Source organism: Stenella coeruleoalba, assembly GCF_951394435.1.
Source record: "Stenella coeruleoalba genome assembly, contig: scaffold_444, whole genome shotgun sequence".
NCBI classification, from domain to species: domain Eukaryota; kingdom Metazoa; phylum Chordata; class Mammalia; order Artiodactyla; family Delphinidae; genus Stenella; species Stenella coeruleoalba.
In genome coordinates this window covers 75060-138000 of record NW_027646044.1, presented here as the reverse complement: position 1 = coordinate 138000, position 62941 = coordinate 75060, and the positions used below count along the sequence as shown (strand labels likewise).

The window sequence follows — 62941 nt, the reverse complement described above, 5'->3', positions numbered from 1 at the left end:
CGGGCGGCCCCCGGGTCCGCGGCCACGTCTGCTTCCCGTCAGGCCGCCCCCGGAGCGTCTGGTGTGCCTCTGCCTTCCAGGGACGCCTTCTGGCCGCCTGGCCGCTCAGGCAGGCGGGGAGCGCCCCATCAGACGCTGGCTGTGGTGGGAGGGGCCTGAGGAGGTGGGGCTTGCAGCTGTGCCGGGCGGGGGAGGAGATAACCGCGAGCGACAAAAGGAGAAGGCGGAGCGGGAGGCAAAAAACCTAGAGCACCCCGTCTTCCCTAGAGGTCTCCCATCCAAGTTCTAACCAGGCCCGACCCTGCTTAGCTTCCGCGATCGCGGCGAGATCGGGCCCTTGTAGGCTGCTTCGGCAGTAGATGCCGGAGGGGTTGCGGGCTGCCTCTTGAGGCGCAGCTTAGCAGGCGCTTGGGCCTTACCGTCAGCCAGTGGCCCTCCCGTCCCGGCAGGGTCCCGCCGCCCGCCTAGGCAGGGGCACGGAGGTCTCGGGCACCTGGGGGTGGCGGAGGTGCTGGCGACCACCCAGCCCAGGGCGGGCAGGAGCCAGCAAACTTTCCGGCGCTTGGCGCCCCGCCCCAGATCCTGCAGGCCGCTCACGGGGAAGTGGCCCGGGAGGCTTCCGGGCCCGGGGACCGCGGGCCCTTGGGCATCCCACCTGCCCGCCCACGCTGCGTCAGGCGCAGCTCAGACAGAGACCGGACCGGCCCTCCTGCCCGACAGAAGCTGGCCCGAAGCCACTGGGAGCCACCATTGAGTTGGCACGGCCCCTAAGACCCAGCAACGCCACCCTCGCCCCCACGCCACCGTCCGAGCTCAGGACCCCGCCCCAGGTGGCCGGCAGGCCCGGGGAAGCGGCCTGGGCCCTCGATCCCGCTCCCGCCCCCGGCCATGGCGAAACGGCGGAGGGCGGCTTTTTCCGTATGGAGCTGTGGAGAGCCAGCCCGGCAGACAGGTGGCAGCGCCGGGGCTGGGCTGCAGTGGGGGCGGCCATGTGCAGGTCGAGGGGCTCGTGGGCCGCACGGGCGGCCCCCGGGTCCGCGGCCACGTCTGGTTCCTGTCAGGCCGCCCCCCGAGCGTCTGGTGTGCTTCTGACTTCCAGGGACGCCTACTGGCCGCCTGGCCGCTCAGGCAGGCGGGGAGCGCCCCATCAGACGCTGGCTGTGGTGGGAGGGGCCTGAGGAGGTGGGGCTTGCAGCTGTGCCGGGCGGGGGCGGAGATAGCCGCGCACGCCGCGAGCCACAAAAGGAGAAGGCGGAGCGGGGGGCAAAAAGCCTAGAGCACCCGGTCTTCCCTAAGAGGTCTCCCATCCAAGTTCTAACCAGGCCCGACCCTGCTTAGCTTCCGCGATCGCGGCGAGATCGGGCCCTTCTAGGCTGCTTCGGCAGTGGATGCCAGCGGGGTGGCGGGCTGCCTCTTGAGGCGCAGCTCAGCAGGCGCTTGGGCCTTACCGTCAGCCCAGCGGCCCGCCCGTCCCGGCAGGGCCCCGCCGCCCGCCTAGGCAGGGGAACGGAGGTCTCGGGCACCTGGGGGTGGCGGAGGTGCTGGCGACCACCCCGCCCAGGGCGGGCGGGAGCCAGCAAACTTTTGGGAGCTAGGCGCCACGCCCCAGATCCCGCAGGCCGCTCACGGGGATGTGGCCCAGGAGGCTTCCGGGCCCGGAGACCGCGGGCCCTTGGGCATCCCACCTGCCCGCCCACGCTGCGCTAGGCGCAGCTCAGACGTAGACCGGACCGGCCCTCCTGCCCGACAGAAGCTGGCCCGAAGCCACTGGGAGCCACCATGGAGTTGGCACGGCCCCTAAGACCCAGCAACGCCACCCTCGCCCCCAGGCCACCGTCCGAGCTCAGGACCCCGCCCCAGGTGGCCGGCAGGCCCGGGGAAGCGGCCTGGGCCCTCGATCCCGCTCCCGCCCCCGGCCATGGCGAAACGGCGGAGGGGCGGCTTTTTCCGTATGGAGCTGTGGAGAGCCACCCCGGCAGACAGGTGGCGGCGCCGGGGCTGGGCTGCAGTGGGGGCGGCCAGGTGCAGGTCGAGGGGCTCGCGGGCCGCGCGGACGGCCCCCGGGTCCGCGGCCACGTCTGGTTCCCTTCAGGCCACCCCCGGAGCGTCTGGTGTGCCTCTGCCTTCCAGGGACGCCTTCTGGCCGCCTGGCCGCTCAGGCAGGCGGGGAGCGCCCCATCAGACGCTGGCTGTGGTGGGAGGGGCCTGAGGAGGTGGGGCTTGCAGCTGTGCCGGGCGGGGGTGGAGATAGCCTCGAACGCCGCGAGCGACAAAAGGAGAAGGCGGAGTGGGGGGCAAAAAGCCTAGAGCACCCGGTCTTCCCTAAGAGGTCTCCCATCCAAGTTCTAACCAGGCCCGACCCTGCTTAGCTTCCGCGATCGCGGCGAGATCGGGCCCTTCTAGGCTGCTTCGGCAGTGGATGCCGGCGGGGTGGCGGGCTGCCTCTTGAGGCGCAGCTCAGCAGGCGCTTGGGCCTTACCGTCAGCCCAGTGGCCCGCCCGTCCCGGCAGGGCCCCGCCGCCCGCCTAGGCAGGGGAACGGAGGTCTCGGGCACCTGGGGGTGGCGGAGGTGCTGGCGACCACCCCGCCCAGGGCGGGCGGGAGCCAGCAAACTTTTGGGAGCTAGGCGCCACGCCCCAGATCCCGCAGGCCGCTCACGGGGATGTGGCCCAGGAGGCTTCCGGGCCCGGATACCGCGGGCCCTTGGGCATCCCACCTGCCCGCCCACGCTGCGCTAGGCGCAGCTCAGACATAGACCGGACCGGCCCTCCTGCCCGACAGAAGCTGGCCCGAAGCCACTGGGAGCCACCATGGAGTTGGCACGGCCCCTAAGACCCAGCAACGCCACCCTCGCCCCCACGCCACCGTCCGAACTCAGGACCCCGCCCCAGGTGGCCGGCAGGCCCGGGGAAGCGGCCTGGGCCCTCGATCCCGCTCCCGCCCCCGGCCATGGCGAAACGGCGGAGGGGCGGCTTTTTCCGTATGGAGCTGTGGAGAGCCACCCCGGCAGACAGGTGGCGGCGCCGGGGCTGAGCTGCAGTGGGGGCGGCCAGGTGCAGGTCGAGGGGCTCGCGGGCCGCACGGACGGCCCCCGGGTCCGCGGCCACGTCTGGTTCCCTTCAGGCCACCCCCGGAGCGTCTGGTGTGCCTCTGCCTTCCAGGGACGCCTTCTGGCCGCCTGGCCGCTCAGGCAGGCGGGGAGCGCCCCATCAGACGCTGGCTGTGGTGGGAGGGGCCTGAGGAGGTGGGGCTTGCAGCTGTGCCGGGCGGGGGTGGAGATAGCCGCGAACGCCGCGAGCGACAAAAGGAGAAGGCGGAGCGGGGGGCAAAAAGCCTAGAGCACCCGGTCTTCCCTAAGAGGTCTCCCATCCAAGTTCTAACCAGGCCCGACCCTGCTTAGCTTCCGCGATCGCGGCGAGATCGGGCCCTTCTAGGCTGCTTCGGCAGTGGATGCCGGCGGGGTGGCGGGCTGCCTCTTGAGGCGCAGCTCAGCAGGCGCTTGGGCCTTACCGTCAGCCCAGTGGCCCGCCCGTCCCGGCAGGGCCCCGCCGCCCGCCTAGGCAGGGGAACGGAGGTCTCGGGCACCTGGGGGTGGCGGAGGTGCTGGCGACCACCCCGCCCAGGGCGGGCGGGAGCCAGCAAACTTTTGGGAGCTAGGCGCCACGCCCCAGATCCCGCAGGCCGCTCACGGGGATGTGGCCCAGGAGGCTTCCGGGCCCTGATACCGCGGGCCCTTGGGCATCCCACCTGCCCGCCCACGCTGCGCTAGGCGCAGCTCAGACGCAGACCGGACCGGCCCTCCTGCCCGACAGAAGCTGGCCCGAAGCCACTGGGAGCCACCATTGAGTTGGCACGGCCCCTAAGACCCAGCAACGCCACCCTCGCCCCGAGGCCACCGTGCGAGCTCAGGACCCCGCCCCAGGTGGCCGGCAGGCCCGGGGAAGCGGCCTGGGCCCTCGATTCCGCTCCCGCCCCCGGCCATGGCGAAACGGCAGAGGGGCGGCTTTTTCCGTATGGAGCTGTGGAGAGCCAGCCCGGCAGACAGGTGGCGGCGCCGGGGCTGGGCTGCAGTGGGGGCGGCCAGGTGCAGGTCGAGGGGCTCGTGGGCCGCACGGGCGGCCCCCGGGTCCGCGGCCACGTCTGCTTCCCGTCAGGCCGCCCCCCGAGCCTCTGGTGTGCCTCTGACTTCCAGGGACGCCTACTGGCCGCCTGGCCGCTCAGGCAGGCCGGGAGCGTCCCATCAGACGCCGGCTGTGGTGGGAGGGGCCTGAGGAGGTGGGGCTTGCAGCTGTGCCGGGCGGGGGCGGAGATAGCCGCGCACGCCGCGAGCGACAAAAGGAGAAGGCGGAGCGGGGGGCAAAAAACCTAGAGCACCCCGTCTTCCCTAGAGGTCTCCCATCCAAGTTCTAACCAGGCCCGACCCTGCTTAGCTTCCGCGATCGCGGCGAGATCGGGCCCTTCTAGGCTGCTTCGGCAGTAGATGCGGGCGGGGTCGCGGGCTGCCTCTTGAGGCGCAGCTTAGCAGGCGCTTGGGCCTTACCGTCAGCCCAGCGGCCCGGCCGTCCCGGCAGGGCCCCGCCGCCCGCCTAGGCAGCGGAACGGAGGTCTCGGGCACCTGGGGGTGGCGGAGGTGCTGGCGACCACCCAGCCCAGGGCGGGCGGGAGCCAGCAAACTTTCCGGCGCTTGGCGCCCCGCCCCAGATCCCGCAGGCCGCTCACGGGGAAGTGGCCCGGGAGGCTTCCGGGCCCGGGGACCGCGGGCCCTTGGGCATCCCACCTGCCCGCCCACGCTGCGCCAGTCGCAGCTCAGATGCAGACCGGACCGGCCCTCCTGCCCGACAGAAGCTGGCCCGAAGCCACTGGGAGCCACCATTGAGTTGGCACGGCCCCTAAGACCCAGCAACGCCACCCTCGCCCCCAGGCCACCGTCCGAGCTCAGGACCCCGCCCCAGGTGGCCGACAGTCCCGGGGAAGTGGCCTGGGCCCTCGATCCCGCTCCCGCTCCCGGCCATGGCGAAACGGCGGAGGGGCGGCTTTTTCCGTATGGAGCTGTGGAGAGCCAGCCCGGCAGACAGGTGGCGGCGCCGGGGCTGGGCTGCAGTGGGGGCGGCCATGTGCAGGTCGAGGGGCTCGCGGGCCGCACGGGCGGCCCCCGGGTCCGCGGCCACGTCTGCTTCCCGTCAGGCCGCCCCCGGAGCGTCTGGTGTGCCTCTGCCTTCCAGGGACGCCTTCTGGCCGCCTGGCCGCTCAGGCAGGCGGGGAGCGCCCCATCAGATGCTGGCTGTGGTGGGAGGGGCCTGAGGAGGTGGGGCTTGCAGCTGTGCCGGGCGGGGGCGGAGATAGCCGCGAACGCCGCGAGCGACAAAAGGAAAAGGCGGAGCGGGAGGCAAAAAGCCTAGAGCACCCCGTCTTCCCTAGAGGTCTCCCATCCAAGTTCTAACCAGGCCCGACCCTGCTTAGCTTCCGCGATCGCGGCGAGATCGGGCCCTTCTAGGCTGCTTCGGCAGTAGATGCGGGCGGGGTCGCGGGCTGCCTCTTGAGGCGCAGCTTAGCAGGCGCTTGGGCCTTACCGTCAGCCCAGCGGCCCGGCCGTCCCGGCAGGGCCCCGCCGCCCGCCTAGGCAGCGGAACGGAGGTCTCGGGCACCTGGGGGTGGCGGAGGTGCTGGCGACCACCCAGCCCAGGGCGGGCGGGAGCCAGCAAACTTTCCGGCGCTTGGCGCCCCGCCCCAGATCCCGCAGGCCGCTCACGGGGAAGTGGCCCGGGAGGCTTCCGGGCCCGGGGACCGCGGGCCCTTGGGCATCCCACCTGCCCGCCCACGCTGCGCCAGGCGCAGCTCAGACGCAGACCGGACCGGCCCTCCTGCCCGACAGAAGCTGGCCCGAAGCCACTGGGAGCCACCATTGAGTTGGCATGGCCCCTAAGACCCAGCAACGCCACCCTCGCCCCCAGGCCACCGTCCGAGCTCAGGACCCCGCCCCAAGTGGCCGGCAGGCCCGGGGAAGCGGCCTGGGCCCTCGATCCCGCTCCCGCCCCCGGCCATGGCGAAACGGCAGAGGGGCGGCTTTTTCCGTATGGAGCTGTGGAGAGCCAGCCCGGCAGACAGGTGACGGCGCCGGGGCGGGGCTGCAGTGGGGGCGGCCAGGTGCAGGTCGAGGTGCTCGCGGGCCGCACGGGCGGCCCCCGGGTCCGCGGCCACGTCTGCTTCACGTCAGGCCGCCCCCGGAGCGTCTGGTGTGCCTCTGCCTTCCAGGGACGCCTTCTGGCCGCCTGGCCGCTCAGGCAGGCGGGGAGCGCCCCATCAGACGCTGGCTGTGGTGGGAGGGGCCTGAGGAGGTGGGGCTTGCAGCTGTGCCGGGCGGGGGCGGAGATAGCCGTGAGCGACAAAAGGAGAAGGCGGAGCGGGAGGCAAAAAGCCTAGAGCACCCCGTCTTCCCTAGAGGTCTCCCATCCAAGTTCTAACCAGGCCCGACCTTGCTTAGCTTCCGCGATCGCGGCGAGATCGGGCCCTTCTAGGCTGCTTAAGCAGTAGATGCGGGCGGGGTCGCGGGCTGCCTCTTGAGGCGCAGCTTAGCAGGCGCTTGGGCCTTACGGTCAGCCCAGCGGCCCGCCCGTCCCGGCAGGGCCCCGCCGCCCGCCTAGGCAGCGGAACGGAGGTCTCGGGCACCTGGGGGTGGCGGAGGTGCTGGCGACCACCCAGCCCAGGGCGGGCGGGAGCAAGCAAACTTTCCGGCGCTTGGCGCCCCGCCCCAGATCCCGCAGGCCGCTCACGGGGAAGTGGCCCGGGAGGCTTCCGGGCCCGGGGACCGCGGGCCCTTGGGCATCCCACCTGCCCGCCCACGCTGCGCCAGGCGCAGCTCAGACGCAGACCGGACCGGCCCTCCTGCCCGACAGAAGCTGGCCCGAAGCCACTGGGAGCCACCATTGAGTTGGCACGGCCCCTAAGACCCAGCAACGCCACCCTCGCCCCCAGGCCACCGCCCGAGCTCAGGACCCCGCCCCAGGTGGCCGGCAGGCCCGGGGAAGCGGCCTGGGCCCTCGATCCCGCTCCCGCCCCCGGCCATGGCGAAACGGCAGGGGGGCAGCTTTTTCCGTATGGAGCTGTGGAGAGCCAGCCCGGCAGACAGGTGGCGGCGCCGGGGCTGGGCTGCAGTGGGGGCGGCCAGGTGCAGGTCGAGGGGCTCGCGGGCCGCACGGACGGCCCCCGGGTCCGCGGCCACGTCTGGTTCCCTTCAGGCCACCCCCGGAGCGTCTGGTGTGCCTCTGCCTTCCAGGGACGCCTTCTGGCCGCCTGGCCGCTCAGGCAGGCGGGGAGCGCCCCATCAGATGCTGGCTGTGGTGGGAGGGGCCTGAGGAGGTGGGGCTTGCAGCTGTGCCGGGCGGGGGCGGAGATAGCCGCGAACGCCGCGAGCGACAAAAGGAGAAGGCGGAGCGGGGGGCAAAAAGCCTAGAGCACCCGGTCTTCCCTAAGAGGTCTCCCATCCAAGTTCTAACCAGGCCCGACCCTGCTTAGCTTCCGCGATCGCGGCGAGATCGGGTCCTTCTAGGCTGCTTCGGCAGTGGATGCCGGTGGGGTGGCGGGCTGCCTCTTGAGGCGCAGCTCAGCAGGCGCTTGGGCCTTACCGTCAGCCCAGCGGCCCGCCCGTCCCGGCAGGGCCCCGCCGCCCGCCTGGGCAGGGGAACGGAGGTCTCGGGCACCTGGGGGTGGCGGAGGTGCTGGCGACCACCCCGCCCAGGGCGGGCGGGAGCCAGCAAACTTTGGGGAGCTAGGCGCCACGCCCCAGATCCCGCAGGCCGCTCACGGGGAAGTGGCCCGGGAGGCTTCCGGGCCCGGGGACCGCGGGCCATTGGGCATCCCACCTGCCCGCCCACGCTGCGCCAGGCGCAGCTCAGACGCAGACCGGACCGGCCCTCCTGCCCGACAGAAGCTGGCCCGAAGCCACTGGGAGCCACCATTGAGTTGGCACGGCCCCTAAGACCCAGCAACGCCACCCTCGCCCCCAGGCCACCGTCCGAGCTCAGGACCCCGCCCCAGGTGGCCGACAGTCCCGGGGAAGTGGCCTGGGCCCTCGATCCCGCTCCCGCTCCCGGCCATGGCGAAACGGCGGAGGGGCGGCTTTTTCCGTATGGAGCTGTGGAGAGCCAGCCCGGCAGACAGGTGGCGGCGCCGGGGCTGGGCTGCAGTGGGGGCGGCCAGGTGCAGGTCGAGGGGCTCGCGGGCCGCACGGACGGCCCCCGGGTCCGCGGCCACGTCTGGTTCCCTTCAGGCCGCCCCCGGAGCGTCTGGTGTGCCTCTGCCTTCCAGGGACGCCTTCTGGCCGCCTGGCCGCTCAGGCAGGCGGGGAGCGCCCCATCAGATGCTGGCTGTGGTGGGAGGGGCCTGAGGAGGTGGGGCTTGCAGCTGTGCCGGGCGGGGGCGGAGATAGCCGTGAGCGACAAAAGGAGAAGGCGGAGCGGGAGGCAAAAAGCCTAGAGCACCCCGTCTTCCCTAGAGGTCTCCCATCCAAGTTCTAACCAGGCCCGACCTTGCTTAGCTTCCGCGATCGCGGCGAGATCGGGCCCTTCTAGGCTGCTTTGGCAGTAGATGCGGGCGGGGTCGCGGGCTGCCTCTTGAGGCGCAGCTTAGCAGGCGCTTGGGCCTTACCGTCAGCCCAGCGGCCCGCCCGTCCCGGCAGGGCCCCGCCGCCCGCCTAGGCAGCGGAACGGAGGTCTCGGGCACCTGGGGGTGGCGGAGGTGCTGGCGACCACCCAGCCCAGGGCGGGGGGATCAAGCAAACTTTCCGGCGCTTGGCGCCCCGCCCCAGATCCCGCAGGCCGCTCACGGGGAAGTGGCCCGGGAGGCTTCCGGGCCTGGGGACCGCGGGCCCTTGGGCATCCCACCTGCCCGCCCACGCTGCGCCAGGCGCAGCTCAGACGCAGACCGGACCGGCCCTCCTGCCCGACAGAAGCTGGCCCGAAGCCACTGGGAGCCACCATTGAGTTGGCACGGCCCCTAAGACCCAGCAACGCCACCCTCGCCCCCAGGCCACCGTCCGAGCTCAGGACCCCGCCCCAGGTGGCCGACAGTCCCGGGGAAGTGGCCTGGGCCCTCGATCCCGCTCCCGCTCCCGGCCATGGCGAAACGGCGGAGGGGCGGCTTTTTCCGTATGGAGCTGTGGAGAGCCAGCCCGGCAGACAGGTGGCGGCGCCGGGGCTGGGCTGCAGTGGGGGCGGCCAGGTGCAGGTCGAGGGGCTCGCGGGCCGCACGGACGGCCCCCGGGTCCGCGGCCACGTCTGGTTCCCTTCAGGCCGCCCCCGGAGCGTCTGGTGTGCCTCTGCCTTCCAGGGACGCCTTCTGGCCGCCTGGCCGCTCAGGCAGGCGGGGAGCGCCCCATCAGATGCTGGCTGTGGTGGGAGGGGCCTGAGGAGGTGGGGCTTGCACCTGTGCCGGGCGGGGGCGGAGATAGCCGCGAACGCCGCGAGCGACAAAAGGAGAAGGCGGAGCGGGAGGCAAAAAGCCTAGAGCACCCCGTCTTCCCTAGAGGTCTCCCATCCAAGTTCTAACCAGGCCCGACCCTGCTTAGCTTCCGCGATCGCGGCGAGATCGGGCCCTACTAGGCTGCTTCGGCAGTAGATGCGGGCGGGGTCGCGGGCTGCCTCTTGAGGCGCAGCTTAGCAGGCGCTTGGGCCTTACCGTCAGCCCAGCGGCCCGCCCGTCCCGGCAGGGCCCCGCCGCCCGCCTAGGCAGCGGAACGGAGGTCTCGGGCACCTGGGGGTGGCTGAGGTGCTGGTGACCACCCAGCCCAGGGCGGGCGGGAGCCAGCAAACTTTCCGGCGCTTGGCGCCCCGCCCCAGATCCCGCAGGCCGCTCACGGGGAAGTGGCCCGGGAGGCTTCCGGGCCCGGGGACCGCGGGCCCTTGGGCATCCCACCTGCCCGCCCACGCTGCGCCAGGCGCAGCTCAGACGCAGACCGGACCGGCCCTCCTGCCCGACAGAAGCTGGCCCGAAGCCACTGGGAGCCACCATTGAGTTGGCATGGCCCCTAAGACCCAGCAACGCCACCCTCGCCCCCAGGCCACCGTCCGAGATCAGGACCCCGCCCCAGGTGGCCGGCAGGCCCGGGGAAGCGGCCTGGGCCCTCGATCCCGCTCCCGCCCCCGGCCATGGCGAAAGGTAGGAGGGGCGGCTTTTTCCGTATGGAGCTGTGGAGAGCCAGCCCGGCAGACAGGTGGCGGCGCTGGGGCTGGGCTGCGGTGGGGGCGGCCAGGTGCAGGTCGAGGACCTCGCGGGCCGCACGGGCGGCCCCCGGGTCCGCGGCCACGTCTGCTTCCCGTCAGGCCGCCCCCGGAGCGTCTGGTGTGCCTCTGCCTTCCAGGGACGCCTTCTGGCCGCCTGGCCGCTCAGGCAGGCGGGGAGCGCCCCATCAGACGCTGGCTGTGGTGGGAGGGGCCTGAGGAGGTGGGGCTTGCAGCTGTGCCGGGCGGGGGAGGAGATAACCGCGAGCGACAAAAGGAGAAGGCGGAGCGGGAGGCAAAAAACCTAGAGCACCCCGTCTTCCCTAGAGGTCTCCCATCCAAGTTCTAACCAGGCCCGACCCTGCTTAGCTTCCGCGATCGCGGCGAGATCGGGCCCTTGTAGGCTGCTTCGGCAGTAGATGCCGGAGGGGTTGCGGGCTGCCTCTTGAGGCGCAGCTTAGCAGGCGCTTGGGCCTTACCGTCAGCCCAGTGGCCCTCCCGTCCCGGCAGGGTCCCGCCGCCCGCCTAGGCAGGGGCACGGAGGTCTCGGGCACCTGGGGGTGGCGGAGGTGCTGGCGACCACCCAGCCCAGGGCGGGCAGGAGCCAGCAAACTTTCCGGCGCTTGGCGCCCCGCCCCAGATCCTGCAGGCCGCTCACGGGGAAGTGGCCCGGGAGGCTTCCGGGCCCGGGGACCGCGGGCCCTTGGGCATCCCACCTGCCCGCCCACGCTGCGTCAGGCGCAGCTCAGACAGAGACCGGACCGGCCCTCCTGCCCGACAGAAGCTGGCCCGAAGCCACTGGGAGCCACCATTGAGTTGGCACGGCCCCTAAGACCCAGCAACGCCACCCTCGCCCCCACGCCACCGTCCGAGCTCAGGACCCCGCCCCAGGTGGCCGGCAGGCCCGGGGAAGCGGCCTGGGCCCTCGATCCCGCTCCCGCCCCCGGCCATGGCGAAACGGCGGAGGGGCGGCTTTTTCCGTATGGAGCTGTGGAGAGCCAGCCCGGCAGACAGGTGGCAGCGCCGGGGCTGGGCTGCAGTGGGGGCGGCCATGTGCAGGTCGAGGGGCTCGTGGGCCGCACGGGCGGCCCCCGGGTCCGCGGCCACGTCTGGTTCCTGTCAGGCCGCCCCCCGAGCGTCTGGTGTGCTTCTGACTTCCAGGGACGCCTACTGGCCGCCTGGCCGCTCAGGCAGGCGGGGAGCGCCCCATCAGACGCTGGCTGTGGTGGGAGGGGCCTGAGGAGGTGGGGCTTGCAGCTGTGCCGGGCGGGGGCGGAGATAGCCGCGCACGCCGCGAGCCACAAAAGGAGAAGGCGGAGCGGGGGGCAAAAAGCCTAGAGCACCCGGTCTTCCCTAAGAGGTCTCCCATCCAAGTTCTAACCAGGCCCGACCCTGCTTAGCTTCCGCGATCGCGGCGAGATCGGGCCCTTCTAGGCTGCTTCGGCAGTGGATGCCAGCGGGGTGGCGGGCTGCCTCTTGAGGCGCAGCTCAGCAGGCGCTTGGGCCTTACCGTCAGCCCAGCGGCCCGCCCGTCCCGGCAGGGCCCCGCCGCCCGCCTAGGCAGGGGAACGGAGGTCTCGGGCACCTGGGGGTGGCGGAGGTGCTGGCGACCACCCCGCCCAGGGCGGGCGGGAGCCAGCAAACTTTTGGGAGCTAGGCGCCACGCCCCAGATCCCGCAGGCCGCTCACGGGGATGTGGCCCAGGAGGCTTCCGGGCCCGGAGACCGCGGGCCCTTGGGCATCCCACCTGCCCGCCCACGCTGCGCTAGGCGCAGCTCAGACGTAGACCGGACCGGCCCTCCTGCCCGACAGAAGCTGGCCCGAAGCCACTGGGAGCCACCATGGAGTTGGCACGGCCCCTAAGACCCAGCAACGCCACCCTCGCCCCCAGGCCACCGTCCGAGCTCAGGACCCCGCCCCAGGTGGCCGGCAGGCCCGGGGAAGCGGCCTGGGCCCTCGATCCCGCTCCCGCCCCCGGCCATGGCGAAACGGCGGAGGGGCGGCTTTTTCCGTATGGAGCTGTGGAGAGCCACCCCGGCAGACAGGTGGCGGCGCCGGGGCTGGGCTGCAGTGGGGGCGGCCAGGTGCAGGTCGAGGGGCTCGCGGGCCGCGCAGACGGCCCCCGGGTCCGCGGCCACGTCTGGTTCCCTTCAGGCCACCCCCGGAGCGTCTGGTGTGCCTCTGCCTTCCAGGGACGCCTTCTGGCCGCCTGGCCGCTCAGGCAGGCGGGGAGCGCCCCATCAGACGCTGGCTGTGGTGGGAGGGGCCTGAGGAGGTGGGGCTTGCAGCTGTGCCGGGCGGGGGTGGAGATAGCCTCGAACGCCGCGAGCGACAAAAGGAGAAGGCGGAGCGGGGGGCAAAAAGCCAGAGCACCCGGTCTTCCCTAAGAGGTCTCCCATCCAAGTTCTAACCAGGCCCGACCCTGCTTAGCTTCCGCGATCGCGGCGAGATCGGGCCCTTCTAGGCTGCTTCGGCAGTGGATGCCAGCGGGGTGGCGGGCTGCCTCTTGAGGCGCAGCTCAGCAGGCGCTTGGGCCTTACCGTCAGCCCAGTGGCCCGCCCGTCCCGGCAGGGCCCCGCCGCCCGCCTAGGCAGGGGAACGGAGGTCTCGGGCACCTGGGGGTGGCGGAGGTGCTGGCGACCACCCCGCCCAGGGCGGGCGGGAGCCAGCAAACTTTTGGGAGCTAGGCGCCACGCCCCAGATCCCGCAGGCCGCTCACGGGGATGTGGCCCAGGAGGCTTCCGGGCCCGGATACCGCGGGCCCTTGGGCATCCCACCTGCCCGCCCACGCTGCGCTAGGCGCAGCTCAGACATAGACCGGACCGGCCCTCCTGCCCGACAGAAGCTGGCCCGAAGCCACTGGGAGCCACCATGGAGTTGGCACGGCCCCTAAGACCCAGCAACGCCACCCCTCGCCCCCACGCCACCGTCCGAACTCAGGACCCCGCCCCAGGTGGCCGGCAGGCCCGGGGAAGCGGCCTGGGCCCTCGATCCCGCTCCCGCCCCCGGCCATGGCGAAACGGCGGAGGGGCGGCTTTTTCCGTATGGAGCTGTGGAGAGCCACCCCGGCAGACAGGTGGCGGCGCCGGGGCTGAGCTGCAGTGGGGGCGGCCAGGTGCAGGTCGAGGGGCTCGCGGGCCGCACGGACGGCCCCCGGGTCCGCGGCCACGTCTGGTTCCCTTCAGGCCACCCCCGGAGCGTCTGGTGTGCCTCTGCCTTCCAGGGACGCCTTCTGGCCGCCTGGCCGCTCAGGCAGGCGGGGAGCGCCCCATCAGACGCTGGCTGTGGTGGGAGGGGCCTGAGGAGGTGGGGCTTGCAGCTGTGCCGGGCGGGGGTGGAGATAGCCGCGAACGCCGCGAGCGACAAAAGGAGAAGGCGGAGCGGGGGGCAAAAAGCCTAGAGCACCCGGTCTTCCCTAAGAGGTCTCCCATCCAAGTTCTAACCAGGCCCGACCCTGCTTAGCTTCCGCGATCGCGGCGAGATCGGGCCCTTCTAGGCTGCTTCGGCAGTGGATGCCGGCGGGGTGGCGGGCTGCCTCTTGAGGCGCAGCTCAGCAGGCGCTTGGGCCTTACCGTCAGCCCAGTGGCCCGCCCGTCCCGGCAGGGCCCCGCCGCCCGCCTAGGCAGGGGAACGGAGGTCTCGGGCACCTGGGGGTGGCGGAGGTGCTGGCGACCACCCCGCCCAGGGCGGGCGGGAGCCAGCAAACTTTTGGGAGCTAGGCGCCACGCCCCAGATCCCGCAGGCCGCTCACGGGGATGTGGCCCAGGAGGCTTCCGGGCCCTGATACCGCGGGCCCTTGGGCATCCCACCTGCCCGCCCACGCTGCGCTAGGCGCAGCTCAGACGCAGACCGGACCGGCCCTCCTGCCCGACAGAAGCTGGCCCGAAGCCACTGGGAGCCACCATTGAGTTGGCACGGCCCCTAAGACCCAGCAACGCCACCCTCGCCCCGAGGCCACCGTGCGAGCTCAGGACCCCGCCCCAGGTGGCCGGCAGGCCCGGGGAAGCGGCCTGGGCCCTCGATTCCGCTCCCGCCCCCGGCCATGGCGAAACGGCAGAGGGGCGGCTTTTTCCGTATGGAGCTGTGGAGAGCCAGCCCGGCAGACAGGTGGCGGCGCCGGGGCTGGGCTGCAGTGGGGGCGGCCAGGTGCAGGTCGAGGGGCTCGTGGGCCGCACGGGCGGCCCCCGGGTCCGCGGCCACGTCTGCTTCCCGTCAGGCCGCCCCCCGAGCCTCTGGTGTGCCTCTGACTTCCAGGGACGCCTACTGGCCGCCTGGCCGCTCAGGCAGGCCGGGAGCGTCCCATCAGACGCCGGCTGTGGTGGGAGGGGCCTGAGGAGGTGGGGCTTGCAGCTGTGCCGGGCGGGGGCGGAGATAGCCGCGCACGCCGCGAGCGACAAAAGGAGAAGGCGGAGCGGGAGGCAAAAAACCTAGAGCACCCCGTCTTCCCTAGAGGTCTCCCATCCAAGTTCTAACCAGGCCCGACCCTGCTTAGCTTCCGCGATCGCGGCGAGATCGGGCCCTTCTAGGCTGCTTCGGCAGTAGATGCGGGCGGGGTCGCGGGCTGCCTCTTGAGGCGCAGCTTAGCAGGCGCTTGGGCCTTACCGTCAGCCCAGCGGCCCGGCCGTCCCGGCAGGGCCCCGCCGCCCGCCTAGGCAGCGGAACGGAGGTCTCGGGCACCTGGGGGTGGCGGAGGTGCTGGCGACCACCCAGCCCAGGGCGGGCGGGAGCCAGCAAACTTTCCGGCGCTTGGCGCCCCGCCCCAGATCCCGCAGGCCGCTCACGGGGAAGTGGCCCGGGAGGCTTCCGGGCCCGGGGACCGCGGGCCCTTGGGCATCCCACCTGCCCGCCCACGCTGCGCCAGTCGCAGCTCAGATGCAGACCGGACCGGCCCTCCTGCCCGACAGAAGCTGGCCCGAAGCCACTGGGAGCCACCATTGAGTTGGCACGGCCCCTAAGACCCAGCAACGCCACCCTCGCCCCCAGGCCACCGTCCGAGCTCAGGACCCCGCCCCAGGTGGCCGACAGTCCCGGGGAAGTGGCCTGGGCCCTCGATCCCGCTCCCGCTCCCGGCCATGGCGAAACGGCGGAGGGGCGGCTTTTTCCGTATGGAGCTGTGGAGAGCCAGCCCGGCAGACAGGTGGCGGCGCCGGGGCTGGGCTGCAGTGGGGGCGGCCAGGTGCAGGTCGAGGGGCTCGCGGGCCGCACGGGCGGCCCCCGGGTCCGCGGCCACGTCTGCTTCCCGTCAGGCCGCCCCCGGAGCGTCTGGTGTGCCTCTGCCTTCCAGGGACGCCTTCTGGCCGCCTGGCCGCTCAGGCAGGCGGGGAGCGCCCCATCAGATGCTGGCTGTGGTGGGAGGGGCCTGAGGAGGTGGGGCTTGCAGCTGTGCCGGGCGGGGGCGGAGATAGCCGCGAACGCCGCGAGCGACAAAAGGAAAAGGCGGAGCGGGAGGCAAAAAGCCTAGAGCACCCCGTCTTCCCTAGAGGTCTCCCATCCAAGTTCTAACCAGGCCCGACCCTGCTTAGCTTCCGCGATCGCGGCGAGATCGGGCCCTTCTAGGCTGCTTCGGCAGTAGATGCGGGCGGGGTCGCGGGCTGCCTCTTGAGGCGCAGCTTAGCAGGCGCTTGGGCCTTACCGTCAGCCCAGCGGCCCGGCCGTCCCGGCAGGGCCCCGCCGCCCGCCTAGGCAGCGGAACGGAGGTCTCGGGCACCTGGGGGTGGCGGAGGTGCTGGCGACCACCCAGCCCAGGGCGGGCGGGAGCCAGCAAACTTTCCGGCGCTTGGCGCCCCGCCCCAGATCCCGCAGGCCGCTCACGGGGAAGTGGCCCGGGAGGCTTCCGGGCCCGGGGACCGCGGGCCCTTGGGCATCCCACCTGCCCGCCCACGCTGCGCCAGGCGCAGCTCAGACGCACACCGGACCGGCCCTCCTGCCCGACAGAAGCTGGCCCGAAGCCACTGGGAGCCACCATTGAGTTGGCATGGCCCCTAAGACCCAGCAACGCCACCCTCGCCCCCAGGCCACCGTCCGAGCTCAGGACCCCGCCCCAAGTGGCCGGCAGGCCCGGGGAAGCGGCCTGGGCCCTCGATCCCGCTCCCGCCCCCGGCCATGGCGAAACGGCAGAGGGGCGGCTTTTTCCGTATGGAGCTGTGGAGAGCCAGCCCGGCAGACAGGTGACGGCGCCGGGGCGGGGCTGCAGTGGGGGCGGCCAGGTGCAGGTCGAGGTGCTCGCGGGCCGCACGGGCGGCCCCCGGGTCCGCGGCCACGTCTGCTTCACGTCAGGCCGCCCCCGGAGCGTCTGGTGTGCCTCTGCCTTCCAGGGACGCCTTCTGGCCGCCTGGCCGCTCAGGCAGGCGGGGAGCGCCCCATCAGACGCTGGCTGTGGTGGGAGGGGCCTGAGGAGGTGGGGCTTGCAGCTGTGCCGGGCGGGGGCGGAGATAGCCGTGAGCGACAAAAGGAGAAGGCGGAGCGGGAGGCAAAAAGCCTAGAGCACCCCGTCTTCCCTAGAGGTCTCCCATCCAAGTTCTAACCAGGCCCGACCCTGCTTAGCTTCCGCGATCGCGGCGAGATCGGGCCCTACTAGGCTGCTTCGGCAGTAGATGCGGGCGGGGTCGCGGGCTGCCTCTTGAGGCGCAGCTTAGCAGGCGCTTGGGCCTTACCGTCAGCCCAGCGGCCCGCCCGTCCCGGCAGGGCCCCGCCGCCCGCCTAGGCAGCGGAACGGAGGTCTCGGGCACCTGGGGGTGGCTGAGGTGCTGGTGACCACCCAGCCCAGGGCGGGCGGGAGCCAGCAAACTTTCCGGCGCTTGGCGCCCCGCCCCAGATCCCGCAGGCCGCTCACGGGGAAGTGGCCCGGGAGGCTTCCGGGCCCGGGGACCGCGGGCCCTTGGGCATCCCACCTGCCCGCCCACGCTGCGCCAGGCGCAGCTCAGACGCAGACCGGACCGGCCCTCCTGCCCGACAGAAGCTGGCCCGAAGCCACTGGGAGCCACCATTGAGTTGGCATGGCCCCTAAGACCCAGCAACGCCACCCTCGCCCCCAGGCCACCGTCCGAGATCAGGACCCCGCCCCAGGTGGCCGGCAGGCCCGGGGAAGCGGCCTGGGCCCTCGATCCCGCTCCCGCCCCCGGCCATGGCGAAAGGTAGGAGGGGCGGCTTTTTCCGTATGGAGCTGTGGAGAGCCAGCCCGGCAGACAGGTGGCGGCGCTGGGGCTGGGCTGCGGTGGGGGCGGCCAGGTGCAGGTCGAGGACCTCGCGGGCCGCACGGGCGGCCCCCGGGTCCGCGGCCACGTCTGCTTCCCGTCAGGCCGCCCCCGGAGCGTCTGGTGTGCCTCTGCCTTCCAGGGACGCCTTCTGGCCGCCTGGCCGCTCAGGCAGGCGGGGAGCGCCCCATCAGACGCTGGCTGTGGTGGGAGGGGCCTGAGGAGGTGGGGCTTGCAGCTGTGCCGGGCGGGGGAGGAGATAACCGCGAGCGACAAAAGGAGAAGGCGGAGCGGGAGGCAAAAAACCTAGAGCACCCCGTCTTCCCTAGAGGTCTCCCATCCAAGTTCTAACCAGGCCCGACCCTGCTTAGCTTCCGCGATCGCGGCGAGATCGGGCCCTTGTAGGCTGCTTCGGCAGTAGATGCCGGAGGGGTTGCGGGCTGCCTCTTGAGGCGCAGCTTAGCAGGCGCTTGGGCCTTACCGTCAGCCCAGTGGCCCTCCCGTCCCGGCAGGGTCCCGCCGCCCGCCTAGGCAGGGGCACGGAGGTCTCGGGCACCTGGGGGTGGCGGAGGTGCTGGCGACCACCCAGCCCAGGGCGGGCAGGAGCCAGCAAACTTTCCGGCGCTTGGCGCCCCGCCCCAGATCCTGCAGGCCGCTCACGGGGAAGTGGCCCGGGAGGCTTCCGGGCCCGGGGACCGCGGGCCCTTGGGCATCCCACCTGCCCGCCCACGCTGCGTCAGGCGCAGCTCAGACAGAGACCGGACCGGCCCTCCTGCCCGACAGAAGCTGGCCCGAAGCCACTGGGAGCCACCATTGAGTTGGCACGGCCCCTAAGACCCAGCAACGCCACCCTCGCCCCCACGCCACCGTCCGAGCTCAGGACCCCGCCCCAGGTGGCCGGCAGGCCCGGGGAAGCGGCCTGGGCCCTCGATCCCGCTCCCGCCCCCGGCCATGGCGAAACGGCGGAGGGGCGGCTTTTTCCGTATGGAGCTGTGGAGAGCCAGCCCGGCAGACAGGTGGCAGCGCCGGGGCTGGGCTGCAGTGGGGGCGGCCATGTGCAGGTCGAGGGGCTCGTGGGCCGCACGGGCGGCCCCCGGGTCCGCGGCCACGTCTGGTTCCTGTCAGGCCGCCCCCCGAGCGTCTGGTGTGCTTCTGACTTCCAGGGACGCCTACTGGCCGCCTGGCCGCTCAGGCAGGCGGGGAGCGCCCCATCAGACGCTGGCTGTGGTGGGAGGGGCCTGAGGAGGTGGGGCTTGCAGCTGTGCCGGGCGGGGGCGGAGATAGCCGCGCACGCCGCGAGCCACAAAAGGAGAAGGCGGAGCGGGGGGCAAAAAGCCTAGAGCACCCGGTCTTCCCTAAGAGGTCTCCCATCCAAGTTCTAACCAGGCCCGACCCTGCTTAGCTTCCGCGATCGCGGCGAGATCGGGCCCTTCTAGGCTGCTTCGGCAGTGGATGCCAGCGGGGTGGCGGGCTGCCTCTTGAGGCGCAGCTCAGCAGGCGCTTGGGCCTTACCGTCAGCCCAGCGGCCCGCCCGTCCCGGCAGGGCCCCGCCGCCCGCCTAGGCAGGGGAACGGAGGTCTCGGGCACCTGGGGGTGGCGGAGGTGCTGGCGACCACCCCGCCCAGGGCGGGCGGGAGCCAGCAAACTTTTGGGAGCTAGGCGCCACGCCCCAGATCCCGCAGGCCGCTCACGGGGATGTGGCCCAGGAGGCTTCCGGGCCCGGAGACCGCGGGCCCTTGGGCATCCCACCTGCCCGCCCACGCTGCGCTAGGCGCAGCTCAGACGTAGACCGGACCGGCCCTCCTGCCCGACAGAAGCTGGCCCGAAGCCACTGGGAGCCACCATGGAGTTGGCACGGCCCCTAAGACCCAGCAACGCCACCCTCGCCCCCAGGCCACCGTCCGAGCTCAGGACCCCGCCCCAGGTGGCCGGCAGGCCCGGGGAAGCGGCCTGGGCCCTCGATCCCGCTCCCGCCCCCGGCCATGGCGAAACGGCGGAGGGGCGGCTTTTTCCGTATGGAGCTGTGGAGAGCCACCCCGGCAGACAGGTGGCGGCGCCGGGGCTGGGCTGCAGTGGGGGCGGCCAGGTGCAGGTCGAGGGGCTCGCGGGCCGCGCGGACGGCCCCCGGGTCCGCGGCCACGTCTGGTTCCCTTCAGGCCACCCCCGGAGCGTCTGGTGTGCCTCTGCCTTCCAGGGACGCCTTCTGGCCGCCTGGCCGCTCAGGCAGGCGGGGAGCGCCCCATCAGACGCTGGCTGTGGTGGGAGGGGCCTGAGGAGGTGGGGCTTGCAGCTGTGCCGGGCGGGGGTGGAGATAGCCTCGAACGCCGCGAGCGACAAAAGGAGAAGGCGGAGCGGGGGGCAAAAAGCCTAGAGCACCCGGTCTTCCCTAAGAGGTCTCCCATCCAAGTTCTAACCAGGCCCGACCCTGCTTAGCTTCCGCGATCGCGGCGAGATCGGGCCCTTCTAGGCTGCTTCGGCAGTGGATGCCGGCGGGGTGGCGGGCTGCCTCTTGAGGCGCAGCTCAGCAGGCGCTTGGGCCTTACCGTCAGCCCAGCGGCCCGCCCGTCCCGGCAGGGCCCCGCCGCCCGCCTGGGCAGTGGAACGGAGGTCTCGGGCACCTGGGGGTGGCGGAGGTGCTGGCGACCACCCAGCCCAGGGCGGGCGGGAGCCAGCAAACTTTCCGGCGCTTGGCGCCCCGCCCCAGATCCCGCAGGCCGCTCACGGGGAAGTGGCCCGGGAGGCTTCCGGGCCCGGGGACCGCGGGCCCTTGGGCATCCCACCTGCCCGCCCACGCTGCGCCAGGCGCAGCTCAGACGCAGACCGGACCGGCCCTCCTGCCCGACAGAAGCTGGCCCGAAGCCACTGGGAGCCACCATTGAGTTGGCACGGCCCCTAAGACCCAGCAACGCCACCCTCGCCCCCAGGCCACCGTCCGAGCTCAGGACTCCGCCCCAGGTGGCCGGCAGGCCCGGGGAAGCGGCCTGGGCCCTCGATCCCGCTCCCGCCCCCGGCCATGGCGAAAGGGAGGAGGGGCGGCTTTTTCCGTATGGAGCTGTGGAGAGCCAGCCCGGCAGACAGGTGGCGGCGCCGGGGCTGGGCTGCAGTGGGGGCGGCCAGGTGCAGGTCGAGGTGCTCGCGGGCCGCACGGGCGGCCCCCGGGTCCGCGGCCACGTCTGCTTCACGTCAGGCCGCCCCCGGAGCGTCTGGTGTGCCTCTGCCTTCCAGGGACGCCTTCTGGCCGCCTGGCCGCTCAGGCAGGCGGGGAGCGACCCATCAGACGCTGGCTGTGGTGCGAGGGGCCTGAGGAGGTGGGGCTTGCAGCTGTGCCGGGCGGGGGCGGAGTTAGCCGCGAACGCCGCGAGTGACAAAAGGAGAAGGCGGAGCGGGAGGCAAAAAGCCTAGAGCACCCCGTCTTCCCTAGAGGTCTCCCATCCAAGTTCTAACCAGGCCCGACCCTGCTTAGCTTCCGCGATCGCGGCGAGATCGGGCCCTTCTAGGCTGCTTCGGCAGTAGATGCGGGCGGGGTCGCGGGCTGCCTCTTGAGGCGCAGCTTAGCAGGCGCTTGGGCCTTACCGTCAGCCCAGCGGCCCGGCCGTCCCGGCAGGGCCCCGCCGCCCGCCTAGGCAGCGGAACGGAGGTCTCGGGCACCTGGGGGTGGCGGAGGTGCTGGCGACCACCCAGCCCAGGGCGGGCGGGAGCCAGCAAACTTTCCGGCGCTTGGCGCCCCGCCCCAGATCCCGCAGGCCGCTCACGGGGAAGTGGCCCGGGAGGCTTCCGGGCCCGGGGACCGCGGGCCCTTGGGCATCCCACCTGCCCGCCCACGCTGCGCCAGGCGCAGCTCAGACGCAGACCGGACCGGCCCTCCTGCCCGACAGAAGCTGGCCCGAAGCCACTGGGAGCCACCATTGAGTTGGCATGGCCCCTAAGACCCAGCACCGCCACCCTCGCCCCCAGGCCACCGTCCGAGCTCAGGACCCCGCCCCAAGTGGCCGGCAGGCCCGGGGAAGCGGCCTGGGCCCTCGATCCCGCTCCCGCCCCCGGCCATGGCGAAACGGCAGAGGGTCGGCTTTTTCCGTATGGAGCTGTGGAGAGCCAGCCCGGCAGACAGGTGGCGGCGCCGGGGCGGGGCTGCAGTGGGGGCGGCCAGGTGCAGGTCGAGGTGCTCGCGGGCCGCACGGGCGGCCCCCGGGTCCGCGGCCACGTCTGCTTCACGTCAGGCCGCCCCCGGAGCGTCTGGTGTGCCTCTGCCTTCCAGGGACGCCTTCTGGCCGCCTGGCCGCTCAGGCAGGCGGGGAGCGCCCCATCAGATGCTGGCTGTGGTGGGAGGGGCCTGAGGAGGTGGGGCTTGCAGCTGTGCCGGGCGGGGGCGGAGTTAGCCGCGAACGCCGCGAGTGACAAAAGGAGAAGGCGGAGCGAGTGACAAAAGGAGAAGGCGGAGCGGGAGGCAAAAAGCCTAGAGCACCCCGTCTTCCCTAGAGGTCTCCCATCCAAGTTCTAACCAGGCCCGACCCTGCTTAGCTTCCGCGATCGCGGCGAGATAGGGCCCTTCTAGGCTGCTTCGGGAGTAGATGCGGGCGGGGTCGCGGGCTGCCTCTTGAGGCGCAGCTTAGCAGGCGCTTGGGCCTTACCGTCACCCCAGCGGCCCAGCCGTCCCGGCAGGGCCCCGCCGCCCGCCTAGGCAGCGGAACGGAGGTCTCGGGCACCTGGGGGTGGCGGAGGTGCTGGCGACCACCCAGCCCAGGGCGGGCGGGAGCCAGCAAACTTTCCGGCGCTTGGCGCCCCGCCCCAGATCCCGCAGGCCGCTCACGGGGAAGTGGCCCGGGAGGCTTCCGGGCCCGGGGACCGCGGGCCCTTGGGCATCCCACCTGCCCACCCACGCTGCGCCAGGCGCAGCTCAGATGCAGACCGGACCGGCCCTCCTGCCCGACAGAAGCTGGCCCGAAGCCACTGGGAGCCACCATTGAGTTGGCACGGCCCCTAAGACCCAGCAACGCCACCCTCGCCCCCAGGCCACCGTCCGAGCTCAGGACCCCGCCCCAGGTGGCCGACAGTCCCGGGGAAGTGGCCTGGGCCCTCGATCCCGCTCCCGCTCCCGGCCATGGCGAAACGGCGGAGGGGCGGCTTTTTCCGTATGGAGCTGTGGAGAGTCAGCCCGGCAGACAGGTGGCGGCGCCGGGGCTGGGCTGCAGTGGGGGCGGCCATGTGCAGGTCGAGGGGCTCGCGGGCCGCACGGGCGGCCCCCGGGTCCGCGGCCACGTCTGCTTCCCGTCAGGCCGCCCCCGGAGCGTCTGGTGTGCCTCTGCCTTCCAGGGACGCCTTCTGGCCGCCTGGCCGCTCAGGCAGGCGGGGAGCGCCCCATCAGATGCTGGCTGTGGTGGGAGGGGCCTGAGGAGGTGGGGCTTGCAGCTGTGCCGGGCGGGGGCGGAGATAGCCGCGAACGCCGCGAGCGACAAAAGGAGAAGGCGGAGCGGGAGGCAAAAAGCCTAGAGCACCCCGTCTTCCCTAGAGGTCTCCCATCCAAGTTCTAACCAGGCCCGACCCTGCTTAGCTTCCGCGATCGCGGCGAGATCGGGCCCTTCTAGGCTGCTTCAGCAGTAGATGCCAGCAGGGTCGCGGGCTGCCTCTTGAGGCGCAGCTTAGCAGGCGCTTGGGCCTTACCGTCAGCCCAGCGGCACGCCCGTCCCGGCAGGGCCCCGCCGCCCGCCTAGGCAGCGGAACGGAGGTCTCGGGCACCTGGGGGTGGCGGAGGTGCTGGCGACCACCCAGCCCAGGGCGGGCGGGAGCCAGCAAACTTTCCGGCGCTTGGCGCCCCACCCCAGATCCCGCTGGCCGCTCACGGGGAAGTGGCCCGGGAGGCTTCCGGTCCCGGGGACCGCGGGCCCTTGGGCATCCCACCTGCCCGCCCACGCTGCGCCAGGCGCAGCTCAGACGCAGACCGGACCGGCCCTCCTGCCCGACAGAAGCTGGCCCGAAGCCACTGGGAGCCACCATGGAGTTGGCACGGCCCCTAAGACCCAGCAACGCCACCCTCGCCCCCAGGCCACCGCCCGAGCTCAGGACCCCGCCCCAGTTGGCCGGCAGGCCCGGGGAAGCTGCCTGGGCCCTCGATCCCGCTCCCGCCCCCGGCCATGGCGAAACGGCAGAGGGGCGGCTTTTTCCGTATGGAGCTGTGGAGAGCCAGCCCGGCAGACAGGTGGCGGCGCCGGGGCTGGGCTGCAGTGGGGGCGGCCAGGTGCAGGTCGAGGGGCTCGCGGGCCGCACGGACGGCCCCCGGGTCCGTGGCCACGTCTGGTTCCCTTCAGGCCGCCCCCGGAGCGTCTGGTGTGCCTCTGCCTTCCAGGGACGCCTTCTGGCCGCCTGGCCGCTCAGGCAGGCGGGGAGCGCCCCATCAGATGCTGGCTGTGGTGGGAGGGGCCTGAGGAGGTGGGGCTTGCAGCTGTGCCGGGCGGGGGCGGAGATAGCCGTGAGCGACAAAAGGAGAAGGCGGAGCGGGAGGCAAAAAGCCTAGAGCACCCCGTCTTCCCTAGAGGTCTCCCATCCAAGTTCTAACCAGGCCCGACCTTGCTTAGCTTCCGCGATCGCGGCGAGATCGGGCCCTTCTAGGCTGCTTAAGCAGTAGATGCGGGCGGGGTCGCGGGCTGCCTCTTGAGGCGCAGCTTAGCAGGCGCTTGGGCCTTACCGTCAGCCCAGCGGCCCGCCCGTCCCGGCAGGGCCCCGCCGCCCGCCTAGGCAGCGGAACGGAGGTCTCGGGCACCTGGGGGTGGCGGAGGTGCTGGCGACCACCCAGCCCAGGGCGGGCGGGAGCAAGCAAACTTTCCGGCGCTTGGCGCCCCGCCCCAGATCCCGCAGGCCGCTCACGGGGAAGTGGCCCGGGAGGCTTCCGGGCCCGGGGACCGCGGGCCATTGGGCATCCCACCTGCCCGCCCACGCTGCGCCAGGCGCAGCTCAGACGCAGACCGGACCGGCCCTCCTGCCCGACAGAAGCTGGCCCGAAGCCACTGGGAGCCACCATTGAGTTGGCACGGCCCCTAAGACCCAGCAACGCCACCCTCGCCCCCAGGCCACCGTCCGAGCTCAGGACCCCGCCCCAGGTGGCCGACAGTCCCGGGGAAGTGGCCTGGGCCCTCGATCCCGCTCCCGCTCCCGGCCATGGCGAAACGGCGGAGGGGCGGCTTTTTCCGTATGGAGCTGTGGAGAGCCAGCCCGGCAGACAGGTGGCGGCGCCGGGGCTGGGCTGCAGTGGGGGCGGCCAGGTGCAGGTCGAGGGGCTCGCGGGCCGCACGGACGGCCCCCGGGTCCGCGGCCACGTCTGGTTCCCTTCAGGCCGCCCCCGGAGCGTCTGGTGTGCCTCTGCCTTCCAGGGACGCCTTCTGGCCGCCTGGCCGCTCAGGCAGGCGGGGAGCGCCCCATCAGATGCTGGCTGTGGTGGGAGGGGCCTGAGGAGGTGGGGCTTGCAGCTGTGCCGGGCGGGGGCGGAGATAGCCGTGAGCGACAAAAGGAGAAGGCGGAGCGGGAGGCAAAAAGCCTAGAGCACCCCGTCTTCCCTAGAGGTCTCCCATCCAAGTTCTAACCAGGCCCGACCTTGCTTAGCTTCCGCGATCGCGGCGAGATCGGGCCCTTCTAGGCTGCTTTGGCAGTAGATGCGGGCGGGGTCGCGGGCTGCCTCTTGAGGCGCAGCTTAGCAGGCGCTTGGGCCTTACCGTCAGCCCAGCGGCCCGCCCGTCCCGGCAGGGCCCCGCCGCCCGCCTAGGCAGCGGAACGGAGGTCTCGGGCACCTGGGGGTGGCGGAGGTGCTGGCGACCACCCAGCCCAGGGCGGGGGGATCAAGCAAACTTTCCGGCGCTTGGCGCCCCGCCCCAGATCCCGCAGGCCGCTCACGGGGAAGTGGCCCGGGAGGCTTCCGGGCCTGGGGACCGCGGGCCCTTGGGCATCCCACCTGCCCGCCCACGCTGCGCCAGGCGCAGCTCAGACGCAGACCGGACCGGCCCTCCTGCCCGACAGAAGCTGGCCCGAAGCCACTGGGAGCCACCATTGAGTTGGCACGGCCCCTAAGACCCAGCAACGCCACCCTCGCCCCCAGGCCACCGTCCGAGCTCAGGACCCCGCCCCAGGTGGCCGACAGTCCCGGGGAAGTGGCCTGGGCCCTCGATCCCGCTCCCGCTCCCGGCCATGGCGAAACGGCGGAGGGGCGGCTTTTTCCGTATGGAGCTGTGGAGAGCCAGCCCGGCAGACAGGTGGCGGCGCCGGGGCTGGGCTGCAGTGGGGGCGGCCAGGTGCAGGTCGAGGGGCTCGCGGGCCGCACGGACGGCCCCCGGGTCCGCGGCCACGTCTGGTTCCCTTCAGGCCGCCCCCGGAGCGTCTGGTGTGCCTCTGCCTTCCAGGGACGCCTTCTGGCCGCCTGGCCGCTCAGGCAGGCGGGGAGCGCCCCATCAGATGCTGGCTGTGGTGGGAGGGGCCTGAGGAGGTGGGGCTTGCACCTGTGCCGGGCGGGGGCGGAGATAGCCGCGAACGCCGCGAGCGACAAAAGGAGAAGGCGGAGCGGGAGGCAAAAAGCCTAGAGCACCCCGTCTTCCCTAGAGGTCTCCCATCCAAGTTCTAACCAGGCCCGACCCTGCTTAGCTTCCGCGATCGCGGCGAGATCGGGCCCTTCTAGGCTGCTTCGGCAGTACATGCCAGCGGGGTCGCGGGCTGCCTCTTGAGGCGCAGCTTAGCAGGCGCTTGGGCCTTACCGTCAGCCCAGCGTCCCGCCCGTCCCGGCAGGGCCCCGCCGCCCGTCTAGGCAGCGGAACGGAGGTCTCGGGCACCTGGGGGTGGCGGAGGTGCTGGCGACCACCCAGCCCAGGGCGGGCGGGAGCCAGCAAACTTTCCGGCGCTTGGCGCCCCGCCCCAGATCCCGCAGGCCGCTCACGGGGAAGTGGCCCGGGAGGCTTCCGGGCCCGGGGACCGCGGGCCCTTGGGCATCCCACCTGCCCGCCCACGCTGCGCCAGGCGCAGCTCAGACGCAGACCGGACCGGCCCTCCTGCCCGACAGAAGCTGGCCCGAAGCCACTGGGAGCCACCATTGAGTTGGCACGGCCCCTAAGACCCAGCAACGCCACCCTCGCCCCCAGGCCACCGCCCGAGCTCAGGACCCCGCCCCAGTTGGCCGGCAGGCCCGGGGAAGCTGCCTGGGCCCTCGATCCCGCTCCCGCCCCCGGCCATGGCGAAACGGCAGAGGGGCGGCTTTTTCCGTATGGAGCTGTGGAGAGCCAGCCCGGCAGACAGGTGGCGGCGCCGGGGCTGGGCTGCAGTGGGGGCGGCCAGGTGCAGGTCGAGAGGCTCGTGGGCCGCACGGGCGGCCCCCGGGTCCGCGGCCACGTCTGGTTCCCGTCAGGCCGCCCCCCGAGCGTCTGGTGTGCCTCTGCCTTCCAGGGACGCCTTCTGGCCGCCTGGCCGCCTAGGCAGGCGGGGAGCGCCCCATCAGACGCTGGCTGTGGTGGGAGGGGCCTGAGGAGGTGGGGCTTGCAGCTGTGCCGGGCGGGGGCGGAGATAGCCGTGAGCGACAAAAGGAGAAGGCGGAGCGGGAGGCAAAAAGCCTAGAGCACCCCGTCTTCCCTAGAGGTCTCCCATCCAAGTTCTAACCAGGCCCGACCTTGCTTAGCTTCCGCGATCGCGGCGAGATCGGGCCCTTCTAGGCTGCTTAAGCAGTAGATGCGGGCGGGGTCGCGGGCTGCCTCTTGAGGCGCAGCTTAGCAGGCGCTTGGGTCTTACCGTCAGCCCAGCGGCCCGCCCGTCCCGGCCGGGCCCCGCCGCCCGCCTAGGCAGCGGAACGGAGGTCTCGGGCACCTGGGGGTGGCGGAGGTGCTGGCGACCACCCAGCCCAGGGCGGGCGGGAGCAAGCAAACTTTCCGGCGCTTGGCGCCCCGCCCCAGATCCCGCAGGCCGCTCACGGGGAAGTGGCCCGGGAGGCTTCCGGGCCCGGGGACCGCGGGCCATTGGGCATCCCACCTGCCCGCCCACGCTGCGCCAGGCGCAGCTCAGACGCAGACCGGACCGGCCCTCCTGCCCGACAGAAGCTGGCCCGAAGCCACTGGGAGCCACCATTGAGTTGGCACGGCCCCTAAGACCCAGCAACGCCACCCTCGCCCCCAGGCCACCGTCCGAGCTCAGGACCCCGCCCCAGGTGGCCGACAGTCCCGGGGAAGTGGCCTGGGCCCTCGATCCCGCTCCCGCTCCCGGCCATGGCGAAACGGCGGAGGGGCGGCTTTTTCCGTATGGAGCTGTGGAGAGCAAGCCCGGCAGACAGGTGGCGGCGCCGGGGCTGGGCTGCAGTGGGGGCGGCCAGGTGCAGGTCGAGGGGCTCGCGGGCCGCACGGACGGCCCCCGGGTCCGCGGCCACGTCTGGTTCCCTTCAGGCCGCCCCCGGAGCGTCTGGTGTGCCTCTGCCTTCCAGGGACGCCTTCTGGCCGCCTGGCCGCTCAGGCAGGCGGGGAGCGCCCCATCAGATGCTGGCTGTGGTGGGAGGGGCCTGAGGAGGTGGGGCTTGCAGCTGTGCCGGGCGGGGGCGGAGATAGCCGTGAGCGACAAAAGGAGAAGGCGGAGCGGGAGGCAAAAAGCCTAGAGCACCCCGTCTTCCCTAGAGGTCTCCCATCCAAGTTCTAACCAGGCCCGACCTTGCTTAGCTTCCGCGATCGCGGCGAGATCGGGCCCTTCTAGGCTGCTTTGGCAGTAGATGCGGGCGGGGTCGCGGGCTGCCTCTTGAGGCGCAGCTTAGCAGGCGCTTGGGCCTTACCGTCAGCCCAGCGGCCCGCCCGTCCCGGCAGGGCCCCGCCGCCCGCCTAGGCAGCGGAACGGAGGTCTCGGGCACCTGGGGGTGGCGGAGGTGCTGGCGACCACCCAGCCCAGGGCGGGGGGATCAAGCAAACTTTCCGGCGCTTGGCGCCCCGCCCCAGATCCCGCAGGCCGCTCACGGGGAAGTGGCCCGGGAGGCTTCCGGGCCTGGGGACCGCGGGCCCTTGGGCATCCCACCTGCCCGCCCACGCTGCGCCAGGCGCAGCTCAGACGCAGACCGGACCGGCCCTCCTGCCCGACAGAAGCTGGCCCGAAGCCACTGGGAGCCACCATTGAGTTGGCACGGCCCCTAAGACCCAGCAACGCCACCCTCGCCCCCAGGCCACCGTCCGAGCTCAGGACCCCGCCCCAGGTGGCCGACAGTCCCGGGGAAGTGGCCTGGGCCCTCGATCCCGCTCCCGCTCCCGGCCATGGCGAAACGGCGGAGGGGCGGCTTTTTCCGTATGGAGCTGTGGAGAGCCAGCCCGGCAGACAGGTGGCGGCGCCGGGGCTGGGCTGCAGTGGGGGCGGCCAGGTGCAGGTCGAGGGGCTCGCGGGCCGCACGGACGGCCCCCGGGTCCGCGGCCACGTCTGGTTCCCTTCAGGCCGCCCCCGGAGCGTCTGGTGTGCCTCTGCCTTCCAGGGACGCCTTCTGGCCGCCTGGCCGCTCAGGCAGGCGGGGAGCGCCCCATCAGATGCTGGCTGTGGTGGGAGGGGCCTGAGGAGGTGGGGCTTGCACCTGTGCCGGGCGGGGGCGGAGATAGCCGCGAACGCCGCGAGCGACAAAAGGAGAAGGCGGAGCGGGAGGCAAAAAGCCTAGAGCACCCCGTCTTCCCTAGAGGTCTCCCATCCAAGTTCTAACCAGGCCCGACCCTGCTTAGCTTCCGCGATCGCGGCGAGATCGGGCCCTACTAGGCTGCTTCGGCAGTAGATGCTGGCGGGGTCGCGGGCTGCCTCTTGAGGCGCAGCTTAGCAGGCGCTTGGGCCTTACCGTCAGCCCAGCGGCCCGCCCGTCCCGGCAGGGCCCCGCCGCCCGCCTAGGCAGCGGAACGGAGGTCTCGGGCACCTGGGGGTGGCTGAGGTGCTGGTGACCACCCAGCCCAGGGCGGGCGGGAGCCAGCAAACTTTCCGGCGCTTGGCGCCCCGCCCCAGATCCCGCAGGCCGCTCACGGGGAAGTGGCCCGGGAGGCTTCCGGGCCCGGGGACCGCGGGCCCTTGGGCATCCCACCTGCCCGCCCACGCTGCGCCAGGCGCAGCTCAGACGCAGACCGGACCGGCCCTCCTGCCCGACAGAAGCTGGCCCGAAGCCACTGGGAGCCACCATTGAGTTGGCATGGCCCCTAAGACCCAGCAACGCCACCCTCGCCCCCAGGCCACCGTCCGAGATCAGGACCCCGCCCCAGGTGGCCGGCAGGCCCGGGGAAGCGGCCTGGGCCCTCGATCCCGCTCCCGCCCCCGGCCATGGCGAAAGGTAGGAGGGGCGGCTTTTTCCGTATGGAGCTGTGGAGAGCCAGCCCGGCAGACAGGTGGCGGCGCTGGGGCTGGGCTGCGGTGGGGGCGGCCAGGTGCAGGTCGAGGACCTCGCGGGCCGCACGGGCGGCCCCCGGGTCCGCGGCCACGTCTGCTTCCCGTCAGGCCGCCCCCGGAGCGTCTGGTGTGCCTCTGCCTTCCAGGGACGCCTTCTGGCCGCCTGGCCGCTCAGGCAGGCGGGGAGCGCCCCATCAGACGCTGGCTGTGGTGGGAGGGGCCTGAGGAGGTGGGGCTTGCAGCTGTGCCGGGCGGGGGAGGAGATAACCGCGAGCGACAAAAGGAGAAGGCGGAGCGGGAGGCAAAAAACCTAGAGCACCCCGTCTTCCCTAGAGGTCTCCCATCCAAGTTCTAACCAGGCCCGACCCTGCTTAGCTTCCGCGATCGCGGCGAGATCGGGCCCTTGTAGGCTGCTTCGGCAGTAGATGCCGGAGGGGTTGCGGGCTGCCTCTTGAGGCGCAGCTTAGCAGGCGCTTGGGCCTTACCGTCAGCCCAGTGGCCCTCCCGTCCCGGCAGGGTCCCGCCGCCCGCCTAGGCAGGGGCACGGAGGTCTCGGGCACCTGGGGGTGGCGGAGGTGCTGGCGACCACCCAGCCCAGGGCGGGCAGGAGCCAGCAAACTTTCCGGCGCTTGGCGCCCCGCCCCAGATCCTGCAGGCCGCTCACGGGGAAGTGGCCCGGGAGGCTTCCGGGCCCGGGGACCGCGGGCCCTTGGGCATCCCACCTGCCCGCCCACGCTGCGTCAGGCGCAGCTCAGACAGAGACCGGACCGGCCCTCCTGCCCGACAGAAGCTGGCCCGAAGCCACTGGGAGCCACCATTGAGTTGGCACGGCCCCTAAGACCCAGCAACGCCACCCTCGCCCCCACGCCACCGTCCGAGCTCAGGACCCCGCCCCAGGTGGCCGGCAGGCCCGGGGAAGCGGCCTGGGCCCTCGATCCCGCTCCCGCCCCCGGCCATGGCGAAACGGCGGAGGGGCGGCTTTTTCCGTATGGAGCTGTGGAGAGCCAGCCCGGCAGACAGGTGGCAGCGCCGGGGCTGGGCTGCAGTGGGGGCGGCCATGTGCAGGTCGAGGGGCTCGTGGGCCGCACGGGCGGCCCCCGGGTCCGCGGCCACGTCTGGTTCCTGTCAGGCCGCCCCCCGAGCGTCTGGTGTGCTTCTGACTTCCAGGGACGCCTACTGGCCGCCTGGCCGCTCAGGCAGGCGGGGAGCGCCCCATCAGACGCTGGCTGTGGTGGGAGGGGCCTGAGGAGGTGGGGCTTGCAGCTGTGCCGGGCGGGGGCGGAGATAGCCGCGCACGCCGCGAGCCACAAAAGGAGAAGGCGGAGCGGGGGGCAAAAAGCCTAGAGCACCCGGTCTTCCCTAAGAGGTCTCCCATCCAAGTTCTAACCAGGCCCGACCCTGCTTAGCTTCCGCGATCGCGGCGAGATCGGGCCCTTCTAGGCTGCTTCGGCAGTGGATGCCAGCGGGGTGGCGGGCTGCCTCTTGAGGCGCAGCTCAGCAGGCGCTTGGGCCTTACCGTCAGCCCAGCGGCCCGCCCGTCCCGGCAGGGCCCCGCCGCCCGCCTAGGCAGGGGAACGGAGGTCTCGGGCACCTGGGGGTGGCGGAGGTGCTGGCGACCACCCCGCCCAGGGCGGGCGGGAGCCAGCAAACTTTTGGGAGCTAGGCGCCACGCCCCAGATCCCGCAGGCCGCTCACGGGGATGTGGCCCAGGAGGCTTCCGGGCCCGGAGACCGCGGGCCCTTGGGCATCCCACCTGCCCGCCCACGCTGCGCTAGGCGCAGCTCAGACGTAGACCGGACCGGCCCTCCTGCCCGACAGAAGCTGGCCCGAAGCCACTGGGAGCCACCATGGAGTTGGCACGGCCCCTAAGACCCAGCAACGCCACCCTCGCCCCCAGGCCACCGTCCGAGCTCAGGACCCCGCCCCAGGTGGCCGGCAGGCCCGGGGAAGCGGCCTGGGCCCTCGATCCCGCTCCCGCCCCCGGCCATGGCGAAACGGCGGAGGGGCGGCTTTTTCCGTATGGAGCTGTGGAGAGCCACCCCGGCAGACAGGTGGCGGCGCCGGGGCTGGGCTGCAGTGGGGGCGGCCAGGTGCAGGTCGAGGGGCTCGCGGGCCGCGCGGACGGCCCCCGGGTCCGCGGCCACGTCTGGTTCCCTTCAGGCCACCCCCGGAGCGTCTGGTGTGCCTCTGCCTTCCAGGGACGCCTTCTGGCCGCCTGGCCGCTCAGGCAGGCGGGGAGCGCCCCATCAGACGCTGGCTGTGGTGGGAGGGGCCTGAGGAGGTGGGGCTTGCAGCTGTGCCGGGCGGGGGTGGAGATAGCCTCGAACGCCGCGAGCGACAAAAGGAGAAGGCGGAGCGGGGGGCAAAAAGCCTAGAGCACCCGGTCTTCCCTAAGAGGTCTCCCATCCAAGTTCTAACCAGGCCCGACCCTGCTTAGCTTCCGCGATCGCGGCGAGATCGGGCCCTTCTAGGCTGCTTCGGCAGTGGATGCCGGTGGGGTGGCGGGCTGCCTCTTGAGGCGCAGCTCAGCAGGCGCTTGGGCCTTACCGTCAGCCCAGTGGCCCGCCCGTCCCGGCAGGGCCCCGCCGCCCGCCTAGGCAGGGGAACGGAGGTCTCGGGCACCTGGGGGTGGCGGAGGTGCTGGCGACCACCCCGCCCAGGGCGGGCGGGAGCCAGCAAACTTTTGGGAGCTAGGCGCCACGCCCCAGATCCCGCAGGCCGCTCACGGGGATGTGGCCCAGGAGGCTTCCGGGCCCGGATACCGCGGGCCCTTGGGCATCCCACCTGCCCGCCCACGCTGCGCTAGGCGCAGCTCAGACATAGACCGGACCGGCCCTCCTGCCCGACAGAAGCTGGCCCGAAGCCACTGGGAGCCACCATGGAGTTGGCACGGCCCCTAAGACCCAGCAACGCCACCCTCGCCCCCACGCCACCGTCCGAACTCAGGACCCCGCCCCAGGTGGCCGGCAGGCCCGGGGAAGCGGCCTGGGCCCTCGATCCCGCTCCCGCCCCCGGCCATGGCGAAACGGCGGAGGGGCGGCTTTTTCCGTATGGAGCTGTGGAGAGCCACCCCGGCAGACAGGTGGCGGCGCCGGGGCTGAGCTGCAGTGGGGGCGGCCAGGTGCAGGTCGAGGGGCTCGCGGGCCGCACGGACGGCCCCCGGGTCCGCGGCCACGTCTGGTTCCCTTCAGGCCACCCCCGGAGCGTCTGGTGTGCCTCTGCCTTCCAGGGACGCCTTCTGGCCGCCTGGCCGCTCAGGCAGGCGGGGAGCGCCCCATCAGACGCTGGCTGTGGTGGGAGGGGCCTGAGGAGGTGGGGCTTGCAGCTGTGCCGGGCGGGGGTGGAGATAGCCGCGAACGCCGCGAGCGACAAAAGGAGAAGGCGGAGCGGGGGGCAAAAAGCCTAGAGCACCCGGTCTTCCCTAAGAGGTCTCCCATCCAAGTTCTAACCAGGCCCGACCCTGCTTAGCTTCCGCGATCGCGGCGAGATCGGGCCCTTCTAGGCTGCTTCGGCAGTGGATGCCGGCGGGGTGGCGGGCTGCCTCTTGAGGCGCAGCTCAGCAGGCGCTTGGGCCTTACCGTCAGCCCAGTGGCCCGCCCGTCCCGGCAGGGCCCCGCCGCCCGCCTAGGCAGGGGAACGGAGGTCTCGGGCACCTGGGGGTGGCGGAGGTGCTGGCGACCACCCCGCCCAGGGCGGGCGGGAGCCAGCAAACTTTTGGGAGCTAGGCGCCACGCCCCAGATCCCGCAGGCCGCTCACGGGGATGTGGCCCAGGAGGCTTCCGGGCCCTGATACCGCGGGCCCTTGGGCATCCCACCTGCCCGCCCACGCTGCGCTAGGCGCAGCTCAGACGCAGACCGGACCGGCCCTCCTGCCCGACAGAAGCTGGCCCGAAGCCACTGGGAGCCACCATTGAGTTGGCACGGCCCCTAAGACCCAGCAACGCCACCCTCGCCCCGAGGCCACCGTGCGAGCTCAGGACCCCGCCCCAGGTGGCCGGCAGGCCCGGGGAAGCGGCCTGGGCCCTCGATTCCGCTCCCGCCCCCGGCCATGGCGAAACGGCAGAGGGGCGGCTTTTTCCGTATGGAGCTGTGGAGAGCCAGCCCGGCAGACAGGTGGCGGCGCCGGGGCTGGGCTGCAGTGGGGGCGGCCAGGTGCAGGTCGAGGGGCTCGTGGGCCGCACGGGCGGCCCCCGGGTCCGCGGCCACGTCTGCTTCCCGTCAGGCCGCCCCCCGAGCCTCTGGTGTGCCTCTGACTTCCAGGGACGCCTACTGGCCGCCTGGCCGCTCAGGCAGGCCGGGAGCGTCCCATCAGACGCCGGCTGTGGTGGGAGGGGCCTGAGGAGGTGGGGCTTGCAGCTGTGCCGGGCGGGGGCGGAGATAGCCGCGCACGCCGCGAGCGACAAAAGGAGAAGGCGGAGCGGGAGGCAAAAAACCTAGAGCACCCCGTCTTCCCTAGAGGTCTCCCATCCAAGTTCTAACCAGGCCCGACCCTGCTTAGCTTCCGCGATCGCGGCGAGATCGGGCCCTTCTAGGCTGCTTCGGCAGTAGATGCGGGCGGGGTCGCGGGCTGCCTCTTGAGGCGCAGCTTAGCAGGCGCTTGGGCCTTACCGTCAGCCCAGCGGCCCGGCCGTCCCGGCAGGGCCCCGCCGCCCGCCTAGGCAGCGGAACGGAGGTCTCGGGCACCTGGGGGTGGCGGAGGTGATGGCGACCACCCAGCCCAGGGCGGGCGGGAGCCAGCAAACTTTCCGGCGCTTGGCGCCCCGCCCCAGATCCCGCAGGCCGCTCACGGGGAAGTGGCCCGGGAGGCTTCCGGGCCCGGGGACCGCGGGCCCTTGGGCATCCCACCTGCCCGCCCACGCTGCGCCAGGCGCAGCTCAGACGCAGACCGGACCGGCCCTCCTGCCCGACAGAAGCTGGCCCGAAGCCACTGGGAGCCACCATTGAGTTGGCATGGCCCCTAAGACCCAGCAACGCCACCCTCGCCCCCAGGCCACCGTCCGAGCTCAGGACCCCGCCCCAAGTGGCCGGCAGGCCCGGGGAAGCGGCCTGGGCCCTCGATCCCGCTCCCGCCCCCGGCCATGGCGAAACGGCAGAGGGGCGGCTTTTTCCGTATGGAGCTGTGGAGAGCCAGCCCGGCAGACAGGTGACGGCGCCGGGGCGGGGCTGCAGTGGGGGCGGCCAGGTGCAGGTCGAGGTGCTCGCGGGCCGCACGGGCGGCCCCCGGGTCCGCGGCCACGTCTGCTTCACGTCAGGCCGCCCCCGGAGCGTCTGGTGTGCCTCTGCCTTCCAGGGACGCCTTCTGGCCGCCTGGCCGCTCAGGCAGGCGGGGAGCGCCCCATCAGACGCTGGCTGTGGTGGGAGGGGCCTGAGGAGGTGGGGCTTGCAGCTGTGCCGGGCGGGGGCGGAGATAGCCGTGAGCGACAAAAGGAGAAGGCGGAGCGGGAGGCAAAAAGCCTAGAGCACCCCGTCTTCCCTAGAGGTCTCCCATCCAAGTTCTAACCAGGCCCGACCTTGCTTAGCTTCCGCGATCGCGGCGAGATCGGGCCCTTCTAGGCTGCTTAAGCAGTAGATGCGGGCGGGGTCGCGGGCTGCCTCTTGAGGCGCAGCTTAGCAGGCGCTTGGGCCTTACGGTCAGCCCAGCGGCCCGCCCGTCCCGGCAGGGCCCCGCCGCCCGCCTAGGCAGCGGAACGGAGGTCTCGGGCACCTGGGGGTGGCGGAGGTGCTGGCGACCACCCAGCCCAGGGCGGGCGGGAGCAAGCAAACTTTCCGGCGCTTGGCGCCCCGCCCCAGATCCCGCAGGCCGCTCACGGGGAAGTGGCCCGGGAGGCTTCCGGGCCCGGGGACCGCGGGCCCTTGGGCATCCCACCTGCCCGCCCACGCTGCGCCAGGCGCAGCTCAGACGCAGACCGGACCGGCCCTCCTGCCCGACAGAAGCTGGCCCGAAGCCACTGGGAGCCACCATTGAGTTGGCACGGCCCCTAAGACCCAGCAACGCCACCCTCGCCCCCAGGCCACCGCCTGAGCTCAGGACCCCGCCCCAGGTGGCCGGCAGGCCCGGGGAAGCGGCCTGGGCCCTCGATCCCGCTCCCGCCCCCGGCCATGGCGAAACGGCAGAGGGGCAGCTTTTTCCGTATGGAGCTGTGGAGAGCCAGCCCGGCAGACAGGTGGCGGCGCCGGGGCTGGGCTGCAGTGGGGGCGGCCAGGTGCAGGTCGAGGGGCTCGCGGGCCGCACGGACGGCCCCCGGGTCCGCGGCCACGTCTGGTTCCCTTCAGGCCACCCCCGGAGCGTCTGGTGTGCCTCTGCCTTCCAGGGACGCCTTCTGGCCGCCTGGCCGCTCAGGCAGGCGGGGAGCGCCCCATCAGATGCTGGCTGTGGTGGGAGGGGCCTGAGGAGGTGGGGCTTGCAGCTGTGCCGGGCGGGGGCGGAGATAGCCGCGAACGCCGCGAGCGACAAAAGGAGAAGGCGGAGCGGGGGGCAAAAAGCCTAGAGCACCCGGTCTTCCCTAAGAGGTCTCCCATCCAAGTTCTAACCAGGCCCGACCCTGCTTAGCTTCCGCGATCGCGGCGAGATCGGGTCCTTCTAGGCTGCTTCGGCAGTGGATGCCGGTGGGGTGGCGGGCTGCCTCTTGAGGCGCAGCTCAGCAGGCGCTTGGGCCTTACCGTCAGCCCAGCGGCCCGCCCGTCCCGGCAGGGCCCCGCCGCCCGCCTGGGCAGGGGAACGGAGGTCTCGGGCACCTGGGGGTGGCGGAGGTGCTGGCGACCACCCCGCCCAGGGCGGGCGGGAGCCAGCAAACTTTGGGGAGCTAGGCGCCACGCCCCAGATCCCGCAGGCCGCTCACGGGGAAGTGGCCCAGGAGGCTTCCGGGCCCGGAGACCGCGGGCCCTTGGGCATCCCACCTGCCCGCCCACGCTGCGCTAGGCGCAGCTCAGACGCAGACCGGACCGGCCCTCCTGCCCGACAGAAGCTGGCCCGAAGCCACTGGGAGCCACCATTGAGTTGGCACGGCCCCTAAGACCCAGCAACGCCACCCTCGCCCCCACGCCACCTTCCGAGCTCACGACCCCGCCCCAGGTGGCCGGCAGGCCCGGGGAAGCGGCCTGGGCCCTCGATCCCGCTCCCGCCCCCAGCCATGGCGAAACGGCGGAGGGGCGGCTTTTTCCGTATGGAGCTGTGGAGAGCCACCCCGGCAGACAGGTGGCGGCGCCGGGGCTGGGCTGCAGTGGGGGCGGCCAGGTGCAGGTCGAGGGGCTCGCGGGCCGCACGGACGGCCCCCGGGTCCGCGGCCACGTCTGGTTCCCTTCAGGCCACCCCCTGAGCGTCTGGTGTGCCTCTGGCTTCCAGGGACGCCTTCTGACCGCCTGGCCGCTCAGGCAGGCGGGGAGCGCCCCATCAGACGCTGGCTGTGGTGGGAGGGGCCTGAGGAGGTGGGGCTTGCAGCTGTGCCGGGCGGGGGCGGAGATAGCCGCGAACGCCGCGAGCCACAAAAGGAGAAGGCGGAGCGGGGGGCAAAAAGCCTAGAGCACCCGGTCTTCCCTAAGAGGTCTCCCATCCAAGTTCTAACCAGGCCCGACCCTGCTTAGCTTCCGCGATCGCGGCGAGATCGGGCCCTTCTAGGCTGCTTCGGCAGTGGATGCCAGCGGGGTGGCGGGCTGCCTCTTGAGGCGCAGCTCAGCAGGCGCTTGGGCCTTACCGTCAGCCCAGCGGCCCGCCCGTCCCGGCAGGGCCCCGCCGCCCGCCTAGGCAGGGGAACGGAGGTCTCGGGCACCTGGGGGTGGCGGAGGTGCTGGCGACCACCCCGCCCAGGGCGGGCGGGAGCCAGCAAACTTTTGGGAGCTAGGCGCCACGCCCCAGATCCCGCAGGCCGCTCACGGGGATGTGGCCCAGGAGGCTTCCGGGCCCGGAGACCGCGGGCCCTTGGGTATCCCACCTGCCCGCCCACGCTGCGCTAGGCGCAGCTCAGACGTAGACCGGACCGGCCCTCCTGCCCGACAGAAGCTGGCCCGAAGCCACTGGGAGCCACCATGGAGTTGGCACGGCCCCTAAGACCCAGCAACGCCACCCTCGCCCCCAGGCCACCGTCCGAGCTCAGGACCCCGCCCCAGGTGGCCGGCAGGCCCGGGGAAGCGGCCTGGGCCCTCGATCCCGCTCCCGCCCCCGGCCATGGCGAAACGGCGGAGGGGCGGCTTTTTCCGTATGGAGCTGTGGAGAGCCACCCCGACAGACAGGTGGCGGCGCCGGGGCTGGGCTGCAGTGGGGGCGGCCAGGTGCAGGTCGAGGGGCTCGCGGGCCGCACGGACGGCCCCCGGGTCCGCGGCCACGTCTGGTTCCCTTCAGGCCACCCCCGGAGCGTCTGGTGTGCCTCTGCCTTCCAGGGACGCCTTCTGGCCGCCTGGCCGCTCAGGCAGGCGGGGAGCGCCCCATCAGACGCTGGCTGTGGTGGGAGGGGCCTGAGGAGGTGGGGCTTGCAGCTGTGCCGGGCGGGGGCGGAGATAGCCGCGAACGCTGCGAGCGACAAAAGGAGAAGGCGGAGCGGGGGGCAAAAAGCCTAGAACACCCGGTCTTCCCTAAGAGGTCTCCCATCCAAGTTCTAACCAGGCCCGACCCTGCTTAGCTTCCGCGATCGCGGCGAGATCGGGCCCTTCTAGGCTGCTTCGGCAGTGGATGCCGGCGGGGAGGCGGGCTGCCTCTTGAGGCGCAGCTCAGCAGGCGCTTGGGTCTTACCGTCAGCCCAGCGGCCCGCCCGTCCCGGCAGGGCCCCGCCGCCCGCCTAGGCAGGGGAACGGAGGTCTCGGGCACCTGGGGATGGCGGAGGTGCTGGCGACCACCCCGCCCAGGGCGGGCGGGAGCCAGCAAACTTTTGGGAGCTAGGCGCCACGCCCCAGATCCCGCAGGCCGCTCACGGGGAAGTGGCCCAGGAGGCTTCCGGGCACGGAGACCGCGGGCCCTTGGGCATCCCACCTGCCCGCCCACGCTGCGCTAGGCGCAGCTCAGACGTAGACCGGACCGGCCCTCCTGCCCGACAGAAGCTGGCCCGAAGCCACTGGGAGCCACCATGGAGTTGGCACGGCCCCTAAGACCCAGCAACGCCACCCTCGCCCCCACGCCACCGTCCGAACTCAGGACCCCGCCCCAGGTGGCCGGCAGGCCCGGGGAAGCGGCCTGGGCCCTCGATCCCGCTCCCGCCCCCGGCCATGGCGAAACGGCGGAGGGGCGGCTTTTTCCGTATGGAGCTGTGGAGAGCCACCCCGGCAGACAGGTGGCGGCGCCGGGGCTGGGCTGCAGTGGGGGCGGCCAGGTGCAGGTCGAGGGGCTCGCGGGCCGCACGGACGGCCCCCGGGTCCGCGGCCACGTCTGGTTCCCTTCAGGCCACCCCCGGAGCGTCTGGTGTGCCTCTGCCTTCCAGGGACGCCTTCTGGCCGCCTGGCCGCTCAGGCAGGCGGGGAGCGCCCCATCAGACGCTGGCTGTGGTGGGAGGGGCCTGAGGAGGTGGGGCTTGCAGCTGTGCCGGGCGGGGGCGGAGATAGCCGCGAACGCCGCGAGCGACAAAAGGAGAAGGCGGAGCGGGGGGCAAAAAGCCTAGAGCACCCGGTCTTCCCTAAGAGGCCTCCCATCCAAGTTCTAACCAGGCCCGACCCTGCTTAGCCTCCGCGATCGCGGCGAGATCGGGCCCTTCTAGGCTGCTTCGGCAGTGGATGCCGGCGGGGAGGCGGGCTGCCTCTTGAGGCGCAGCTCAGCAGGCGCTTGGGCCTTACCGTCAGCCCAGCGGCCCGCCCGTCCCGGCAGGGCCCCGCCGCCCGCCTAGGCAGGGGAACGGAGGTCTCGGGCACCTGGGGATGGCGGAGGTGCTGGCGACCACCCCGCCCAGGGCGGGCGGGAGCCAGCAAACTTTTGGGAGCTAGGCGCCACGCCCCAGATCCCGCAGGCCGCTCACGGGGAAGTGGCCCAGGAGGCTTCCGGGCCCGGAGACCGCGGGCCCTTGGGCATCCCACCTGCCCGCCCACGCTGCGCTAGGCGCAGCTCAGACGCAGACCGGACCGGCCCTCCTGCCCGACAGAAGCTGGCCCGAAGCCACTGGGAGCCACCATGGAGTTGGCACGGCCCCTAAGACCCAGCAACGGCACCCTCGCCCCCACGCCACCGTCCGAGCTCAGGACCCCGCCCCAGGTGGCCGGCAGGCCCGGGGAAGCGGCCTGGGCCCTCGATCCCGCTCCCGCCCCCGGCCATGGCGAAACGGCGGAGGGGCGGCTTTTTCCGTATGGAGCTGTGGAGAGCCACCCCGGCAGACAGGTGGCGGCGCCGGGGCTGGGCTGCAGTGGGGGCGGCCAGGTGCAGGTCGAGGGGCTCGCGGGCCGCACGGACGGCCCCAGGGTCCGCGGCCACGTCTGGTTCCCTTCAGGCCACCCCCGGAGCGTCTGGTGTGCCTCTGCCTTCCAGGGACGCCTTCTGGCCGCCTGGCCGCTCAGGCAGGCGGGGAGCGCCCCATCAGACGCTGGCTGTGGTGGGAGGGGCCTGAGGAGGTGGGGCTTGCAGCTGTGCCGGGCGGGGGCGGAGATAGCCGCGAACGCCGCGAGCGACAAAAGGAGAAGGCGGAGCGGGGGGCAAAAAGCCTAGAGCACCCGGTCTTCCCTAAGAGGCCTCCCATCCAAGTTCTAACCAGGCCCGACCCTGCTTAGCCTCCGCGATCGCGGCGAGATCGGGCCCTTCTAGGCTGCTTCGGCAGTGGATGCCGGCGGGGAGGCGGGCTGCCTCTTGAGGCGCAGCTCAGCAGGCGCTTGGGCCTTACCGTCAGCCCAGTGGCCCGCCCGTCCCGGCAGGGCCCCGCCGCCCGCCTAGGCAGCGGAACGGAGGTCTCGGGCACCTGGGGATGGCGGAGGTGCTGGCGACCACCCCGCCCAGGGCGGGCGGGAGCCAGCAAACTTTTGGGAGCTAGGCGCCACGCCCCAGATCCCGCAGGCCGCTCACGGGGAAGTGGCCCAGGAGGCTTCCGGGCACGGAGACCGCGGGCCCTTGGGCATCCCACCTGCCCGCCCACGCTGCGCTAGGCGCAGCTCAGACGTAGACCGGACCGGCCCTCCTGCCCGACAGAAGCTGGCCCGAAGCCACTGGGAGCCACCATGGAGTTGGCACGGCCCCTAAGACCCAGCAACGCCACCCTCGCCCCCACGCCACCGTCCGAACTCAGGACCCCGCCCCAGGTGGCCGGCAGGCCCGGGGAAGCGGCCTGGGCCCTCGATCCCGCTCCCGCCCCCGGCCATGGCGAAACGGCGGAGGGGCGGCTTTTTCCGTATGGAGCTGTGGAGAGCCACCCCGGCAGACAGGTGGCGGCGCCGGGGCTGGGCTGCAGTGGGGGCGGCCAGGTGCAGGTCGAGGGGCTCGCGGGCCGCACGGACGGCCCCCGGGTCCGCGGCCACGTCTGGTTCCCTTCAGGCCACCCCCGGAGCGTCTGGTGTGCCTCTGCCTTCCAGGGACGCCTTCTGGCCGCCTGGCCGCTCAGGCAGGCGGGGAGCGCCCCATCAGACGCTGGCTGTGGTGGGAGGGGCCTGAGGAGGTGGGGCTTGCAGCTGTGCCGGGCGGGGGCGGAGATAGCCGCGAACGCCGCGAGCGAAAAAAGGAGAAGGCGGATCGGGGGGCAAAAAGCCTAGAGCACCCGGTCTTCCCTAAGAGGTCTCCCATCCAAGTTCTAACCAGGCCCGACCCTGCTTAGCTTCCGCGATCGCGGCGAGATCGGGCCCTTCTAGGCTGCTTCGGCAGTGGATGCCGGCGGGGTGGCGGGCTGCCTCTTGAGGCGCAGCTCAGCAGGCGCTTGGGCCTTACCGTCAGCCCAGTGGCCCGCCCGTCCCGGCAGGGCCCCGCCGCCCGCCTAGGCAGGGGAACGGAGGTCTCGGGCACCTGGGGGTGGCGGAGGTGCTGGCGACCACCCCGCCCAGGGCGGGCGGGAGCCAGCAAACTTTTGGGAGCTAGGCGCCACGCCCCAGATCCCGCAGGCCGCTCACGGGGAAGTGGCCCAGGAGGCTTCCGGGCACGGAGACCGCGGGCCCTTGGGCATCCCACCTGCCCGCCCACGCTGCGCTAGGCGCAGCTCAGACATAGACCGGACCGGCCCTCCTGCCCGACAGAAGCTGGCCCGAAGCCACTGGGAGCCACCATGGAGTTGGCACGGCCCCTAAGACCCAGCAACGCCACCCTCGCTCCCACGCCACCGTCCGAACTCAGGACCCCGCCCCAGGTGGCCGGCAGGCCCGGGGAAGCGGCCTGGGCCCTCGATCCCGCTCCCGCCCCCGGCCATGGCGAAACGGCGGAGGGGCGGCTTTTTCCGTATGGAGCTGTGGAGAGCCACCCCGGCAGACAGGTGGCGGCGCCGGGGCTGGGCTGCAGTGGGGGCGGCCAGGTGCAGGTCGAGGGGCTCGCGGGCCGCACGGACGGCCCCCGGGTCCGCGGCCACGTCTGGTTCCCTTCAGGCCACCCCCGGAGCGTCTGGTGTGCCTCTGCCTTCCAGGGACGCCTTCTGGCCGCCTGGCCGCTCAGGCAGGCGGGGAGCGCCCCATCAGACGCTGGCTGTGGTGGGAGGGGCCTGAGGAGGTGGGGCTTGCAGCTGTGCCGGGCGGGGGCGGAGATAGCCGCGAACGCCGCGAGCGACAAAAGGAGAAGGCGGAGCGGGGGGCAAAAAGCCTAGAGCACCCGGTCTTCCCTAAGAGGCCTCCCATCCAAGTTCTAACCAGGCCCGACCCTGCTTAGCCTCCGCGATCGCGGCGAGATCGGGCCCTTCTAGGCTGCTTCGGCAGTGGATGCCGGCGGGGAGGCGGGCTGCCTCTTGAGGCGCAGCTCAGCAGGCGCTTGGGCCTTACCGTCAGCCCAGCGGCCCGCCCGTCCCGGCAGGGCCCCGCCGCCCGCCTAGGCAGCGGAACGGAGGTCTCGGGCACCTGGGGATGGCGGAGGTGCTGGCGACCACCCCGCCCAGGGCGGGCGGGAGCCAGCAAACTTTTGGGAGCTAGGCGCCACGCCCCAGATCCCGCAGGCCGCTCACGGGGAAGTGGCCCAGGAGGCTTCCGGGCACGGAGACCGCGGGCCCTTGGGCATCCCACCTGCCCGCCCACGCTGCGCTAGGCGCAGCTCAGACGCAGACCGGACCGGCCCTCCTGCCCGACAGAAGCTGGCCCGAAGCCACTGGGAGCCACCATGGAGTTGGCACGGCCCCTAAGACCCAGCAACGGCACCCTCGCCCCCACGCCACCGTCCGAGCTCAGGACCCCGCCCCAGGTGGCCGGCAGGCCCGGGGAAGCGGCCTGGGCCCTCGATCCCGCTCCCGCCCCCGGCCATGGCGAAACGGCGGAGGGGCGGCTTTTTCCGTATGGAGCTGTGGAGAGCCACCCCGGCAGACAGGTGGCGGCGCCGGGGCTGGGCTGCAGTGGGGGCGGCCAGGTGCAGGTCGAGGGGCTCGCGGGCCGCACGGACGGCCCCCGGGTCCGCGGCCACGTCTGGTTCCCTTCAGGCCACCCCCGGAGCGTCTGGTGTGCCTCTGCCTTCCAGGGACGCCTTCTGGCCGCCTGGCCGCTCAGGCAGGCGGGGAGCGCCCCATCAGACGCTGGCTGTGGTGGGAGGGGCCTGAGGAGGTGGGGCTTGCAGCTGTGCCGGGCGGGGGCGGAGATAGCCGCGAACGCCGCGAGCGACAAAAGGAGAAGGCGGAGCGGGGGGCAAAAAGCCTAGAGCACCCGGTCTTCCCTAAGAGGCCTCCCATCCAAGTTCTAACCAGGCCCGACCCTGCTTAGCTTCCGCGATCGCGGCGAGATCGGGCCCTTCTAGGCTGCTTCGGCAGTGGATGCCGGCGGGGAGGCGGGCTGCCTCTTGAGGCGCAGCTCAGCAGGCGCTTGGGCCTTACAGTCAGCCCAGCGGCCCGCCCGTCCCGGCAGGGCCCCGCGCCCGCCTAGGCAGGGGAACGGAGGTCTCGGGCACCTGGGGATGGCGGAGGTGCTGGCGACCACCCCGCCCAGGGCGGGCGGGAGCCAGCAAACTTTTGGGAGCTAGGCGCCACGCCCCAGATCCCGCAGGCCGCTCACGGGGAAGTGGCCCAGGAGGCTTCCGGGCACGGAGACCGCGGGCCCTTGGGCATCCCACCTGCCCGCCCACGCTGCGCTAGGCGCAGCTCAGACGTAGACCGGACCGGCCCTCCTGCCCGACAGAAGCTGGCCCGAAGCCACTGGGAGCCACCATGGAGTTGGCACGGCCCCTAAGACCCAGCAACGCCACCCTCGCCCCCACGCCACCGTCCGAACTCAGGACCCCGCCCCAGGTGGCCGGCAGGCCCGGGGAAGCGGCCTGGGCCCTCGATCCCGCTCCCGCCCCCGGCCATGGCGAAACGGCGGAGGGGCGGCTTTTTCCGTATGGAGCTGTGGAGAGCCACCCCGGCAGACAGGTGGCGGCGCCGGGGCTGGGCTGCAGTGGGGGCGGCCAGGTGCAGGTCGAGGGGCTCGCGGGCCGCACGGACGGCCCCCGGGTACGCAGCCACGTCTGGTTCCCTTCAGGCCACCACCGGAGCGTCTGGTGTGCCTCTGACTTCCAGGGACGCCTTCTGGCCGCCTGGCCGCTCAGGCAGGCGGGGAGCGCCCCATCAGACGCTGGCTGTGGTGGGAGGGGCCTGAGGAGGTGGGGCTTGCAGCTGTGCCGGGCGGGGGTGGAGATAGCCGCGAACGCCGCGAGCGACAAAAGGAGAAGGCGGAGCGGGGGGCAAAAAGCCTAGAGCACCCGGTCTTCCCTAAGAGGTCTCCCATCCAAGTTCTAACCAGGCCCGACCCTGCTTAGCTTCCGCGATCGCGGCGAGATCGGGCCCTTCTAGGCTGCTTCGGCAGTGGATGCCGGCGGGGTGGCGGGCTGCCTCTTGAGGCGCAGCTCAGCAGGCGCTTGGGCCTTACCGTCAGCCCAGCGGCCCGCCCGTCCCGGCAGGGCCCCGCCGCCCGCCTGGGCAGGGGAACGGAGGTCTCGGGCACCTGGGGGTGGCGGAGGTGCTGGCGACCACCCCGCCCAGGGCGGGCGGGAGCCAGCAAACTTTTGGGAGCTAGGCGCCACGCCCCAGATCCCGCAGGCCGCTCACGGGGAAGTGGCCCAGGAGGCTTCCGGGCACGGAGACCGCGGGCCCTTGGGCATCCCACCTGCCCGCCCACGCTGCGCTAGGCGCAGCTCAGACATAGACCGGACCGGCCCTCCTGCCCGACAGAAGCTGGCCCGAAGCCACTGGGAGCCACCATGGAGTTGGCACGGCCCCTAAGACCCAGCAACGCCACCCTCGCTCCCACGCCACCGTCCGAACTCAGGACCCCGCCCCAGGTGGCCGGCAGGCCCGGGGAAGCGGCCTGGGCCCTCGATACCGCTCCCGCCCCCGGCCATGGCGAAACGGCGGAGGGGCGGCTTTTTCCGTATGGAGCTGTGGAGAGCCACCCCGGCAGACAGGTGGCGGCGCCGGGGCTGGGCTGCAGTGGGGGCGGCCAGGTGCAGGTCGAGGGGCTCGCGGGCCGCACGGACGGCCCCCGGGTCCGCGGCCACGTCTGGTTCCCTTCAGGCCACCCCCGGAGCGTCTGGTGTGCCTCTGCCTTCCAGGGACGCCTTCTGGCCGCCTGGCCGCTCAGGCAGGCGGGGAGCGCCCCATCAGACGCTGGCTGTGGTGGGAGGGGCCTGAGGAGGTGGGGCTTGCAGCTGTGCCGGGCGGGGGCGGAGATAGCCGCGAACGCCGCGAGCGACAAAAGGAGAAGGCGGAGCGGGGGGCAAAAAGCCTAGAGCACCCGGTCTTCCCTAGAGGTCTCCCATCCAAGTTCTAACCAGGCCCGACCCTGCTTAGCTTCTGCGATCGCGGCGAGATCGTGCCCTTCTAGGCTGCTTCGGCAGTGGATGCCAGCGGGGTGGCGGGCTGCCTCTTGAGGCGCAGCTCAGCAGGCGCTTGGGCCTTACCGTCAGCCCAGCGGCCCGCCCGTCCCGGCAGGGCCCCGCCGCCCGCCTAGGCAGGGGAACGGAGGTCTCGGGCACCTGGGGGTGGCGGAGGTGCTGGCGACCACCCCGCCCAGGGCGGGCGGGAGCCAGCAAACTTTTGGGAGCTAGGCGCCACGCCCCAGATCCCGCAGGCCGCTCACGGGGATGTGGCCCAGGAGGCTTCCGGGCCCGGAGACCGCGGGCCCTTGGGCATCCCACCTGCCCGCCCACGCTGCGCTAGGCGCAGCTCAGACGTAGACCGGACCGGCCCTCCTGCCCGACAGAAGCTGGCCCGAAGCCACTGGGAGCCACCATTGAGTTGGCACGGCCCCTAAGACCCAGCAACGCCACCCTCGCCCCCACGCCACCGTCCGAGCTCAGGACCCCGCCCCAGGTGGCCGGCAGGCCCGGGGAAGCGGCCTGGGCCCTCGATCCCGCTCCCGCCTCCGGCCATGGCGAAACGGCGGTGGGGCGGCTTTTTCCGTATGGAGCTGCGGAGAGCCACCCCGGCAGACAGGTGGCAGCGCCGGGGCTGGGCTGCAGTGGGGGCGGCCAGGTGCAGGTCGAGGGGCTCGCGGGCCGCACGGCCGGCCCCCGGGTCCGCGGCCACGTCTGGTTCCCTTCAGGCCGCCCCCGGAGCGTCTGGTGTGCCTCTGCCTTCCAGGGACGCCTTCTGGCCGCCTGGCCGCTCAGGCAGGCGGGGAGCGCCCCATCAGACGCTGGCTGTGGTGGGAGGGGCCTGAGGAGGTGGGGCTTGCAGCTGTGCCGGGCGGGGGCGGAGATAGCCGCGAACGCCGCGAGCGACAAAAGGAGAAGGCGGAGCGGGGGGCAAAAAGCCTAGAGCACCCGGTCTTCCCTAAGAGGTCTCCCATCCAAGTTCTAACCAGGCCCGACCCTGCTTAGCTTCCGCGATCGCGGCGAGATCGGGTCCTTCTAGGCTGCTTCGGCAGTGGATGCCGGTGGGGTGGCGGGCTGCCTCTTGAGGCGCAGCTCAGCAGGCGCTTGGGCCTTACCGTCAGCCCAGCGGCTCGCCCATCCCGGCAGGGCCCCGCCGCCCGCCTGGGCAGGGGAACGGAGGTCTCGGGCACCTGGGGGTGGCGGAGGTGCTGGCGACCACCCCGCCCAGGGCGGGCGGGAGCCAGCAAACTTTTGGGAGCTAGGCGCCACGCCCCAGATCCCGCAGGCCGCTCACGGGGCAGTGGCCCAGGTGGCTTCCGGGCCCGGAGACGGCGGGCCCTTGGGCATCCCACCTGCCTGTCCACGCTGCGCCAGGCGCAGCTCAGACGCAGACCGGACCGGCCCTCCTGCCCGACAGAAGCTGGCCCGAAGCCACTTGGAGCCACCATTGAGTTGGCACGGCCCCTAAGACCCAGCAATGCCACCCTCGCCCCCAGGCCACCGTCCGAGCTCAGGACCCCGCCCCAGGTGGCCGGCAGGCCCGGGGAATCGGCCTGGGCCCTCGATCCCGCTCCTGCCCCCGGCCATGGCGAAACGGCGGAGGGGCGGCTTTTTCCGTATGGAGCTGTGGAGAGCCAGCTCGGCAGACAGGTGGCGGCGCCGGGGCTGGGCTGCAGTGGGGGCGGCCAGGTGCAGGTCGAGGGGCTCGCGGGCCGCACGGGCGGCCCCCGGGTCCGCGGCCACGTCTGCTTCCCGTCAGGCCGACCCCGGAGCGTCTGGTGTGCCTCTGCCTTCCAGGGAAGCCTTCTGGCCGACTGGCCGCTCAGGCAGGCGGGGAGCGCCACATCAGACGCTGGCTGTGGTGGGAGGGGCCTGAGGAGGTGGGGCTTGCAGCTGTGCCGGGCGGGGGCGGAGATAGCTGCGCACGCTGAGAGCGACAAAAGGAGAAGGCGGAGCGGGAGGCAAAAAGCCTAGAGCACCCCGTCTTCCCTAGAGGTCTCCCATCCAAGTTCTAACCAGGCCCGACCCTGCTTAGCTTCCGCGATCGCGGCGAGATCGGGCCCTTCTAGGCTGCTTCGGCAGTGGATGCCGGCGGGGTGGCGGGCTGCCTCTTGAGGCGCAGCTCAGCAGGCGCTTGGGCCTTACCGTCAGCCCAGTGGCCCGCCCGTCCCGGCAGGGCCCCGCCGCCCGCCTAGGCAGGGGAACGGAGGTCTCGGGCACCTGGGGGTGGCGGAGGTGCTGGCGACCACCCCGCCCAGGGCGGGCGGGAGCCAGCAAACTTTTGGGAGCTAGGCGCCACGCCCCAGATCCCGCAGGCCGCTCACGGGGAAGTGGCCCAGGAGGCTTCCGGGCACGGAGACCGCGGGCCCTTGGGCATCCCACCTGCCCGCCCACGCTGCGCTAGGCGCAGCTCAGACATAGACCGGACCGGCCCTCCTGCCCGACAGAAGCTGGCCCGAAGCCACTGGGAGCCACCATGGAGTTGGCACGGCCCCTAAGACCCAGCAACGCCACCCTCGCTCCCACGCCACCGTCCGAACTCAGGACCCCGCCCCAGGTGGCCGGCAGGCCCGGGGAAGCGGCCTGGGCCCTCGATCCCGCTCCCGCCCCCGGCCATGGCGAAACGGCGGAGGGGCGGCTTTTTCCGTATGGAGCTGTGGAGAGCCACCCCGGCAGACAGGTGGCGGCGCCGGGGCTGGGCTGCAGTGGGGGCGGCCAGGTGCAGGTCGAGGGGCTCGCGGGCCGCACGGACGGCCCCCGGGTCCGCGGCCACGTCTGGTTCCCTTCAGGCCACCCCCGGAGCGTCTGGTGTGCCTCTGCCTTCCAGGGACGCCTTCTGGCCGCCTGGCCGCTCAGGCAGGCGGGGAGCGCCCCATCAGACGCTGGCTGTGGTGGGAGGGGCCTGAGGAGGTGGGGCTTGCAGCTGTGCCGGGCGGGGGCGGAGATAGCCGCGAACGCCGCGAGCGACAAAAGGAGAAGGCGGAGCGGGGGGCAAAAAGCCTAGAGCACCCGGTCTTCCCTAAGAGGCCTCCCATCCAAGTTCTAACCAGGCCCGACCCTGCTTAGCCTCCGCGATCGCGGCGAGATCGGGCCCTTCTAGGCTGCTTCGGCAGTGGATGCCGGCGGGGAGGCGGGCTGCCTCTTGAGGCGCAGCTCAGCAGGCGCTTGGGCCTTACCGTCAGCCCAGCGGCCCGCCCGTCCCGGCAGGGCCCCGCCGCCCGCCTAGGCAGGGGAACGGAGGTCTCGGGCACCTGGGGATGGCAGAGGTGCTGGCGACCACCCCGCCCAGGGCGGGCGGGAGCCAGCAAACTTTTGGGAGCTAGGCGCCACGCCCCAGATCCCGCAGGCCGCTCACGGGGAAGTGGCCCAGGAGGCTTCCGGGCACGGAGACCGCGGGCCCTTGGGCATCCCACCTGCCCGCCCACGCTGCGCTAGGCGCAGCTCAGACGCAGACCGGACCGGCCCTCCTGCCCGACAGAAGCTGGCCCGAAGCCACTGGGAGCCACCATGGAGTTGGCACGGCCCCTAAGACCCAGCAACGGCACCCTCGCCCCCACGCCACCGTCCGAGCTCAGGACCCCGCCCCAGGTGGCCGGCAGGCCCGGGGAAGCGGCCTGGGCCCTCGATCCCGCTCCCGCCCCCGGCCATGGCGAAACGGCGGAGGGGCGGCTTTTTCCGTATGGAGCTGTGGAGAGCCACCCCGGCAGACAGGTGGCGGCGCCGGGGCTGGGCTGCAGTGGGGGCGGCCAGGTGCAGGTCGAGGGGCTCGCGGGCCGCACGGACGGCCCCCGGGTCCGCGGCCACGTCTGGTTCCCTTCAGGCCACCCCCGGAGCGTCTGGTGTGCCTCTGCCTTCCAGGGACGCCTTCTGGCCGCCTGGCCGCTCAGGCAGGCGGGGAGCGCCCCATCAGACGCTGGCTGTGGTGGGAGGGGCCTGAGGAGGTGGGGCTTGCAGCTGTGCCGGGCGGGGGCGGAGATAGCCGCGAACGCCGCGAGCGACAAAAGGAGAAGGCGGAGCGGGGGGCAAAAAGCCTAGAGCACCCGGTCTTCCCTAAGAGGCCTCCCATCCAAGTTCTAACCAGGCCCGACCCTGCTTAGCTTCCGCGATCGCGGCGAGATCGGGCCCTTCTAGGCTGCTTCGGCAGTGGATGCCGGCGGGGAGGCGGGCTGCCTCTTGAGGCGCAGCTCAGCAGGCGCTTGGGCCTTACAGTCAGCCCAGCGGCCCGCCCGTCCCGGCAGGGCCCCGCGCCCGCCTAGGCAGGGGAACGGTGGTCTCGGGCACCTGGGGATGGCGGAGGTGCTGGCGACCACCCCGCCCAGGGCGGGCGGGAGCCAGCAAACTTTTGGGAGCTAGGCGCCACGCCCCAGATCCCGCAGGCCGCTCACGGGGAAGTGGCCTAGGAGGTTTCCGGGCCCGGAGACCGCGGGCCCTTGGGCATCCCACCTGCCCGCCCACGCTGCGCTAGGCGCAGCTCAGACGCAGACCGGACCGGCCCTCCTGCCCGACAGAAGCTGGCCCGAAGCCACTGGGAGCCACCATTGAGTTGGCACGGCCCCTAAGACCCAGCAACGCCACCCTCGCCCCCACGCCACCGTCCGAGCTCAGGACCCCGCCCCAGGTGGCCGGCAGGCCCGGGGAAGCGGCCTGGGCCCTCGATCCCGCTCCCGCCCCCGGCCATGGCGAAACGGCGGAGGGGCGGCTTTTTCCGTATGGAGCTGTGGAGAGCCACCCCGGCAGACAGGTGGCGGCGCCGGGGCTGGGCTGCAGTGGGGGCGGCCAGGTGCAGGTCGAGGGGCTCGCGGGCCGCACGGACGGCCCCCGGGTCCGCGGCCACGTCTGGTTCCCTTCAGGCCACCCCCGGAGCGTCTGGTGTGCCTCTGCCTTCCAGGGACGCCTTCTGGCCGCCTGGCCGCTCAGGCAGGCGGGGAGCGCCCCATCAGACGCTGGCTGTGGTGGGAGGGGCCTGAGGAGGTGGGGCTTGCAGCTGTGCCGGGCGGGGGCGGAGATAGCCGCGAACGCCGCGAGCGACAAAAGGAGAAGGCGGAGCGGGGGGGCAAAAAGCCTAGAGCACCCGGTCTTCCCTAAGAGGTCTCCCATCCAAGTTCTAACCAGGCCCGACCCTGCTTAGCTTCCGCGATCGCGGCGAGATCGGGCCCTTCTAGGCTGCTTCGGCAGTGGATGCCGGCGGGGAGGCGGGCTGCCTCTTGAGGCGCAGCTCAGCAGGCGCTTGGGCCTTACCGTCAGCCCAGCGGCCCGCCCGTCCCGGCAGGGCCCCGCCGCCCGCCTGGGCAGGGGAACGGAGGTCTCGGGCACCTGGGGGTGGCGGAGGTGCTGGCGACCACCCCGCCCAGGGCGGGCGGGAGCCAGCAAACTTTTGGGAGCTAGGCGCCACGCCCCAGATCACGCAGGCCGCTCACGGGGAAGTGGCCCAGGAGGCTTCAGGGCCCGGAGACCGCGGGCCCTTGGGCATCCCACCTGCCCGCCCACGCTGCGCTAGGCGCAGCTCAGACGCAGACCGGACCGGCCCTCCTGCCCGACAGAAGCTGGCCCGAAGCCACTGGGAGCCACCATTGAGTTGGCACGGCCCCTAAGACCCAGCAACGCCACCCTCGCCCCCACGCCACCGTCCGAGCTCAGGACCCCGCCCCAGGTGGCCGGCAGGCCCGGGGAAGCGGCCTGGGCCCTCGATCCCGCTCCCGCCCCCGGCCATGGCGAAACGGCGGAGGGGCGGCTTTTTCCGTATGGAGCTGTGGAGAGCCACCCCGGCAGACAGGTGGCGGCGCCGGGGCTGGGCTGCAGTGGGGGCGGCCAGGTGCAGGTCGAGGGGCTCGCGGGCCGCACGGACGGCCCCCGGGTCCGCGGCCACGTCTGGTTCCCTTCAGGCCACCCCCGGAGCGTCTGGTGTGCCTCTGCCTTCCAGGGAAGCCTTCTGGCCGCCTGGCCGCTCAGGCAGGCGGGGAGCGCCCCATCAGACGCTGGCTGTGGTGGGAGGGGCCTGAGGAGGTGGGGCTTGCAGCTGTGCCGGGCGGGGGCGGAGATAGCTGCGCACGCTGCGAGCGACAAAAGGAGAAGGCGGAGCGGGAGGCAAAAAGCCTAGAGCACCCCGTCTTCCCTAGAGGTCTCCCATCCAAGTTCTAACCAGGCCCGACCCTGCTTAGCTTCCGCGATCGCGGCGAGATAGGGCCCTTCTAGGCTGCTTCGGCAGTAGATGCCGGCGGGGTCGCGGGCTGCCTCTTGAGGCGCAGCTTAGCAGGCGCTTGGGCCTTACCGTCAGCCCAGCGGCCCGCCCGTACCAGCAGGGTCTCGCCGCCCGCCTAGGAAGGGAACGGAGGTCTCGGGCACCTGGGGGTGGCGGAGGTGCTGGCGACCATCCCGCCCAGGGCGGGCGGGAGCCAGCAAACTTTTGGGAGCTAGGCGCCACGCCCCAGATCCCGCAGGCCGCTCACGGGGATGTGGCCCAGGAGGCTTCCGGGCCCGGAGACCGCGGGCCCTAGGGCATCCCACCTGCCCGCCCACGCTGCGCTAGGCGCAGCTCAGACGTAGACCGGACCGGCCCTCCTGCCCGACAGAAGCTGGCCCGAAGCCACTGGGAGCCACCATGGAGTTGGCACGGCCCCTAAGACCCAGCAACGCCACCCTCGCCCCCACGCCACCGTCCGAGCTCAGGACCCCGCCCCAGGTGGCCGGCAGGCCCGGGGAAGCGGCCTGGGCCCTCGATCCCGCTCCCGCCCCCGGCCATGGCGAAACGGCGGAGGGGCGGCTTTTTCCGTATGGAGCTGTGGAGAGCCACCCCGGCAGACAGGTGGCGGCGCCGGGGCTGGGCTGCAGTGGGGGCGGCCAGGTGCAGGTCGAGGGGCTCGCGGGCCGCACGGGCGGCCCCCGGGTCCGCGGCCATGTCTGCTTCCCGTCAGGCTGACCCCGAAGCGTCTGGTGTGCCTCTGCCTTCCAGGGATGCCTTCTGGCCGCCTGGCCGCTCAGGCAGGCGGGGAGCGCCCCATCAGACGCTGGCTGTGGTGGGAGGGGCCTGAGGAGGTGGGGCTTGCAGCTGTGCCGGGCGGGGGCGGAGATAGCCGCGAACGCCGCGAGCGACAAAAGGAGAAGGCGGAGCGGGGGGCAAAAAGCCTAGAGCACCCGGTCTTCCCTAGAGGTCTCCCATCCAAGTTCTAACCAGGCCCGACCCTGCTTAGCTTCCGCGATCGCGGCGAGATCGGGCCCTTCTAGGCTGCTTCGGCAGTGGATGCCAGCGGGGTCGCGGGCTGCCTCTTGAGGCGCAGCTTAGCAGGCGCTTGGGCCTTACCGTCAGCCCAGCGGCCCGCCCGTCCCGGCAGGGCCCCGCCGCCAGCCTAGGCAGCGGAACGGTAGTCTCGGGCACCTGGGGGTGGCGGAGGTGCTGGCGACCACCCAGCCCAGGGCGGGCGGGAGCCAGCAAACTTTCCGGCGCTTGGCGCCCGGCCCCAGATCCCGCTGGCCGCTCACGGGGAAGTGGCCCGGGAGGCTTCCGGGCCCGGGGACCGCGGGCCCTTGGGCATCCCACCTGCCCGCCCACGCTGCGCCAGGCGCAGCTCAGACGCAGACCGGACCGGCCCTCCTGCCCGACAGAAGCTGGCCCGAAGCCACTGGGAGCCACCATTGAGTTGGCACGGCCCCTAAGACCCAGCAATGCCACCCTCGCCCCCAGGCCACCGCCCGAGCTCAGGACCCCGCCCCAGTTGGCCGGCAGGCCCGGGGAAGCGGCCTGGGCCCTCGATCCCGCTCCCGCCCCCGGCCATGGCGAAACGGCAGAGGGGCGGCTTTTTCCGTATGGAGCTGTGGAGAGCCACCCCGGCAGACAGGTGGCGGCGCCGGGGCTGGGCTGCAGTGGGGGCGGCCAGGTGCAGGTCGAGGGGCTCGCGGGGCGCACGGACGGCCCCCGGGTCCGCGGCCACGTCTGGTTCCCTTCAGGCCACCCCCGGAGCGTCTGGTTTGCCTCTGCCTTCCAGGGACGCCTTCTGGCCGCCTGGCCGCTCAGGCAGGCGGGGAGCGCCCCATCAGACGCTGGCTGTGGTGGGAGGGGCCTGAGGAGGTGGGGCTTGCAGCTGTGCCGGGCGGGGGCGGAGATAGCCGCGAACGCCGCGAGCGACAAAAGGAGAAGGCGGAGCGGGGGGCAAAAAACCTAGAGCACCCCGTCTTCCCTAGAGGTCTCCCATCCAAGTTCTAACCAGGCCCGACCCTGCTTAGCTTCCGCGATCGCGGCGAGATCGGGCCCTTGTAGGCTGCTTCGGCAGTAGATGCCGGAGGGGTTGCGGGCTGCCTCTTGAGGCGCAGCTTAGCAGGCGCTTGGGCCTTACCGTCAGCCCAGTGGCCCTCCCGTCCCGGCAGGGTCAGGCCGCCCGCCTAGGCAGGGGCACGGAGGTCTCGGGCACCTGGGGGTGGCGGAGGTGCTGGCGACCACCCAGCCCAGGGCGGGCAGGAGCCAGCAAACTTTCCGGCGCTTGGCGCCCCGCCCAAGATCCTGCAGGCCGCTCACGGGGAAGTGGCCCGGGAGGCTTCCGGGCCCGGGGACCGCGGGCCCTTGGGCATCCCACCTGCCCGCCCACGCTGCGTCAGGCGCAGCTCAGACAGAGACCGGACCGGCCCTCCTGCCCGACAGAAGCTGGCCCGAAGCCACTGGGAGCCACCATTGAGTTGGCACGGCCCCTAAGACCCAGCAACGCCACCCTCGCCCCCACGCCACCTTCCGAGCTCAGGACCCCGCCCCAGGTGGCCGGCAGGCCCGGGGAAGCGGCCTGGGCCCTCGATCCCGCTCCCGCCCCCGGCCATGGCGAAACGGCGGAGGGGCGGCTTTTTCCGTATGGAGCTGTGGAGAGCCAGCCCGGCAGACAGGTGGCAGCGCCGGGGCTGGGCTGCAGTGGGGGCGGCCATGTGCAGGTCGAGGGGCTCGTGGGCCGCACGGGCGGCCCCCGGGTCCGCGGCCACGTCTGGTTCCTGTCAGGCCGCCCCCCGAGCGTCTGGTGTGCTTCTGACTTCCAGGGACGCCTACTGGCCGCCTGGCCGCTCAGGCAGGCCGGGAGCGTCCCATCAGACGCTGGCTGTGGTGGGAGGGGCCTGAGGAGGTGGGGCTTGCAGCTGTGCCGGGCGGGGGCGGAGATAGCCGCGCACGCCGCGAGACACAAAAGGAGAAGGCGGAGCGGGAGGCATAAAACCTAGAGCACCCCGTCTTCCCTAGAGGTCTCCCATCCAAGTTCTAACCAGGCCCGACCCTGCTTAGCTTCCGCGATCGCGGCGAGATCGGGCCCTTCTAGGCTGCTTCGGCAGTAGATGCTGGCGGGGTCGCTGGCTGCCTCTTGAGGCGCAGCTTAGCAGTCGCTTGGGCCTTACCGTCAGCCCAGCGGCCCGCCCGTCCCGGCAGGGCCCCGCCGCCCGCCTAGGCAGCGGAACGGAGGTCTCGGGCACCTGGGGGTGGCGGAGGTGCTGGCGACCACCCAGCCCAGGGCGGGCGGGAGCCAGCAAACTTTCCGGCGCTTGGCGCCCCGCCCCAGATCCCGCTGGCCGCTCACGGGGAAGTGGCCCGGGATGCTTCCGGGCCCGGGGACCGCGGGCCCTTGGGCATCCCACCTGCCCGCCCACGCTGCGCCAGGCGCAGCTCAGACGCAGACCGGACCGGCCCTCCTGCCCGACAGAAGCTGGCCCGAAGCCACTGGGAGCCACCATTGAGTTGGCACGGCCCCTAAGACCCAGCAACGCCACCCTCGCCCCCAGGCCACCGCCCGAGCTCAGGACCCCGCCCCAGGTGGCCGGCAGGCCCGGGGAAGCGGCCTGGGCCCTCGATCCCGCTCCCGCCCCCGGCCATGGCGAAACGGCAGAGGGGCGGCTTTTTCCGTATGGAGCTGTGGAGAGCCACCCCGGCAGACAGGTGGCGGCGCCGGGGCTGGGCTGCAGTGGGGGCGGCCAGGTGCAGGTCGAGGGGCTCGCGGGGCGCACGGACGGCCCCCGGGTCCGCGGCCACGTCTGGTTCCCTTCAGGCCACCCCCGGAGCGTCTGGTTTGCCTCTGCCTTCCAGGGACGCCTTCTGGCCGCCTGGCCGCTCAGGCAGGCGGGGAGCGCCCCATCAGACGCTGGCTGTGGTGGGAGGGGCCTGAGGAGGTGGGGCTTGCAGCTGTGCCGGGCGGGGGCGGAGATAGCCGCGAACGCCGCGAGCGACAAAAGGAGAAGGCGGAGCGGGGGGCAAAAAACCTAGAGCACCCCGTCTTCCCTAGAGGTCTCCCATCCAAGTTCTAACCAGGCCCGACCCTGCTTAGCTTCCGCGATCGCGGCGAGATCGGGCCCTTGTAGGCTGCTTCGGCAGTAGATGCCGGAGGGGTTGCGGGCTGCCTCTTGAGGCGCAGCTTAGCAGGCGCTTGGGCCTTACCGTCAGCCCAGTGGCCCTCCCGTCCCGGCAGGGTCAGGCCGCCCGCCTAGGCAGGGGCACGGAGGTCTCGGGCACCTGGGGGTGGCGGAGGTGCTGGCGACCACCCAGCCCAGGGCGGGCAGGAGCCAGCAAACTTTCCGGCGCTTGGCGCCCCGCCCAAGATCCTGCAGGCCGCTCACGGGGAAGTGGCCCGGGAGGCTTCCGGGCCCGGGGACCGCGGGCCCTTGGGCATCCCACCTGCCCGCCCACGCTGCGTCAGGCGCAGCTCAGACAGAGACCGGACCGGCCCTCCTGCCCGACAGAAGCTGGCCCGAAGCCACTGGGAGCCACCATTGAGTTGGCACGGCCCCTAAGACCCAGCAACGCCACCCTCGCCCCCACGCCACCTTCCGAGCTCAGGACCCCGCCCCAGGTGGCCGGCAGGCCCGGGGAAGCGGCCTGGGCCCTCGATCCCGCTCCCGCCCCCGGCCATGGCGAAACGGCGGAGGGGCGGCTTTTTCCGTATGGAGCTGTGGAGAGCCAGCCCGGCAGACAGGTGGCAGCGCCGGGGCTGGGCTGCAGTGGGGGCGGCCATGTGCAGGTCGAGGGGCTCGTGGGCCGCACGGGCGGCCCCCGGGTCCGCGGCCACGTCTGGTTCCTGTCAGGCCGCCCCCCGAGCGTCTGGTGTGCTTCTGACTTCCAGGGACGCCTACTGGCCGCCTGGCCGCTCAGGCAGGCCGGGAGCGTCCCATCAGACGCTGGCTGTGGTGGGAGGGGCCTGAGGAGGTGGGGCTTGCAGCTGTGCCGGGCGGGGGCGGAGATAGCCGCGCACGCCGCGAGACACAAAAGGAGAAGGCGGAGCGGGAGGCATAAAACCTAGAGCACCCCGTCTTCCCTAGAGGTCTCCCATCCAAGTTCTAACCAGGCCCGACCCTGCTTAGCTTCCGCGATCGCGGCGAGATCGGGCCCTTCTAGGCTGCTTCGGCAGTAGATGCTGGCGGGGTCGCTGGCTGCCTCTTGAGGCGCAGCTTAGCAGGCGCTTGGGCCTTACCGTCAGCCCAGCGGCCCGCCCGTCCCGGCAGGGCCCCGCCGCCCGCCTAGGCAGCGGAACGGAGGTCTCGGGCACCTGGGGGTGGCGGAGGTGCTGGCGACCACCCAGCCCAGGGCGGGCGGGAGCCAGCAAACTTTCCGGCGCTTGGCGCCCCGCCCCAGATCCCGCTGGCCGCTCACGGGGAAGTGGCCCGGGATGCTTCCGGGCCCGGGGACCGCGGGCCCTTGGGCATCCCACCTGCCCGCCCACGCTGCGCCAGGCGCAGCTCAGACGCAGACCGGACCGGCCCTCCTGCCCGACAGAAGCTGGCCCGAAGCCACTGGGAGCCACCATTGAGTTGGCACGGCCCCTAAGACCCAGCAACGCCACCCTCGCCCCCAGGCCACCGCCCGAGCTCAGGACCCCGCCCCAGGTGGCCGGCAGGCCCGGGGAAGCGGCCTGGGCCCTCGATCCCGCTCCCGCCCCCGGCCATGGCGAAACGGCAGAGGGGCGGCTTTTTCCGTATGGAGCTGTGGAGAGCCAGCCCGGCAGACAGGTGGTGGCGCCGGGGCTGGGCTGCAGTGGGGGCGGCCAGGTGCAGGTCGAGGGGCTCGCGGGCCGCACGGACGGCCCCCGGGTCCGCGGCCACGTCTGGTTCCCTTCAGGCCACCCCCGGAGCGTCTGGTGTGCCTCTGCCTTCCAGGGACGCCTTCTGGCCGCCTGGCCGCTCAGGCAGGCGGGGAGCGCCCCATCAGATGCTGGCTGTGGTGGGAGGGGCCTGAGGAGGTGGGGCTTGCAGCTGTGCCGGGCGGGGGCGGAGATAGCCGCGAACGCCGCGAGCGACAAAAGGAGAAGGCGGAGCGGGGGGCAAAAAGCCTAGAGCACCCGGTCTTCCCTAAGAGGTCTCCCATCCAAGTTCTAACCAGGCCCGACCCTGCTTAGCTTCCGCGATCGCGGCGAGATCGGGCCCTTCTAGGCTGCTTCGGCAGGGGATGCCGGTGGGGTGGCGGGCTGCCTCTTGAGGCGCAGCTCAGCAGGCGCTTGGGCCTTACCGTCAGCCCAGTGGCCCGCCCGTCCCGGCAGGGCCCCGCCGCCCGCCTGGGCAGGGGAACGGAGGTCTCGGGCACCTGGGGGTGGCGGAGGTGCTGGCGACCACCCCGCCCAGGGAGGGCGGGAGCCAGCAAACTTTTGGGAGCTAGGCGCCACGCCCCAGATCCCGCAGGCCGCTCACGGGGAAGTGGCCCAGGAGGCTTCCGGGCCCGGAGACCGCGGGCCCTTGGGCATCCCACCTGCCCGCCCACGCTGCGCTAGGCGCAGCTCAGACGCAGACCGGCCCGGCCCTCCTGCCCGACAGAAGCTGGCCCGAAGCCACTGGGAGCCACCATTGAGTTGGCACGGCCCCTAAGACCCAGCAACGCCACCCTCGCCCCCACGCCACCTTCCGAGCTCACGACCCCGCCCCAGGTGGCCGGCAGGCCCGGGGAAGCGGCCTGGGCCCTCGATCCCGCTCCCGCCCCCAGCCATGGCGAAACGGCGGAGGGGCGGCTTTTTCCGTATGGAGCTGTGGAGAGCCACCCCGGCAGACAGGTGGCGGCGCCGGGGCTGGGCTGCAGTGGGGGCGGCCAGGTGCAGGTCGAGGGGCTCGCGGGCCGCACGGACGGCCCCCGGGTCCGCGGCCACGTCTGGTTCCCTTCAGGCCACCCCCGGAGCGTCTGGTGTGCCTCTGCCTTCCAGGGACGCCTTCTGGCCGCCTGGCCGCTCAGGCAGGCGGGGAGCGCCCCATCAGATGCTGGCTGTGGTGGGAGGGGCCTGAGGAGGTGGGGCTTGCAGCTGTGCCGGGCGGGGGCGGAGATAGCCGCGAACGCCGCGAGCCACAAAAGGAGAAGGCGGAGCGGGGGGCAAAAAGCCTAGAGCACCCGGTCTTCCCTAAGAGGTCTCCCATCCAAGTTCTAACCAGGCCCGACCCTGCTTAGCTTCCGCGATCGCGGCGAGATCGGGCCCTTCTAGGCTGCTTCGGCAGTGGATGCCAGTGGGGTGGCGGGCTGCCTCTTGAGGCGCAGCTCAGCAGGCGCTTGGGCCTTACCGTCAGCCCAGCGGCCCGCCCGTCCCGGCAGGGCCCCGCCGCCCGCCTAGGCAGGGGAACGGAGGTCTCGGGCACCTGGGGGTGGCGGAGGTGCTGGCGACCACCCCGCCCAGGGCGGGCGGGAGCCAGCAAACTTTTGGGAGCTAGGCGCCACGCCCCAGATCCCGCAGGCCGCTCACGGGGATGTGGCCCAGGAGGCTTCCGGGCCCGGAGACCGCGGGCCCTTGGGCATCCCACCTGCCCGCCCACGCTGCGCTAGGCGCAGCTCAGACGTAGACCGGACCGGCCCTCCTGCCCGACAGAAGCTGGCCCGAAGCCACTGGGAGCCACCATGGAGTTGGCACGGCCCCTAAGACCCAGCAACGCCACCCTCGCCCCCAGGCCACCGTCCGAGCTCAGGACCCCGCCCCAGGTGGCCGGCAGGCCCGGGGAAGCGGCCTGGGCCCTCGATCCCGCTCCCGCCCCCGGCCATGGCGAAACGGCGGAGGGGCGGCTTTTTCCGTATGGAGCTGTGGAGAGCCACCCCGACAGACAGGTGGCGGCGCCGGGGCTGGGCTGCAGTGGGGGCGGCCAGGTGCAGGTCGAGGGGCTCGCGGGCCGCACGGACGGCCCCCGGGTCCGCGGCCACGTCTGGTTCCCTTCAGGCCACCCCCGGAGCGTCTGGTGTGCCTCTGCCTTCCAGGGACGCCTTCTGGCCGCCTGGCCGCTCAGGCAGGCGGGGAGCGCCCCATCAGACGCTGGCTGTGGTGGGAGGGGCCTGAGGAGGTGGGGCTTGCAGCTGTGCCGGGCGGGGGCGGAGATAGCCGTGAACGCTGCGAGCGACAAAAGGAGAAGGCGGAGCGGGGGGCAAAAAGCCTAGAGCACCCGGTCTTCCCTAAGAGGTCTCCCATCCAAGTTCTAACCAGGCCCGACCCTGCTTAGCTTCCGCGATCGCGGCGAGATCGGGCCCTTCTAGGCTGTTTCGGCAGTGGATGCCGGCGGGGAGGCGGGCTGCCTCTTGAGGCGCAGCTCAGCAGGCGCTTGGGCCTTACCGTCAGCCCAGCGGCCCGCCCGTCCCGGCAGGGCCCCGCCGCCCGCCTAGGCAGGGGAACGGAGGTCTCGGGCACCTGGGGATGGCGGAGGTGCTGGCGACCACCCCGCCCAAGGCGGGCGGGAGCCAGCAAACTTTTGGGAGCTAGGCGCCACGCCCCAGATCCCGCAGGCCGCTCACGGGGAAGTGGCCCAGGAGGCTTCCGGGCAAGGAGACCGCGGGCCCTTGGGCATCCCACCTGCCCGCCCACGCTGCACTAGGCGCAGCTCAGACGTAGACCGGACCGGCCCTCCTGCCCGACAGAAGCTGGCCCGAAGCCACTGGGAGCCACCATGGAGTTGGCACGGCCCCTAAGACCCAGCAACGCCACCCTCGCCCCCACGCCACCGTCCGAACTCAGGACCCCGCCCCAGGTGGCCGGCAGGCCCGGGGAAGCGGCCTGGGCCCTCGATCCCGCTCCCGCCCCCGGCCATGGCGAAACGGCGGAGGGGCGGCTTTTTCCGTATGGAGCTGTGGAGAGCCACCCCGGCAGACAGGTGGCGGCGCCGGGGCTGGGCTGCAGTGGGGGCGGCCAGGTGCAGGTCGAGGGGCTCGCGGGCCGCACGGACGGCCCCCGGGTCCGCGGCCACGTCTGGTTCCCTTCAGGCCACCCCCGGAGCGTCTGGTGTGCCTCTGCCTTCCAGGGACGCCTTCTGGCCGCCTGGCCGCTCAGGCAGGCGGGGAGCGCCCCATCAGACGCTGGCTGTGGTGGGAGGGGCCTGAGGAGGTGGGGCTTGCAGCTGTGCCGGGCGGGGGTGGAGATAGCCGCGAACGCCGCGAGCGACAAAAGGAGAAGGCGGAGCGGGGGGCAAAAAGCCTAGAGCACCCGGTCTTCCCTAAGAGGTCTCCCATCCAAGTTCTAACCAGGCCCGACCCTGCTTAGCTTCCGCGATCGCGGCGAGATCGGGCCCTTCTAGGCTGCTTCGGCAGTGGATGCCGGCGGGGTGGCGGGCTGCCTCTTGAGGCGCAGCTCAGCAGGCGCTTGGGCCTTACCGTCAGCCCAGTGGCCCGCCCGTCCCGGCAGGGCCCCGCCGCCCGCCTAGGCAGGGGAACGGAGGTCTCGGGCACCTGGGGGTGGCGGAGGTGCTGGCGACCACCCCGCCCAGGGCGGGCGGGAGCCAGCAAACTTTTGGGAGCTAGGCGCCACGCCCCAGATCCCGCAGGCCACTCACGGGGATGTGGCCCAGGAGGCTTCCGGGCCCGGATACCGCGGGCCCTTGGGCATCCCACCTGCCCGCCCACGCTGCGCTAGGCGCAGCTCAGACGCAGACCGGACCGGCCCTCCTGCCCGACAGAAGCTGGCCCGAAGCCACTGGGAGCCACCATTGAGTTGGCACGGCCCCTAAGACCCAGCAACGCCACCCTCGCCCCCACGCCACCGTCCGAACTCAGGACCCCGCCCCAGGTGGCCGGCAGGCCCGGGGAAGCGGCCTGGGCCCTCGATCCCGCTCCCGCCCCCGGCCATGGCGAAACGGCGGAGGGGCGGCTTTTTCCGTATGGAGCTGTGGAGAGCCACCCCGGCAGACAGGTGGCGGCGCCGGGGCTGGGCTGCAGTGGGGGCGGCCAGGTGCAGGTCGAGGGGCTCGCGGGCCGCACGGACGGCCCCCGGGTCCGCGGCCACGTCTGGTTCCCTTCAGGCCACCCCCGGAGCGTCTGGTGTGCCTCTGCCTTCCAGGGACGCCTTCTGGCCGCCTGGCCGCTCAGGCAGGCGGGGAGCGCCCCATCAGACGCTGGCTGTGGTGGGAGGGGCCTGAGGAGGTGGGGCTTGCAGCTGTGCCGGGCGGGGGCGGAGATAGACGCGAACGCCGCGAGCGACAAAAGGAGAAGGCGGAGCGGGGGGCAAAAAGCCTAGAGCACCCGGTCTTCCCTAAGAGGTCTCCCATCCAAGTTCTAACCAGGCCCGACACTGCTTAGCTTCCGCGATCGCGGCGAGATCGGGCCCTTCTAGGCTGCTTCGGCAGTGGATGCCGGCGGGGTGGCGGGCTGCCTCTTGAGGCGCAGCTCAGCAGGCGCTTGGGCCTTACCGTCAGCCCAGTGGCCCGCCCGTCCCGGCAGGGCCCCGCCGCCCGCCTAGGCAGGGGAACGGAGGTCTCGGGCACCTGGGGGTGGCGGAGGTGCTGGCGACCACCCCGCCCAGGGCGGGCGGGAGCCAGCAAACTTTTGGGAGCTAGGCGCCACGCCCCAGATCCCGCAGGCCGCTCACGGGGATGTGGCCCAGGAGGCTTCCGGGCCCGGATACCGCGGGCCCTTGGGCATCCCACCTGCCCGCCCACGCTGCGCTAGGCGCAGCTCAGACGCAGACCGGACCGGCCCTCCTGCCCGACAGAAGCTGGCCCGAAGCCACTGGGAGCCACCATTGAGTTGGCACGGCCCCTAAGACCCAGCAACGCCACCCTCGCCCCGAGGCCACCGTGCGAGCTCAGGACCCCGCCCCAGGTGGCCGGCAGGCCCGGGGAAGCGGCCTGGGCCCTCGATTCCGCTCCCGCCCCCGGCCATGGCGAAACGGCAGAGGGGCGGCTTTTTCCGTATGGAGCTGTGGAGAGCCAGCCCGGCAGACAGGTGGCGGCGCCCGGGCTGGGCTGCAGTGGGGGCGGCCAGGTGCAGGTCGAGGGGCTCGTGGGCCTCACGGGCGGCCCCCGGGTCCGCGGCCACGTCTGCTTCCCGTCAGGCCGCCCCCCGAGCCTCTGGTGTGCCTCTGACTTCCAGGGACGCCTACTGGCCGCCTGGCCGCTCAGGCAGGCCGGGAGCGTCCCATCAGACGCCGGCTGTGGTGGGAGGGGCCTGAGGAGGTGGGGCT

The 62941-nt window shown here is 72.6% G+C and overlaps 1 protein-coding gene across 1 annotated transcript; it reads left to right on the top strand.

Moving 5' to 3' along the window:
- Positions 1 to 23976: 23976 nt before the first annotated feature.
- Positions 23977 to 26583, top strand: LOC307181369 (uncharacterized protein; the record flags this gene model as incomplete). The annotated part of the gene is made up of 2 exons (XM_079946624.1): positions 23977 to 25518; positions 26549 to 26583. A coding segment is annotated over one exon (960 nt), but the record flags the coding sequence as incomplete, so codon positions are not given.
- Between the last annotated feature and the right edge of the window lie 36358 nt (positions 26584 to 62941).